The 72,089-nt window shown below is 35.2% G+C and overlaps 5 protein-coding genes across 8 annotated transcripts in view; 3 read left to right on the top strand and 2 right to left on the bottom strand.

Moving 5' to 3' along the window:
- Window positions 1–2,536: 2,536 nt before the first annotated feature.
- Window positions 2,537–5,669, top strand: LOC123676327 (facilitated trehalose transporter Tret1-like). The gene is made up of 3 exons (XM_045612172.1): window positions 2,537–2,727; window positions 2,780–2,915; window positions 4,404–5,669. Exons 1-3 carry the CDS (start codon window positions 2,692–2,694, stop codon window positions 5,639–5,641), a joined length of 1,410 nt encoding a protein of 469 aa, XP_045468128.1. The 5' UTR covers window positions 2,537–2,691; the 3' UTR covers window positions 5,642–5,669.
- Window positions 5,670–9,840: 4,171 nt separating this feature from the next.
- LOC123675841 lies at window positions 9,841–16,523 on the top strand. Its single transcript, XM_045611384.1, has 3 exons — window positions 9,841–10,181; window positions 15,856–16,044; window positions 16,105–16,523. Exons 1-3 carry the CDS (start codon window positions 10,058–10,060, stop codon window positions 16,236–16,238), a joined length of 447 nt encoding a protein of 148 aa, XP_045467340.1. The 5' UTR covers window positions 9,841–10,057; the 3' UTR covers window positions 16,239–16,523.
- A 3,799-nt stretch (window positions 16,524–20,322) lies between these two features.
- Window positions 20,323–23,494, top strand: LOC123675112 (DNA repair and recombination protein RAD54-like). The gene is made up of 10 exons (XM_045610365.1): window positions 20,323–20,475; window positions 20,535–20,732; window positions 20,788–20,981; window positions 21,033–21,099; window positions 21,153–21,371; window positions 21,437–21,821; window positions 21,899–22,424; window positions 22,479–22,740; window positions 22,801–23,082; window positions 23,190–23,494. Exons 1-10 carry the CDS (start codon window positions 20,473–20,475, stop codon window positions 23,391–23,393), a joined length of 2,340 nt encoding a protein of 779 aa, XP_045466321.1. The 5' UTR covers window positions 20,323–20,472; the 3' UTR covers window positions 23,394–23,494.
- Window positions 23,495–23,559: 65 nt separating this feature from the next.
- LOC123675111 (polyamine-transporting ATPase 13A3) lies at window positions 23,560–47,276 on the bottom strand. Of its 4 annotated transcripts, none has more exons than XM_045610361.1 (18): window positions 47,124–47,276; window positions 31,258–31,352; window positions 31,024–31,191; window positions 30,764–30,834; window positions 28,400–28,485; window positions 28,194–28,350; window positions 27,935–28,139; window positions 27,679–27,877; window positions 27,479–27,598; window positions 27,067–27,248; window positions 26,707–26,907; window positions 26,469–26,657; window positions 26,298–26,408; window positions 26,046–26,247; window positions 25,798–25,992; window positions 25,564–25,706; window positions 25,261–25,489; window positions 23,560–24,588 (listed from the first exon to the last, which is right to left on the bottom strand). In XM_045610361.1, exons 1-18 carry the CDS (start codon window positions 47,146–47,148, stop codon window positions 23,594–23,596), a joined length of 3,573 nt encoding a protein of 1,190 aa, XP_045466317.1. In that variant the 5' UTR covers window positions 47,149–47,276; the 3' UTR covers window positions 23,560–23,593. The 4 variants fall into 4 exon arrangements, with proteins under 4 accessions (XP_045466317.1, XP_045466318.1, XP_045466319.1 ...); XM_045610364.1 differs by having other exon boundaries at window positions 24,400–24,588; window positions 25,265–25,489; XM_045610362.1 differs by lacking the exons at window positions 31,258–31,352; window positions 47,124–47,276 and having other exon boundaries at window positions 28,400–28,480; window positions 31,024–31,163.
- Window positions 47,277–65,149: 17,873 nt separating this feature from the next.
- LOC123675114 (neprilysin-11-like) overlaps window positions 65,150–72,089 on the bottom strand; it is a 13,584-nt gene continuing 6,644 nt past the window's right edge. Inside the window, exons 5-13 of the mRNA XM_045610366.1 lie at window positions 70,758–70,856; window positions 70,452–70,702; window positions 70,283–70,400; window positions 69,939–70,219; window positions 66,703–66,761; window positions 66,598–66,646; window positions 65,723–65,921; window positions 65,498–65,647; window positions 65,150–65,375 (exon numbers count right to left, since the gene is read on the bottom strand). Of these exons, the coding sequence (XP_045466322.1) occupies window positions 65,202–65,375; window positions 65,498–65,647; window positions 65,723–65,921; window positions 66,598–66,646; window positions 66,703–66,761; window positions 69,939–70,219; window positions 70,283–70,400; window positions 70,452–70,702; window positions 70,758–70,856 (1,380 nt within the window). The 3' untranslated portion in view covers window positions 65,150–65,201. The remainder of the gene's footprint in view (window positions 65,376–65,497; window positions 65,648–65,722; window positions 65,922–66,597; window positions 66,647–66,702; window positions 66,762–69,938; window positions 70,220–70,282; window positions 70,401–70,451; window positions 70,703–70,757; window positions 70,857–72,089) is intronic.

A 72,089-nucleotide genomic window follows, 5' to 3' on the forward strand; every position in this document is an offset into this window, starting at 1 on the left:
AATGTAAAAGAAAGTTTGTGGTATCTGCTACCGATTTTGAGAGAAAAATTCAAACAGCTCTCTAGAAATCCTCAGGAGAATTTCAAATTATTATAAAGATCCGGTTAGTAAGCTCTCATAAATTATAAGTTTTGGTTCTCATTTACCCAATCTGTAGCGAAAATTTTTAATAGAGATTCGATAAATTAGTATAAGCATCACATAAAAGTAGGGCTACAAGAAACTCCCTGCATCTTGAAAACAAAGCCCATGTTTATAAGACTTTTTATTCTTAATATTATCCAGAAATTTCTCATTTTTCGTCGTACTTGCAAAGTAGGAACACACTATATAAGGTAAGAATAATCGAATCGGCGATCTAAAACATGTTTACATTTCGAGTAATTTGGTTCAACCCTCGTTATCAAACCTTTATTTCTCACATTACAGATATGAGTAAACGTGGTCGTCAAAAATTTTTTTTTCGATTATCCCCTCCCCAAAAGAAAAAAAGATCTACGTACTTTTGTGATGAATAATTCAATTGATTGTTTTGGTTGCCAATCTAAAGCATAATCTCATAAAGATTTGATGAAATCGGATAAAAAGTTGGACTGCAAGGATCTCGAAAACAAAACGTTTGCGGGTCTTTGGTTATAGGACATTTTTTCCTGAAATTATCCAAGGAATTTCCCCCTTTCATTTGTATCTCCAACTATTAACACCTGGTACAGTTCTGTGGTATCCAAGGGCAGGGCCGCCGCCAGATATTTTGGCGCTCCGGCAAAATAAAATTTCGCCTCCCTGTTTTGCCTTATTTGAATGAATTTTCTTTGAAGGAGCCTCTGTTATTTCCCTCAAGCATCTTTTCAATTTCTTATGAAATCGTCTTTTTTAACTTAAAATTACCATATCAAATTTATCAAAGTACGCTTTATCGATTTCATCAAAAAGCTGAATTGATTATTTTGATATCTATTTTAGTCAAAAGGAATGTCTTGTTTTATTAACTGACTTTGCTCCCCTAAAATTTGGCGCCCCGGCAAAATGTCCGGTTTGCTGGTCCTGGCGGCGGCCTTGTCCAAGGGCGCAATGGTGCAAGAATGAACGAGCGTTCAGAAAACCCTTTACTTCTCATCAGTGCTTTCCTCATTTTCAAAATGCGTGTTTAGGAATCGACTACTTCCTCTGCATCTATCTATTTTCTATCGACTCATGAAAACGAAAACGTCTTGAGAGAGAACACCATGTGACATTCTCGTGATCTGTCAATATTTTCTCAGAGGAGGAGGGACAAAAATAATGGCGTCAGAATGATTCGATGATCAGTAGAAGTTAGGAATATTATAATAATTCCAACTTTCGTTGAAAGAAAGACTTTATAAATTTCCAGAAAATTAGTGTTTTGTCTCTTTTGTAATGATTTTTGTAGGATTTTTTACGAATGTTTTTAAAATACTTCACTGCTTTGTATGGATACCAAATCATCAATTCTTTTGCGAAAAACAAAGAGTGACTAACTCTATTGTTTGAAGAAATTATGTGAATACCCTATAAAATCGGTGATTTGTAAAAAAAATTCTCTAATTTCGTTTCGAACTGAGCAGTCACGTGTTGGTATTCCCTCTCAAATTGGTAGTTCGAGTATTGTAATGATAAAAAAAATGTCAGAGACATATTAGGGGAATACGTTGATTATTCGATATGATTACTTGAATTATTATCCAGAAATTCGATATCGTGATACATCTCTATCTACAAATATGATCGAAAATGACCAGATTTTGAGCATTTCTGCATATGAAATTTCCTTTGCAATGCTAAATTTATTATTCATTAGTAGAGATTCTTTGTTCGATAAATTCACTGATTGTGAAAATCACAAAGCACACCTTGATTGAAATAACAAAATTAAGCATTGTAAATGAACTGAATGATATATGACGCTAAAACTCCGCCTGTGTACCTATAGAGGGGCAGTGCTAACTCTGCGACAAAATTTTTTATGTGGGCTTTTCAAATGATCAACTACCGGTACTTTCTTAACTCTATATAAGTCTCCATTTAAACTTGTAGTGTAGTTCTAACTTAGACTCCAATAACTCCATTATATAACGAAAAATCTTTCAATCACAGCGCTGAACTACAATTTGTATAAGTCAATCTATTCCATCTCGACCATCTAACACTACTTTTACTTTTGTCTACTGTTCAGGTTCTTTCAAAGGTCAAACTACTAAAGCCGTTCTCCAACGCGGAACCGAATTAACATGGAAATTCACCCAAACTTAATTTAAAAATCTGAATTCGAGAAAAAACAATAATTATGTCATCTTAGAATACATAAAAAATCAGCTTGCTCCCACGTGGACTGAAGAATAATGAATATTTTCTATTTCTATATGTATTTCTGTAGAGAGGAAGAAATGAACTCTTCCAAATTGTCTACAAAATGTTGAAGCATCCGATTAAATTTGACTGGACAACATCAAGACAAAGATTAAATATTTGACGAAATTATAAGATGCTATTGTTATTCCAAAATCTCCAAATTATCTTATAGTATAATGAGGTTTATGTAGATAAATATTTATATAACACTTCGATTCTAAAAATGGTCTCAAGGAATTTGCAGTTATTCTAAAATTTAAATATATGGAATTATTGCCGTAGTATGCAGGTTCGGAACAGTTGATCAATCTTAAAGGGATCATGTTCAACTTACTAAGTGAACCATGGTTCAAACAGGTAAGCTCAACTTTTCATCTTGAAATTCTCATCTTCCCAGATTACTTTTTAGATTCTTGTGGCTATTGGTCCAATAGCTATAACAGGCGTGTTAGGCATGACAGAAGGTTATTCAGCAATTTTATTACCACAGCTACAAGAGAAAAATAGCACAATAAAGATAAACACTCAACTTTCATCACTGATAGGTAACTAAACGAACAGCAAAAATAAGATATTGTTATTGATTTCTTGTGGGCCTTAAATCTAGAGTGTTTTTCAATACCGTATTTTCAAATTCAAGAGTAGTTGCACCACTACCAACTATACTCATAATAAAAATAATGTAGGTTCTAGATAAAAAAAAGAAATATTACCTCCAGAAAGAATAATTTCTTCAACTTGATATTTGTCACTGCAGTAGAATCATTTAAAGAATGAAATGATAATATTTGGCGAAATATATATCAAATCTCATAAACCTGATTCTTCTTTAGGGCTCGAAAAAAACTATAAGGTGTACAACTTTGCTTCCACCGTTTTGCAATAGATGGTTATAGCGGTAAGTGGTAGTCGAAATAAATAGATCGTAGATTTCTTACAATAAGCTCAGGTATTCGAAAACATAACGCTATCGAAATATTAGTCGATTTGTGTCTGCATCATAAAGTTATTCTCGAATAAACATGTCAGCTTACGAATTAAATTCTAGTCATTTGCGGAAGGTTTCAATTTTCTGCTTTAATATGAAGAAATCTGCGGCTTAGGCTCATCGAAGGCTCTCAAATACCTATGGTGAGGCCGTTATTAGTGAAAGAACGTGCCGAAAGTGGTTTCAATGCTTCAAGAACGGTGATTTTGACGTTGAAGACCAGAATAGTGGGGGAAGAGGGAAGGTTTTCGAAGATGCAGACTTGGAGCCATTACTTGATCAAGACCCGTGTCAAACGCAACAAAAATTGGCAGGATCATTGAAAGTGACGGAACAAGCCATTTCAAAATGCCAGAAACAAGGAAATTGGGTGCCATACGAATTGAAGCCGAGAGATGTTGAACAGCGTTTGTATGCTTGTGAACAGCTGCTTGCAAGGCAAAGACGAAATGGATTTTTGCATCGCATTGTGACAAGAGACGAAAAAAGGGTTCATTACGATAATCTCCCAAGCGCAGAAAATCATGGGGATATCCTGGCCATGATTCCACGTCGACGGCCAAACCGAATATTCCCGGTTCCAAGTTCATACTCAGTATTTCGTGAAACCTGCTCGGCGTAGTGTATTATGAGTTATTAACTTAACACGGACTGAAACAATCACAGGTGGTTTTATGAAGAAGTAAAAAATTTGATCGATTCGTGGATCGCTTTAAAAGATGACCAGTTTTTTCATCGCGGGATTCGTACGCTGCCTGAAAGATGAGTGAAAGTAGTGACCAGCGATGGACAATACTTTGAATCAATAATTTATAACCAGTTTTTTACAATAAAGCCTCGAATTTCTTCTGAAAGAAACGTTGGAAGCGAAGTTGTACGCCTTTGTAATATAAAATGATAACATTGATATCATAGCATGCCTTATGTAGTTATTCTGTTGCCCAAAAATAAAGTCTAATCAAATTATATCTTCGGAGTGTGTTAATGCTAGAGAAAATAAATATTTATTAAGCCTTGGTATGATAGATTTTTGTCTTTATTTTAGCTTCAATGTCAGCACTCCCAATGGCTGGAGGATGCATTTTAGGAGGATATTTCATGGGGATAATAGGGAGAAAAGGAATCCATATCTGGTCTTGTGTACCCCTAGTTCTTGGATGGCTTCTTATTGCTTTTGCTCCAAACGTCGTCTTTATACTGGTCGGTAGATTCCTGACGGGACTCAGCGATGGTCTTCTTGGACCTCCCACTGGAGTCTACATTGCGGAAACGTCCCATCCCAGCAGCAGAGGTGTTCTCATCGTGTTAGCTTGCGTGTCCACCACCTCAGGCCTTTTCGCGGTGCACCTGCTTGGAACTTTTTTCACTTGGAGGGTCACAGCTCTCATAAGTGGTTTAATCCCTGTACCTCTCGTCATATTCATGTTCTTCATGCCGGAATCTCCGACCTACCTGGCTAAGAGAGGCAGACTAGAAGAAGCCACCAAAGCCTTCTATTGGTGCAGGGGAGAATCAACACAGTCCCAGATAGAGTTGAAGGAGTTGATTGAACGCCAGAAAAATATTGATGAAGCACCCAAGTTATCTCTGGTGACACAAATAAGAAACATTCGAGATCCTAAGTTCTGGAAACCAACTATAATGATCTCTATCCTTTTCTTCACGTCTCAAATAACAGGGAATAATGCGATGGCTAGTTATTCCATAAAAATCATTCAAGAATGCGGTTTGAAGGGGGAGGTGTTCGACGAATATCTCGCCATGGTCGTAATGGATTCCTTCAGGACTTTAGCCTCTGTCATATCCTGTGTACTGGTATTCAAGTTGACGAGAAGAAACCTCATGAAATTAGGTGGATTCGGGGTATCGACATCACTTTTTCTACTGATTTCTTATCTGTTCATTCAAGGAACAACACCTGATTCCCCAATGATTGTTCTAGGGTTGTTGATGACCTACGTTTTTTTCATCGCTGTTGGCTTGATGCCCTTATCCTGGACCATGATGGGGGAGATTTTCCCTTTGGCTTATAGAGGATTAGGCACTGCTATCACTTCCTTCGTGTGTTACGCCTCTCTGTACTCTGTAGTACAAACATTTCCATTTTTGTTTGAGTATTTCGGGAATATGAAAGGAGTTTTGGCAGTGTATGGCGTTTGTACATTGTGTGGAACTGTTCTTTTGACTTTATTTCTTCCAGAAACCAAAGATAAACCCTTGCATGAGATCGAAGATAGTTTTGTGTCCAATAAATGTAAAAAAGAGATTCATATTCAGAAATGAAATAAAAAATACCACAAATTTTCCACAATGGTTCATTATTTTCTCCTTCCTCTAGGTAGGTGTTAATTCGTGGTAATTTATTATGAATTCTGAATCAATAAGTTGATATTTCCCAAATATTCCATTATAATGTACTCATTAGGTTTTTGTGTATTGGATACTACTACAGGCTCGTTCGTGTGTATCATTACATGTTCTTGAGCTGTGTGCTAATTATTTCGTCCTTCTTCGGTATTTGCAGAATACTTTTTGATTTCATTTTTGATAGAATATTAATCTATTTATTTTGGAATACTGGTTCTATATACTTAAACCTTTTATTGTTCAGTTACGTTGATCTACGAATATCAATTAGCTAGATCTGCCGATTGAATAATCAGCTGACCTGTTAGTATAATTCTATATGTTTAGAGTTTGATAGTTGGAAGTTTAAAATAACATTAATGTAGGTTCCGTTTTTTGAAGAGTTGTAAAGTTATAGCTCTTAAAACTATTTAGATTTCATATCAAATATGTATTTTTGAGTTTTTCTAATTTTCATCAGTATCTGCAACTCCTTACTTACCTAACTGATTCAGTTGAACTTCTCATAATTCTTGTACTAATTCCAGCAATTTCTTTCCAGTAGTTTCTGAAGAATTTCTCTCTCGTTACATTCACCTAAAAAATTGGGTCATATAGGATTTCAAAATTTATTTTTTGCAGGCTTGAAGGGCGCATGCCGTATATAACTAAAATCTCAGGAGCCATAGGATTATATCTATCGGTATATCAGATATTTGAAGTGGAAAAAAAATTTAATTAATAAATTTCTGAGAAAAAACATTCATTCGAACAGAGATACTGAAATTGCAAATAAAATTTGTATATGCTCCAAGAGTGAAGTCTTGTATGAGAAAAGACAAAATTAGATTTCTTTATAGCGATCAGTAAACCTGTTCGATGCTGTTACACATTACACTAACTACAAGGATCTTCGCTGGTGCAGTGAGTGCACTCTATTTGATTATTGTTATTGGTACTTGCTACTTTTTGTGTAGCACTGGAAAATTGTTTTCTCTAATTCTGTGGTTATTCCGTTCATTCTTCCACATCTTGTAGAACAAAATCGTGCGAGAATATATCAGAAACGCACAGTTTTCATGGTTATATTTTATTATTCTATGTTGGTGCTCCGAACTTTCCGCCACGGCTTTATCTGTCAATTCATCAATTTGCCTTAAAGAAATCAGTTCTGCCAACCAACATTTTTCAATGCAAAAATCACTAAAATATATTTATGGAAATATTTCATTAATTTCAATGAAAATGCAATGAATTAGAGAAAATAATGTATAATACTCGTACAGAAGGCTCATTCTACCACTCGTTCATTCCAAAACTCGCCACTTCGTGGCTCGTTTTTGAATTTTGAACTCGTGGAAGAATATCAATGCCTTCTGCACTTGTATTATAAATAACTATTCCGCCATTCACTGAACCATACTGATTTCAAAGGATGTGTAGCTAGTGTAGTGTACCTAATGATGTGAGGTTATGGCATAGGTTATTATGGGGCAGAGATGGAGAGTTTGAAGCGAACAATTATTTGTTTTGGTATTAGTCTATTTTAGTTCACTGTCTCCAATTATAAGCTTTTATAGCATAAGATTATGTTTCATAGAAATCTTCAATTGTCATGAAGAAATTCGGGGGTAATAGTTTTTTTAATATTAGGCCAGAATTCGGAAGAACACACTTTTGGTGAACTCAACATTGGTCTTGAGCGTTGTTCGTTCCTTGAACAGATTGTTCTACTATCCGTTATGATTCTATCTAAAAACATGACATTTTCAGATCTTGAGTGTTTTTCTATTTATTTCAAAACTGTACATTCATCAAGTTGAATATTAGGCCAATTGAAAAGTTTCCGGTCTGATGCACAGATGGCGGTACTAGTATTAAATCCATATGATTTTCAGTTAGTACTAACCTTCGAAGTATACGTGTCAAAATTTGACAGCAGTCCGACCATTAGTTTGTGAGAGTTCTGAGTATAGCTACTTTTGTTATTTGAAAAAAGATGGCAAAAAATAATTTCGTGGGCTGATGAAATACAGTCGAAGCACAATCTTGGCTTGACTAAGAGTTTCCGGGGTCTGCACCAGGAAAATCAACCATCATTGATTGGTATACTAAGTTCAAACGTGGTGAAATGAGCACCGAAGGCGCCCAAAAGAGGCTGTCACCGACGAAAAAATTAAAAAAATTCACAAAATAATTTTGAATGACCGTAAAGTGAAGTTGATCGAGATAGCAGACATTGTGAAGATATCATCTAAACGTTTATATCTATCATTCACGAATATTTGTACATGAGAAAGCTGTGTGCAAAATGAGTACCACTCGATATCACAATCGATAAAAAGCAACAACCTGTTAATGATTCTGAGCGGTGTTTGAAGCTGTTTAAGTGCAATAAACCTGAATTTTTGCGTCGATATGTGACAATCAATGAAACATGGCTCAATCATTTCACTCCGGAGTCCAATAGACACTCAGCTGAGTAAACTGCACACGATGAACCGAATACAAATCGAGGAAAAACACAATAGTCAGCTGGCAAGGTTATGGCATCAGAATTCTGGGATACGCAAGGTATAATATTCATCGATTACCACCAAAATGGCCAGACCATTAACAGCGTTTATTAAATAGCGTTATTTGATCGTTTGAAAAAACGGCCCCATTTGAAGAAAAAAGAAGTGCTGTGTCACAAATCAATGAAAGCAATGGCAATGGCACCTACCGTATTCACCAGATCTGGGCCCCAGCGGCTTTTTCCTGTTCTCAGACCTCAAAAGAATGGTCGCTGGAAAGAAATTTAGTGCCAATGAAAAAGCAATCGCCGAAACTGAGGCTTATTTTGAAGCGAAAGACTACAAAAATGGTATCGAAAATTTGGAATATCGCTATAATGGCTGTATCGCCCTTAAGGCACCAGTGTTGAATAATAAAATATAATTTTGCCAAAAAATGTGTTTTAGGTACTATGGTTGACGAAGAACTTATCAATTGGCCTGTTATATTCACTTAGATGTAAATTAACAATTTTGAATTTCCTGAAAAATGTCTTGTTTATCGAGTTACCGGAAGGAGGAGATGAAAGTTCGAAAAAATACTCGATTTGAGTGAAAACAGATCCGCCGAGTTAAAATTTTGCGAACAACAACAGTTTCAAGCTTGATGGGAAAATGTTCGATGATCGCACCATCAGAACCATACAAAATTCAAGCAGAATATCTAAAAAAAACTAATATTTTAATGACAACAGATGGAATCAAGTTGGAATTTTGTATGTGGATGCATATGGTGTTTCACTTATTTCGGTAACCCTATTATCCTCGAAAACGGCCGAATATTTTTGTATTCTGTTTTGTACAAGTCAACATTGACTTGAGATACCCCTAAAAAAAAATAAATAAAACGCCAGGTGACTTCCAATCAAATCATATTTATGCCTCCAAATCAAGGTATAGACACTGTCACAATGCAGAAAAATGAAAGAAACATAAACACACTGCAGCGCTAACGGTTTGAAATGGGAAAAAAATCAGATTTGGAAAAAACCGACAACATTGAATTATACAAAACGCTGTTTACAGAATACAAAAATATTAGACTGTTCTCGAAGAAATTGGAGTTAACATGATAAGTGAATCACCCTGTACAATAATGATTTTCAGCTGTGTACAACATTTTATGTTGATCGCGTGCAGCGTAGCACCACTGAACTAACTGACAACAATGACTTCCAGATAAATGTAGGTAGGTACATGTCATTTAGGTACTCCTATATTCTGTTGTATGTTCTTCAACGATGGATAAATGGAGCTCTCAAAACCTCCCAATGCCAAGTGAATTTTTTAGTGGATGAATGTTTTTGCCAGGTTGATTCAAAAAATTCTTTTACCTTCTGGTTTTTAATGAAACACGTATGTTTTAATTATAAATGAGTTTAGTGCTTGTGTTTTTTCGTAATGTATGAACTTGGACATGCTTTAGGCTACATTAAACATTCTCTTGAGACGAGGAAGAATTCAGATTCTGGAATGGAAAGACCGAGGAGAGTAATTCATGTAGACAAAAAAGATGGAGTGAACTAGTATCGAACACTCTGTACCTATATATGTAAGGTTGAACAATGGAACTCTGCATTGCTGTGAAACCAGAACCATAAAATAGGTGTATTCAATATACCTACGCTTGCTGCACGATTTAAAAAGAACCAAACCCCTCTCTTTAGCATTTCACACGCTGTGTCGTTTGTCTGTCTTTCCGCGAAGCTATAAAAGCAACGCCACAAGCAGAAATTATTCAGTTGGATCGGCAGATACATTTTTGTAGTGTGGTGTACACGAAGAATCAACTCAAAAAATGAACAGATATTTGGGAATTTTGGCCGCTTTGGTCCTTGCTGTGGTCGTCTTCGCAGCAGATGAGAAGAAGGAGAGCGATATCAAGACCTACAAGAGATTGATACCAGCTGATGTCCTCAGAGGTGAGCAAAGAAAAAATTGAAATGACAAATTTACAGAACGATGGCAGAAAGATGATTCACCGTCTCCAAAACCGCCCAGTGTAATAGCGGAAGGTTTTTAAAATTTAAATTTGGCGCTGAAACTGCTTCCTCTGCTTGAATCATCAATTGTTTAGACTTACGTAATCTTCTTATTCTTAAATATGTTGGTCTTGATAATTGCCAATTATTTTCATGAGATAATATCATTCTTGCAAAATTTGTGCTGGAAATGAAGATTCGCAGAACTACAGAATAATTGGACCTCAATCATATTACAGATTATTTTGAACTATTGTAATTGGATCTATTATAATATTCCATTAATTGGTATATATATTTTTATAGACATTTGTATTATGTTTTTACGCTCTTTCTTATTTCTAGTTAAAATTCATTTCAGATATCTCTGGTAATGCTGATTTTATATGCCTTTTCTCTAGCATGATTGCTTCAAACGGTTACCAAAAATAATTTTCATTTTGTCCGGAGAATTTATTCGGGTGTCGTTATTCATTCATAATTTGCAATGATGAATCTTTAGAATGAAACAACTCAAATCCTATTTGAATTTTTCAGTTTTTCAAGTTTTCGGGTGTACACTCAATGTTGTAGTAGTGCTAGGTATATGAGATAGCTCTTAATTATAGAGGAGGGTTTTGGATGCTGAAAATTATTTAATGAAGTTATTGGAGATACAAGATCAAATAAAATTTTAAACTATATGTTTAATATTTTCTCTACCCCATATAATAACTATTCAGAAACAGCGAACCGAAGATGCTTTTTTTATTCGATAATTGGATATATTAACTCATTCTGAAAAGAAACTGAAAATTTCAGGAGGCTTTAAGTTTTTTCCTTGAACAATTCACGGTTTATTACTGAAAATATTAAATATTTAAGCGTTGATCCCTTGATTGACGAAAGCTAGAAAGCTAGGTACCTTTAAGAAATTTAATCCAAAAAAATCTTTCAAGAAAAAAAAAGTTAAAGTTTTGAATTTCCAGATAATCTCAAAATGCATATAATTAGACAAATTTTTGCTCTTATTATTGAAAAATTATATCAAACATAACTAAATTACTATTCGTATCGAATATAAAATTATGAAAATGTAGAAATTCCAACTACTTTTCATTCTCCGATAATGCATCAGTAGATTTCATGAACGAAATTATCAGTATTAAATAATTATCAATAATAAAAACAATAATAATCTCTATGAAAAAGTGCTCACCCATATTCCAAAAGTTCTCCGATTCAAATACTGGAAACTCCTTATTTCAGTTAGCTTTAAATTATCCGATTTCTCATGAAAATAGTGGTAGGTTTGATAGGTAAAATTTAAATATTTACAGAAGAAATTTTCCCTACACGCATTATTATTTTTATTGCTTTGAATTTCAATGATATATGTTTTATATTTAATATCTTCATTTTCTTTTTTACAAATAAACTCAAAAAGAATTATTGTCAACATAAAATGTTGTTCGTACTGGGGCCATGACATTATAAGATCAATTTTTAGGCACTTTCTAGAAGACGAAGAACGCATAAATTAAAAAGCGCCAAACCTTCAGGTGTCAGTAATAGTTTTCGCGAATTCTAAATGTTATCAACTTATCAAGACCAGAATCGAACGATTTGGTTTTCAGATTCGAAAACTGGTAAAAAAAGAAATCGTTTTTCACAAGGTCTTGCACTAAATTTGTGACAGGTGCATCTCCAATGCAACACATACAGATTTATGTGCTTAGGTTTCGTTTTCTATATCCGCCGCTCAAGAAACTACTTTCACAACTTTTACTTGTCCCTGTTGTTAAGGTGACATCATAACCTGTTGACTGGCTGGCACACTTTTTTGAAATGCGGAATTATACGTGATCGATTGTTATTATTTCCCGTAGATGAATACTTATCTTTTTTTTGTTTAAATTTTCAGGGACATAATAATTACGCAAATAAAGAATCTGTTTCCAAGTGAAAAAAAGTTGCTTTGTTCTAGATTAATTCCAATTGTTATAGTAATTTTCTTACAAATGTTTTTTTTTCTGGAACATCTGTGGTGGATGAGAACCATAAAATTGAAATTCTTACTAATACTTCTTCTTCTTAAGAACTTTGATTGACCGATCATCTTGTTCTATACACAGAAATGATTTGATCGCGCATATTTTTTTAAAACCCACCATTTGAATTTATCTTCAATATTGTCGAATACGAAAATGAATGATTTAAATGTCATAGTTTTGATGATGTCTAATGCAATCAAAGCAGTGCATCCATCCGTAGATCGCGTCACTAATTAATTTGACTAATTAGAAAATCCTGTTGAAATCCTTTCCATTGAAAAACGATACTTTCATAACTGAACTCACACACCCATGAGTCATGGGTTGGTTTGTACACAATTCCGCATCAACATGGTGTTGACCTTTTCATGGGTCCAACGAGGCGTGTCTCTGGAAAAAAACCGATGGTGTGACCCAAAATCGAGACTAGATGTTGTTGTGACAACATCTCTTGGTCATAAGACGTGTGATTTTTCATTCAATTAATAATTTTTAATCTATCCGTAACTGTGGTACTGTAGGTATATACTAAGATGAGTTTCACCAAATTCGCATTCAACAATTTCATAACTGCAAATAGTGGAAGAGGACGATTTTAGTATCGCTTATTATCAACGAAATTACCGTTGATTCCAATGATATGATGACCCCGTACGCCTCTGTATGAATTAATTCAATGAATTGTTTGGGTTTGTGAATATCCGTTAGAAGGCAATGAATCTTTGCAGCTATTGTCTAACAAACAAAAGTAGTAGAGTCGGTTAAAATTGGTATTTGGACCATAATTTTTATAAATTTTGGCAATTGACCAATAAAATGTATTGCCTTTGCTTAAAAAATACGCTCACCCAAATTTTTAGCCGATCATTTGAACATTTTTTTAAACGTGATTTTCAGGAACTGTCCTAGACTAGAATAGCAAGATGACATTATCATTCATGGTCTGATATATGAAGGGTAGAGAAAAGAAGAATAATCTTCCAGTTTCGAAAGTGTCTGTTGGTAGCGCTACTGTAGATTGAGGGTGAATTTCAAAAAAAACCTCATAAAGAACTGATAGAGATAAAGAAAGAGGAATACTCTATGTTCTGAGAGATGAAGCAAGAAGTAAACAAGGATGAAAGTGTGTTCGCCTATTGCGTTGGTTACCTTGTGGCTATACTAGCGCCGTTGTGGTGAATTTTTGAACCCTTATTTATAGTTTTCCTCTGGACACTTTCTCAACAATTCTACAATAAGAGGTTATTCTCATTATCTCTTCCCTCCAAAGTCTAATATTTTTCGACGGATTAGCTGTTAACGTCAACTTTTACATATGTTTTGATCGACTTCGTCGAGCGCTTTTCGGTTTCGGCTCAGTTGGGAAGAACCATTCCGAAGTTTGTTGTACCCTCTGCATGTTGAAGTAGTTATCATAAAGTTAAAAGGGTTTCATTAAACTATGGTCGAAATTGACCTGTTTTTGAATTTCTTCAGCGATTTTCACATATTCTATTCTATTCTATTCTATTGAACTAGTTTATGGCCGACTACAAGGCAAATTTCCTCAGCTATTTTTTAATGCAAGCCTTCATGTAATTTTTCTGTGCTTTCACACAAGAGAATGAATTTGCGAAGTATCTACACATTCTTCGTTCAATGTTTTAATCTATTGTGAAAATCGCAAAACATACCACAGAAGAAGTAATTTGTTTCAACTCGGTGACAAAGATAATATCGGTAGAATTCGTTTGAGTCTCCAATAAATCTTTTGATTGATATATTCAAGTTAAATTATTCAAAATGAGTAGGTACACATAATCTCAACATGTATAATCAAATGAATGGAAAAGTAAAAGGCCTTGCTGGTCCGCTAGGTTGTTAATAATGGCCAGAACGCAATTTCTCAACATTCGACATTCTATACAACAAAGTGATATAGGATTACTGCATCAGTACAAAGATCTGTTATACATCGTCTATTTTTATGGAATGAAATATTAATTTATACTTATATCTAGATGTTACGTAAGATTGAAATTTTAATTCAAGACAGATGTTTTCCTCAGTGCTTAAAAACAATGAATGCATCTATTTGCATGAGTAAAAGGATAAGTACATAGTGAATACGCAATATGGTTGCAACGAACTGCAATTAATTAATAAATAGGTACGCAATCGTTTCGCTTGTGCCCTGCACAGTTACACCATATTATTTTATCAAAAAAGAAGGAATTGGTCAATGAAACACAAAATATGCATCGGTAGAATTTCCGCCAATATTTGTCGACTTTTTACTTGGAAATCCGTCCACAATAATAGCCGTGTGAGATAATTGAGTTATTATGTTTCAATATGTTCAACTAGGGCATTCTGCGGGATCGAAATTGCGGGAGACATGGTTGAAGCTTTATTTTCTAGGATAAAAGAGCGCCGTTCATTAATGACAAGTATGATACCGTATTTAGAATGCCCAGGCAAATATCTGGAATTCATGGAATAACAGTCAATTTCTACAAATGACGAAGAAGATACATTTGTACTTCATAGCAAATCAACATTACGAAATGAAATTAAGAGTTGGACTGAGAGGCTGCAAATAGAGACGTCTTAAGAAGACAAAACACAATCCCAAACCGAAGACCATTTCACGTATGCTGTTGAGGATAAAGTACCTTTATCTAATCTAGCAACGAGACATGAACCATCGCCTTTGAATTTAAAAGAGGAATTGAATCATAGTATTCGTATTGCGTGGGTACTAGAATCAAAGGCTTCTTTTATGGCTGTACGAGCACGAGTACGAACAACACTTGACCAGTTATTGAAACATGAAATGACCCTTTTTGAATGCAGACGCAATAGGGGTACGGGTACATACTTGAGAGCAGTTTACAACTCTCGACTTAATTTTCACCAATCACAAAAGCTCAATTTCGAATATCAAAAGGTTTCTAGTTGGAAAAACTATGAGACAGCGCTTGTCGGCAGATTTTTCGAGTTTACCCGCGGCGAAACTTGACAGCTGTTGCCATGAATTAATAGTATATTGTGCAACAAGAGGGGAAAGTCCAACTTTTCTCGCGAGTGTGGAAGTTTGTGGCACGAGCCTGAAAGGCGAGTGCCGTAAACACACGAGCGAGAAAAGGACTTTCCCCACGTGTTGCACACTATACTTTTCCTACAACTGCACAAATTTCAATAATTCAAGTATTGGACTTGATTCAAATCAAAATGGCCTTCGTTGACAGTATGTGCTTATTTATTGCGTTTCCATAGAAACGACTCAAAAGCCCAATTTCATTGGTCTACCAAGCGAGGTATGGGCAAAGTGCCGTGGAGAATAATATTTCCCACAGTATGAGCAATACATAGTTTTTAAATTGAGTAAGCTGTGAAGAATACGCTACTTTCCATAGCAGTTGTAGGAAAATACTTTTATACTATAGTATGCTTTTAATAGCATAAGACCTTTTAATTAGCAATATTTAATAGGTTGAGCACGAAATTCTATATACAATTCAACATTTTTTGTTCGATATTTGTTCAAATTCTGGACATAATGTACAATTACATTAGTTAACAAATATATTTCTTTCCAGATTTTCCTGGTATGTGTTTTGCAAGCACAAAATGCGCAACTATTGAGCCTGGCAAGACATGGGAACTACACCCCTTCTGTGGCAGGTCAACTTGCGTAGTTTCTGAAGACAAGCCACCAAGGCTATTAGAACTTGTAGAAGATTGCGGTCCTTTACCTTTGGCCAATCCAAAATGCAAACTTGACGAAGGTAAGTTCATCTGAAAGAATCATCTGGCAAAATCATCATTTGTCAAATTATGTTTTTCAGAAAAGACCAACAAGACTGCTGCCTTCCCCTTCTGCTGTCCAATATTCAAATGCGAAGATGGCGCTAAGCTCGAATACCCAGAAATCCCAACTATTGCACCTGTACCAGAAGAAGCATCTACACCTAAGGCCTAAAAAACTTTTAGCCAATCAAATCTCCAAATAACTGCTTCACCAATTCTTTCACACTCATTTTTCAACTGAGTTCATTCGAAATGTTTCTTCTACTCTTGATCTGTTTTCTATAGAGAACTATTATTTATTGTTTTCTTATCTTCCTTTATTTTATTCAAACTGTGACATTTCGATAAAAAATCACTATTTCACTCCACAAACACTACCAATATATCATTAATTGATGTAAATTTTTCTTTTTTCATGTAGCGGATTATTTCTTAATAAAAATAATTTATTACATAATATGTGCATATTCTTTCCTGGGGTGATTTCTTGAATCAAATCAATGATAATCCTGAAATGAGTCAGTTCATTTTTGGATGAATTAGATCAGAGCATTGGTGTTCCTACACAGGGGCGGATCCAGGCGATATTTGAGATGGGCCAAAAAAAGTCACGACTTATATAAAAAAAATAGCGGAATTTTTTGTTAGTACCTACTGAGACAAGTGGTTTTTTTTTATAGAAACATGGATTTTATTAAATCATATCATATTCAGTTTCCAAAATTTTTGTAGTACAAAAACAAGTTCAAAAAATTTCATATTTCATAAATATAATGTAGATTTATTTCATAAGAAAACTCAGAAGTAAGAGAATATAAGGTGTAGGAAGAGGAAATCTATTATTTTTGCATGAAAAACTAGCCTTCAATTACCATAGCATGATCCACTTCAGGTCAAATATGCTCTGTTTTATTCGATAACTTCTTGCCATTATAAAGGTAATACCATTATGCCTCTCTGATATAAGCCCTCGTCCCTATTGGCAAAAAATTGAGACAGTCATTTTTCACAAGCAAAATTGTTCGCCATGGACAGGAACAGATAGTAATTTCTTGGTGCCAGTTCCGGACTATAAGGTGGATGCATAAGAACATCCCAACCAAGCACATGGAGCTTCTGGCGAGTCACTATAGTTGTGTATGGCCTGGCTTTTTCCTGATGGAACTCAATTCTTCTCCTACAGGCCAAAGCTGGCCGTTTCTGGGCGAATACTTCCTTCAGACGCAAAAGGTGCAATTGTTGACAGTATAGTTCTGAGTTAAAAGTTGAGTCTTAGAGGAACAGCTCTTCGTAGATAATTCCCTGCCAATACCTCCAAACACCCAGCAAAACCTTTCTCGCCGTGTCGACCATGACCGTTTTCGCTTGACGTTGTCGTAAGAGATCCTCTTTTCATCCCTAGTCACCAACCGTTTCAAAAATTGAGCGATTTTGTTGCGTTTCAGCAACGATTCGCAGATGGAAATTCGGTCCATGAGGTTTTTTACGTTAACTCGTGTGGTACCCATAAATCGAGCTTCTTCTTGAGTCCCGCCTTATGCAAATGATTCCAAACGGTTTTATGCAATCTTTAGCTATTGGGAAATCTCCTGCGGCCTCTCGCAGATGATTACGGTGTTTCATCCCGGGAATACTGATGGTTCACTGTTTCCAGCCATATGCTACGTATCAAGAAGAAATTTTGGAAGAATAACGGGATAAAGTACTCAATATCTCATTTTGAGATTTTGCGTGTAGATATAATAATAAAACCCAAATATTCCAGTGACAAGATAAATATAGATAAACATTAACAATTTCAATCCTTATGCAAAATTTTATCTCGATCAGATCTGTGAGATTTCTAGAAATACATAAAAGAGGTTGCAAAACAGATCCCTGTGGGACTACAATTTCAACAGGATATTTCTAAGTTTCTTGCTAGCTTACACGCACATAAATGTATCTATTGTTCAAGAAATCCTTAATCCGATCGAGAAAGACACCTTTATAACAGAGGTTGTATAACTTTGTCAAAATGAAATCAAAACTCAGGCAGCCTAATGCCCTCGATTCATCAAAAATCAGCTCATCTACAAAGATTCCTTATCCAGACAATTATGAAAAAAGTTAATTAGGTTTCCAGCTTCTGTATTAGTGCATCTGTTGAGTCGGAATCCGTGCTGGCCATCCCTTATTTACGACTGCATGAACTTACTCAGCAGCAACTACTGGAAAGAAAAGTAAATTTTAAATAATAATGATTGAGAGGTACAACAGCTTGATAATGATTCTTGAGCTCTTGAAATGATGGATGAATCCAGTTTGGTCTTCGTTTCCTATTTCTTCGCCTATATTGCCACAACATTATTACTTCGTTCTAGTGATATTTTATTGCTTTGGTATGCAAGATAGCTTATAAAATGCATTGCCTGTTGTTCATTACCTATTTCTGTTTTCTTACTGCTTATTGCTCCAGTACCTATGTGAGTTTACCTAGATAATTCGAGTAGTAAGGTCGAAATGACATGGAATCTATTTGGAAGGGAGACTTCTATGAGGAATGGAAAGAATATTTTCGTTGAATATTTTTCTAATGTTTGTTCTTTAAATTTTACTCAATATTTCAGGAATAATATACTAACTGACAAAGAAACTGCAACACCCAGAAGGAGCTGTTTAAATTTAATTCTTTTTTTGTGAAACATAGATCGTGAAGGTTTTTTCATGTAAACAATTTTTGTTGAGTACTTAAATATTGCAGTCATTTTTGGCAAGTTTTTTAAATTTACCACAAACCAGCTGTTTGAGGAGATCCAAAGTCGATGTTTAGTTGTTGTTAAAACGCCAAGATCACTTGTACGCGGAATTTATCGCCAGCTAAGTGAATTTGAAAGAGGTCGAATTATCTGTCTACGGGTGGCAGGGTTGTCCTTTCGAGAAATCGCTAACCGTACGAACAGAAATCCAACTACTGTTATGAGATGTTGTCAAGCGTGGTTTGATAATGCCTAAAATCGAAGAAGATTAGGCAACGGACGTCGAAGGGGCACAAATGAAGTTAAAGACTTATGGCCATTAGAGACCGATTTGCGATAACTCGATCTTTGGCTGATGAGTGGTTAGGAGAACAAGGCAATCATGTAACTGTCCGAACGGTTTACCGCCAGATAAGGTCTTTTGAACTGAAGCATTATCGACCCCATCTTGTGTTACCTCTGACGGTTGAGCATCGCCGGCAACGATTACAGTGGTTCAGAGAACGTCAACATTGGAATGTGGAATGGCATCAGGTCGTCTTTTCTGATGAATCCCGATTCTCTTTGGGCGCACATGATGGACGAAAAAGGGTTAGACGACGTGGGGGAGAAAGACGTGAACCTCAGTTTGATGTTGAGCGTCATGTACATCTGACAGTAGGCGTTATGGTATCGGGTGCTATTGCACATGCAAGTAGGTCACTTTTAGTCTTTATTCGAGGTAACATGGCAGCTTTGCGTAACCTTCAAGAAATAGGGGAGCCATATGTTCTCCCTTACTTCAACCGGCCCAAGAATCCAATATTTCAGCAAGATAATGCCCGACCTCATGTTGTCAGTGTTAGTTCAAACTTTTTCGAAGCGACCCATGTGAATATTTTGCCATGGCCACCCAGATCCCCCGATCTTTCGCCCATAGAGCATGTTTGGGACATTATGGGTAGAAGGTTCGGAAATGTATCCCAGCCTTCACGGACTTTTACTCCTTGCTATACTCTCTATGTTTTACCAAAAAAATGAAAATTTAATCGGCTCCTCCTGGGTGTTGCAGTTTCTTTGTCAGTTAATATATGTTGTAGATGACTCTGCATGCCCAAGAGCGTTGGCGTTACTGGTTTCTCGTCGCACTCTAGTGTGGCACCGGTCGGTGGGTTTATAAGACTCAACACACTACGGCAGAGTCACCTCTCCATAATGAAGAGGGAAGGTGTATCAGGTAGAGATCCCTGGGTTGTCTAATTGAAGATTCCACCAGTGATCTCGGGATGCAATAACACAACCCCCAGAGAGAGGGTGCACCTTCAATTTTGGCTCGAGAACGCCTAGCCAAAATATTATTTTTTGATAACATTTCCTGAGGAATAAAAAAAAAGCTGTATATTTCGGTTTTAGAAAAAAGATTGAAAATGCATCTCTATCCTTTATAACACTTAGATTTCAACCCGGTCAGATCGATTTTACTCTGAGTACACCCACATTTTTTTCTCTGCCATCTGTGATATATAATCACAGACTAATAGTAATCTTGATATAATGCAGCCACAGAGTATATGCTTTTGGCGGAATTATTGAAAATGAAAACAAAACCTTCAAATAGGAGATTTTTGAAATTATAAATTTCAATGATTTCAATAATATTTCAAATATCAATTACAACATTAATTTATAATGGTAAGAACATTGACATTTTCCCAATATATTTCTGGAAGTAACAAACTTTTTTCGTGCAGAGAAGAAGTTTAGCACCCAGTCAAATAGCTAAGTATGGTGTTCCCCAGTCTCCACAATTTTCTAGTCCTTCTAGAGAATATGTACCACCTAAAATACAAGGAAAACGAACAAGAGAAAGGTCGGAAGATCAACAAAACAAGACCAGAAAGCCTCTTTCTCTTATACATATTGGAAGAATAACTCTTGACTCGGACCATGTAAGATGGTTAATATATTTGTTTGAACTTATCAGTGATACTTCAATTCTCACAGGAAGATATTATTAAGAAGCTTTCCAAACCTTTCAAATGTCCATTACCAAATTATCAAGGATGTAATTCAAGAAAAAATCTAGGTATCAGGAGGTTAAGAGTGAAAAGAGCCTTATATGATCCCAATGCTCCTAATGCCTTAGTAGTATATGCTCCTCCTGAACTAACTGAACATGAAAAGCTTAAAAGTGATGCGTAAGTATCTCAATATCAAGTAGGCAATGAAAATATTTCAAAATGTTCTAGGATTGTCTTAGTGCATGTAGTGGTGGATCCTTTGTTAGGAAATATTCTCAGACCGCATCAAAGAGAGGTAAAAATGAACTGATCTTGAATTGATTAGAAACTTTCATATTTGGATTTAAGGGAGTCAAGTTTATGTATGACTGTGTGACTGGTGTTCAAATACCTGGTTCATATGGATGTATAATGGCGGACGAAATGGGCCTGGGTAAAACATTACAGTGTATTACATTATTATGGACTTTACTTCGACAAGGACCAGAATGCAAACCAACCATAGAGAAAGCAATAATTGTATGTCCAAGTTCGCTAGTCAAAAATTGGAGTAATGAAATTGATAAGGTAATAATCATAATGTAGAGTTAGATCCTCAAAAAAAACTGCTAAAACTCTATAATCCCATTTAGTGGCTAGGTGGCCGTCTCTTGTCTGTTATCATGGATGGAGGCTCTGATGCAAAGTCTAAACTTGCACAGTTCATGCATGCCACTGGACGAACAGCCATACCAGTACTTATAATAAGTTACGAATCATTCAGGATTCATGCTGAAGTTTTACACAGTCGTGAAATAGGACTGGTGCTCTGTGATGAGGGCCATCGATTGAAGAATTGTGAGAACCAGACTTATAAGGCTCTTATGGGCTTGAATGCCAAGAGAAGAGTACTCTTGAGTGGTACTCCTATACAAAACGATCTGACAGAATACTTTAGTTTAATACACTTTGTGAATGAAGGATTATTAGGAAGTGCTGTAGAATTTAGGAAGAAGTTTGAAAATCATATCTTGAAAGGTAAGTAGAATCAGTTTTGAGAATTTTCTTAATTTTGTTTATGCATATTTAAATTTTGAAATCTTTTTATTTACCAGGGCAAGACAGGATGGCCACAGAGACAGAACGCAAGAAAGCCATTGAATGTTTAGATGAATTATCAGCTTTGGTGAACAAATGTCTAATTAGGAGAACCTCTGCCTTACTCACCAAATATCTGCCAGTGAAGTTTGAAATGATAATAATATGTCAATTAACAGAACTTCAAAAACAAATCTACCTGAACTATATTAATTCAGAGGCTATAAGAAGGACCTTGAAAGAAGGTGAGACCTCTAAGCAGACCATAAGTAGTCTGGCGGCTATAACTACCTTGAAAAAGCTGTGCAACCATCCTGATCTGATACTGGACAAGATAGAGGAGGGAGCAGATGGGTTGGAAGAAGCCTCCAGTTTGATGCCTTATGGTAAAGGTAATCATGAAGTTCGTCCAGAGTTATCAGGCAAGATGATGTTGCTAGATTGCTTCTTGGCCAACCTCAAGGCCAATTATAATGATAAAATAGTATTGGTGTCAAATTATACTCAGACATTGGATTTGTTTGAGAGACTTTGTAAAAAAAGGTTTGTAATAATTCATTTCCATTATCACATTTTTTCAATTTAATTATTTTACAGATGTTACAAATATGTTAGGTTGGACGGTTCAATGACTATAAAAAAACGAGCAAAAGTGGTTGAAAGCTTCAACAGACCTGATTCTGAAGAGTTCATCTTTATGTTGAGCTCCAAAGCTGGAGGTTGCGGTTTAAATTTAATAGGAGCCAATAGATTGATTATGTTTGATCCCGATTGGAACCCAGCTAATGATGATCAGGCCATGGCGAGAGTTTGGAGGGATGGACAACAAAAGCCCTGTTTTGTTTACAGATTTTTAGCAGTAAGTTTTTTGAAGATTTGTTGAAAAGTTTCTGCTAATTAAATATCTTCTTTTTTGCAGGCTGGAACTATTGAAGAGAAAATATTCCAGAGGCAAGCTCACAAGAAGGCCCTGAGTTCAACAGTTGTAGATAATAATGAAGAAACAGCTAGGCATTTCAGCGCAGCAGAATTGAGGGATCTGTTTAAGCTAGAGGATACAGAATCTGATACTCATAGGAGACTCAATTGTAAGAGATGTTTGAATCGAATAGAAATCAAGCCACCTCCTGAGGAGGCAGATTGTACATCTGATTTATCAGTATGGTATCATTCATGGGAAAAAAGAGGGTTGGCAGATTTGGTAAGTGAGATTTCTAGAGAGCTATCAATTTTATTGAAAACCCATCAAATGTTGACATTTCAAAATTTCAAAATTACTGTTTTTACATATTACATATTTGATTTCAGGTATTGAAACAAATATGGGACATGTCCAAATATATTTCTTTTGTTTTTCATCAAAAATCTGCTACTGTGGCTGTCAAAGCTATTAAAAGTGAGGAAGATGTGGAAGAAGCGGAAAAAGAAAACAAGAAGAAGTATGTCAGTGATGATGAAGATTACTGTGATGATCCAGAGGATGACAACTGTTCAAACTACTCCGATGAGTAGGTATGTTATATTAAGAATTTTGTACATTAGGAAGTTTACACAGAAATGAATTTTTATTTTTGTTGATTTTTGTTTCTATAATAAATATGATTTTTTGTAAATTAGTTTTTATCATTTATTATAAAGGCTATGAATTAGATTGATAATTTCTCAAATAAATGCAATAAGAATTTAACAAAGTCTGTATTTGCTAGTAATTATCAACATCTGGTAACAATATATTTATCTTCTTTGCTGAGCTTATCATTTAACTTTACATCATTCTTACATTCATTAACATTTTTTATCACAGTTTTTTTATTTGGGCAATCCACTACATCAACATTTTTTTCATATTTTATTGATTTGTGGTAGTGTTTAAACCTAGGATAAATCATCTTGCCTATAATTAAATCCACAATTACTTCTTCGAGCAATAATGCAAGAATTAAATTGACACTAGCCATTATCAAGAGTTGGATTCTGATGTCAAGGTCTGTAGGGAGATTAATTTCTAGTGCTTGTACCACCCAGGAAGGTGGAATCAATGTAATATAAATACAAATCAAGGTAGTAATGATTAAAACGCTGGTGAATTTCTTATTTGTGTATAAAGGTTGACGGTAAGGTTTGCCTTTTGAGAATACTATAGCCATAGTTATGTACTGAAACATAGATATCACGAAAGTGGAGAAATTCTCCTGGCACATACTGATATCTGTAACATGCGAAACATAAGAAAATGGTTTATACCAACTGAATGTTCTAATGAAATAAAAAGCAAAAATTTGAAAACCTACTGACAACAACATAAACAGAGTCATAGACATTAGGGGAACAAAAGATAAAATAGAGTTAAGTGGGGCTTTGTGGTGAAGTTTCTCACAAGCTTCCGTATTTCCAAAGAAGGTGGCAAGATTGAGCTGTAAGAAAATATCCATGAATAGGAATTGCATAGATGACAAGTTGCAATCTATCCCATAGAGAATAACAGTGCAGAAGAACTCGGCAAGGCTTCCACATACTATGAACTTGAACACCCCAAAAGAGGTAAGGAGTGCTGCTCTGCCCTCTCTTATTACCATAGAAACACAAGATATGTTATGTTGTTTAGATGTGAAGGGTGCTGCTATACTTGCTTCTGCTTCAGATAGGGATATTCCAAGATGAGCTGCTTTCAGCGCTGCACAGTCGTTAGCTCCATCACCACACATTGCTGAAAAAATATGTTTGATCAATTCCATTTGTATAATCCTTCGAGTTGGATATTATTTTTATCATACAAGAATAATTCAATAAGAAATGCAGTGGAGATGAAAGGGTGAACTTTTATGTGAAGAGAATAGTTATTTATAATACAAGTGCAGAAGGCATTGATATTCTTCCACGAGTTCAAAATTCAAAAACGAGCCACGAAGTGGCGAGTTTTGGAATGAACGAGTGGTAGAATGAGCCTTCTGTACGAGTATTATACATTATTTTCTCTAATTCATTGCATTTTCATTGAAATTAATGAAATATTTCCATAAATTTCATTTAGTGATTTTTGCATTGAAAAATGTTGGTTGGCAGAACTGATTTCTTTAAGGCAATTTGATTAATTGACAGATAAAGCCGTGGCGGAAAGTTCAGAGTACCAACATAGAATAATAAAATATAACCATGAAAACTGTGCGTTTCTGATATATTCTCGCACGATTTTGTTCTACAAGATGTGGAAGAATGAACGGAATAACCACAGAATTAGAGAAACATAATTCTATTCTAAATTTTGAAGAACACATTATTAATTACATAATAATAGTAAGAACAAATTAATGATCATTATATCTGTAAAATAATTTTGCAATCATCAAGTTTACCCACTCAAGTAGTAAGATCTGCTAACCTACGTAATATCCAATATTCTTGAGCTCCTCTATAAGTTGTTGCTTTTGGTGTGAGGACATTCTTGCAAAAACAATTCCTTTCTTTATGATGTGTGGAATACTTCTGGGAAAGTGCTCTATAATATTAGCCCAAGAATTTCCTGTTACAACAAACTGGTATTTTTTACAGATAATTTCAACGTCTCTCATTTCATGAAAATAACCCTCACTGATGCTTTTACTGACTTTCTGAAATGATACTCCAGATAAGATAAATGTAAACTGAAAAAAGGAGGTTTTTCTAAAGATCTGAAAGAACTCACATAGCTGTCTCTATCAAAAGAATTGTATCTAATTTTTGGTCCTTCTTTCAAAGAATTGGTGACTAAAACTTCTACTATTGAGGAATTTTTATCAACTATTCCACATTCTTTACCTACACTAACTGCCGTTTGTATGTTGTCTCCTGAAAATTTGATCAAGAGTTTTTATTCTGGTATTCTTTAATTTTGAAATGATAAAAATTTTACTGTTGCTATGAAATTATTATCAACCACCTGTGATCATTTTAATCTTCAGTCCTGCATTTTTGAGCGTTTTTATAGTTCCTGCAGTTTGAACTTTCAACCTGTTCTCCAGAATTATCAAACCGCTGAAGATTAAATCCTTCTCGATATCCTCTCTAGAAAATTTGGAAACTTCACTTTCTTCGACATTTAATGTTCTAGTGCCCATTGCTATGACTCTATAACCTGAAATTATAAAAGTGAATTTATTTTTTTATTGGCCTGAAAAATTTCTTTACCTTTTGTAGTGAACATTTTCAACTTGAGAAAAATATCATCTGGTACTGTTTTAGGATTTGAGAGCATTACAATCGCTTCTGGTGATCCTTTACAAAAGATTTCAAAACATGAACCTTCTGAACTGTCTTTGCAAATAACACTAGTTCTTTGAAGAGAAGATATGAAAGGAAACTGGGCATATATCTGGATGTCATAAGTACTCTAGAAGGTTTTATGATTAGAGAAGTTGACTATGTGGACTTATAACTTACATTATCAGTGATAGGATGATTAGGATAGACTATTGCTTCTGGTATCAATAATTTTCCTTTTGAATCATCATTACAATATTTTTTGTAAATCCAATTGGTAGAATTGAACATCTTGAAAGGTCATAAAAATAAGTGAGAATTATTGATTTAGGAAGTGAAATATTACATTACCTTTAAATCTAATGGATATCCACACAACTTCCCATCAATAATGCTCAAAGAATGGCAAGTGAGCATTCCTTTGTACAATGGGATTTCTACTCTCATTGAAGCTATGTCTTTTATAGGAAGATCGAATTTATTATTATTGACAGGTAAAACTCCCCACATATCGAGCTCGTCTTCTGTTAATGTTCCTGTCTACAAACATTAATATTTAGTGCTAGTTTAACTTTGAATAAATAATCACCTTATCGAAGCATACACAATCAACAGATCCAGAAACGTTGATAACTTTAGAGTTTATGCAGTAAATGTTGTTCTTTTTTAGCCTGTCTATTGCATAGAGTTTTCCTACTGTCATGGCTATAGGAAGTGCTGGTGGTATTGCTATGGTAACTAAATCTAGTGCCTTAATGGCGATATCAATGAAAGGTAATTTTCTGGATAACTGAAAAATAAGTTTTTGAAGGTTTAGATAATAACGGAAAGCTTTGCATGAGGAGAGGTTAATAAAAAATTATTAACATCACACATACTTCAAGCAGTATATGTTAAATACTGGATCGTGAGAAGAGAATCATAATTAGAGTAACATTCTTATTTTTACCTTTGTCACCACTGTATAAAAAAAACCTAACATAGCGATGACAACAAGTATTCCTATGAATTTATAACTGTCTTGGTCGAATTTGAAATCAGCTGGTGGTGGATATAACATACTTCTAACAAGTTCTCCTTTTGTTGTTAAGTAACCTGTTCGAAGCACAAGAGCTAAGGTTTCTCTATTGCCTGAAAAAGCATTTCATACAAATAGTGCAAGACATATTAATTATTCAATTTGAGAGTGAATGGAATATTTCAGTTAGCTTCAAATTTATTTAACTCTTCTGGTTTTTATTACTTTCTTGGGGAAACTTTATATTAAGAAATTTATGTCTTCAAAATCTGATAACCCCAATTTTTTTCACAGACTCATTGATGATAGTATAGTGTATTCTGAAACATTCTTTTTTACTTACCACAAAATTTGGTTTGTAAGACCGTGGTGCCAGAAAATAATGTATTATTTGAATCTTCTGTTACCCTGTAATAGTTATTGTCATTCGCTAATGATGTTTTATGAACAGGAACTGATTCTCCTGAAAAAAGAATGAAGCCTTAGTCTTGATAAGGACAAAAGACAGTTTTATGCCTATTTTTAATAACTTTTTTTACGTACCTGTAAGCAAACTTTCATTAACTATACAATTTCCTTTTAGCAAAACAGCATCACACTGCATCTTACATCCTTCTGATGGTATGGCAATCAGATCCCCAGGTACAAGTTCAGAGGTTTTTATGTCTTCAAAAAAATTGCTACCCCTACATACGGTAACTGTGTCTTCTGTAAAAACTGTCCCTTTCAAATTTCTTTGATTCTGGAAAATACATTTATCTCATTATTACGAAATTGTTTTGAAAGATCCTGTACTTACAGTCCTTGTTTGTATGATGGAAGATGAGATACCATATATTGACATGATAACAATGGCTATTCCATAGTATAAATAATTTTCTGCAACCCATAGCAAAACGCTGAAAACTTGAAATATATAGAATGGGGTTAATGCTTCTAGCACAAATAGTGTAAGGATGCCTTGGACTGGTATATTGATTTCATTGGAACCATAAATTGTCCTTCTGAAATTTAAAAGAGGTTGTTAGTATATCGACGTTGGTATTTCGCATTTTTACTTTGAGTTTTGTTCTTCTTTTGTCATTCCATTTTGTTGATGCAAGTCGGAATTTAGCATGCCTTGGTCTAAGCCTACCATTCTATAGAATAACTTATCCTTTGGATCCCATATGTACACCATTTTCTTGCATTTTATTGTACGGATTTCTTTCAGTTCTAAACGAACATTTTTAGAATGTATTTGCAAAAAGTTTATTTTTCTTACCTAAAGTTTTCCCATTTTCTAAGTGTACCGTTACCAAACGCTTGCTAGTTACGAAACCACTATTGGTGTTCTGACTCTCTTCTTTACTAAAACATAGGATTATGTCACAATTTCAATGGCACTTAATGTATTAATGATTGTTAGAATATCAAAAGAAATTTATTTGAAAAATTTGTTACTAAATGAAATCGAATTTTTTCTAATGAATGTTAAAAAATCTTCAGGAAAGGATGTTTATCTTCAAATGAAATTTGATAGAATAAGAGGCTTGGTGCTGTTGCAGTTTCAAATATGGATGTCAGATTTATACTGGTTATCAAAATGTGGGTATATGTGGTGATTCAAGGAGATCCAGAAATTTAACGGTTTCACATGCTTAACATGTACCCTAGATACACAGACTTATAATGTTCTGAAAAGCATTTTGGGTGTGAAAATTTTCAAATTGGATATAAAACTTTTTTTTTTTAGAAGAAATTAATGCAAATCTTCCTCTACCTTCTGTAAACTGGAACCAATAATGTCTTTTAGGCAACGATTTTTAATAAAGTATACTATTGGATCCTGATTTGTACAGAAAAAAAGATGAACAGCCTTGGGTTTTTTATTTATATTTTTGCACAACATTTAGATTGTCCACTAACCAGGTAATGTATGTATACATAAAGCGCCAGATGAAATAGGATCTCCTCTCGAAACGGAAATGTGGATAATTTCTAACTAAATCTGGTGAAAATATCACAAAAACCTTCTAACCCAGCATGTTACAAGTTTCCAAATTATGAAGACTACGTGGATAATTTTCATACATATCAAAGGATAATTTGAGCACCTAATATGACACCTATATTGAATTCAGCAGGTACTTCCATTTTTAGCAAAAGGGGAGACAAAGCTCAACATGTGAAGTGGACTGAAGTCAAAACAATTTTTTTTTGAATATCAAAAAAAAAATTTTAAATTCGAATCACATACAAAAAAAATTCCGTGCATTGATGATTGGCATTGTGCCCTTTATAATAGGCAAATGAGTTATAAATAATTTATTCAAAACACTGCTCAACTCTATTTGAAATGTTAGTTTCAGAGTATTTTCAATTAGGTACCCTAAATTTTTGCATGTATGAAACAAGTGGACAGATATCAAAGGTGTAATATGAGTGGTTGGCCATTAGATTAAATTAGATTTAATTGAGGAGGTTTCGTTTCATTGATGCGACCCAATGGTCTATTGTGCCCCCCATCAAAGCTATTCTCTCCATAATGTGATTTATAGCTCGCCTTCCAGTTCCAGAGTTCTAATGAACTCCAATATCTGGGATGGCTTCAACGAGGCCAATTCCTCACTTCTACAAGTTTCGTGTCCAAAGCAGGTTTTGCGTTGGCTAGCGATGGCGAGGCATTCCGTCACCAGGTGATCCGGAGTTTCTTCATCATCCCCACAGAATCTGCACTCGTCATTTTCTGTTAAACCCATAAAATGAGGTGTTTCCTAAGGCGACAATGCACTGTGTGGAATCCAGTGTAGCATGTTCAAAGTAGATATTGAATTCATTACACTGAATTATGTTTTTTTTTTCATGGCAATAACGACATTCCTCTAATAAGTGTAAAAATATGGATTTCGAAGTTTTGAGGAAAAAACTCAAAAATATAAGTAGTACTGCCTTGTAAATATTGAAATTACATGAAGCGTTCTGAAGAGTTGTATGAAATGAACAAAATCAGACTGCTGATTTCCAAGTTATGAGTAGGTATCAGATGTTCAGACCAATTTTCATGAATCGCTCTGTACCTCTGAAACTAACAGTCCCAATGTAAACAAACACAAGTTTGGTTTTAGAAGAGTAAAGTGTGTCTTTCTAGCTGCTTGTGTACTTCAGCCTTCGAACTATCTTTTTAAATTATGTACCTACTATAGCAAACTCTACCTACTACTTCTGGAAGACTTACAGAGCTTTAACGACTCCGATTCAGTGAAATAATAATAAAATACTCTACCAAAATGAGCATGGTGTAGAGTACCTATTTCAGAGAAAGTGTGCTAAAGCACTCTACTACTAATTATACTTATGTAAACCATGCTTTAGCCAGACAATTCCTTTCATCACCTAAGATTTTTGATCCTTGCAGTCGTTAGATCTATAGATGCGCCACTTACGATGAGCCTAATTTTATTCTTGACATGAATTTTTATTATATTAATTCATACCATAATTAAAATAGTATTTTATTTTTAACTTTGTTATGATAAATATTTCTCCGTACTGATAAATTGAATTTATATAAAAAGAAAATAATTGTACATATAAATTTTTCCATACTTCAGCATACCTGCTTATTTCAACTAATGGCATACATTACCTTTGTACTTCCACATGAATCGTTCTGATGTCCTTCACATAATATGTTTTAAATTTAGATTTATATGTATCCTAGAAGAAATTCATCATATAAATACGGGTGATTCAAAATTTATTTTTCTTATCATTAAGTACGAGATATTAGTCACAAGTCGTTCTGAGTAAACCTAGAGGAAATCATCACAATTGTAACTGAATTACTGACCGATAATTGATCAATTTTTTATAGCACATTACTGCGATGAGGAAATGTATACCTACAACTATCAGCACTTTTTCTGCAACAGCCAAGTCACTTTTAGAATGCGTTGAAGAAAGTTTGATATGAGGATACCAATGGAAGTATAAACGTAAAAGACCTATGCTCAAGAAGTAGAGGCAATGCGTCAGGTAATTCTTGTATTTACTAAGTCTAAAACCAATAATCTCCTGAAAAAAAAAAACGAATCAAATGTAAGTCAAAATTATTCGGTTGCTTTTCCCCTTCGAAATTACCAACTGTTCATCTTCTGCACAAGATATTTTTTGGGTAGACGGAGGTTGACAAAAATATCCTTCTTGTTTGGACGTTTGGTTGATAGCATTGACATCTGAAAGAAAAACTTGCGTTAAGACTGTAGGAAAAAATTACCTATGTAGTGCCATAGTATAAGGAAAGGATAGTAAGCCAACCGCCGTTTGACGGCAAGGAAATAGTCACCAGGGGTCGCTACTGTAGTTGGATTTGGAGAAGTAACTCGATAATAGATGGCACTGAATCATGAGCTATAGATGGCGCAGAAATAATACGATAATTCATTCAGTGGCGTGGTTGAAAAGGGATCGCATGACATTGCCAACAATTTTTATGTTATTATTAAGTTATCACAAATACACGCCACTGGCGTAAATTCTTATTACAGAGCAGAAAAAATATTGAAATATAGAAATCTTCTGACCACTCTATTTCAAATATTTTAGTTCTTCAAAATAACACCGATTTTTTCAGAGGGCTCCACTTTACGGAACAATTTTTGACAGTAAAATTCGAGTAAAACGTGAGTACAACTAGATGGCCCTCAACATCAACAAAATCGAAAAAAGCACTACACTGGCTTACTATCCTTTCCTTATACTCTGGTAGTGCCTATGTAGGTATAATAATCAGTGAACTTCAGAGAGTTAAAATATTCGATGGCCACCAAGGCCTCCGGATTTAACATCGTTAGGTTTTTCCGTTGGTAACATTGAAAGAACAACATTTATCAATTTGAAAAAAATCTAACGGTGCTATCTGAAGTTCACAAGTTATTAAAGATAGGCACTTGGTTGATTTGTCGTGTGACACTGAAATTTTTCATGATTTTTATGGTTTGATGAGGAATTTAAATATTATGTCATATATTTTTGGAAAGGGAAAAATTAGCCATTTTATTCATTATAGAAACTGTTATTGATTACATTTCAAAAAACACAAGTTTGTATTATGATTTCAAAACTGATGGCAATAAAAAATAAATCATTCCAAAAATGAATTCTACTAAAAAAGTGCCTGTAAAACATTTTTGTTTCATGTTTATAGCACCAATAGTGAAGAAGTTATGAGAAATTTTCATTTCACGTCGTTTTCCAATTTTCTCTTATAGCTTGAAAATAGTTGATAAAATAAATTTATGAGGTTGCGGTTTTCAAAAAAGGAGCCAGAAAATGTGGGGTTCATTTCTTCTATGATAGCTCAGAGGGATTCTGAGTTACCCTCGCTACACAACGAATTTGGGACACCCTATACATGGTATTTTATTAATTTATTCGATGTAACATCAATAATAATAGAGTTTTTTGAGACCGGCTTATTCCTTGAAATTTTTATGAAAATCTATTGAAGCTTTCAACAATGATATCGGTTGGAAGTTTTTGACAAAATGCATAAAACATTATTTTTGAGCGTTTGTTGCCCGAGCAGAATTGCTATATTATTCCATCAAAAAACATCCTCATTTATATCCACTAATCCCTCTCTTTTAATCATCACATGTTTAACAAAGCACGTTTCTAATTTTGTGTAAACTTAGATGATAACGTAACTCAAATTGATCATTAGGTACAGAACCTCAAGGGATTTCTTATCGTCCATAACATTTCGATAATTTTAAGAAAAAAAAGTCCTTTTAAATTTGAGCCCGCAAACGTTTTGTTTTCAATATACAGGGTGTTTCTTGCAGTCCTACTTTTTTGTGATGATTATACCAGTTTATCGAATATTTATCAATCCGAGCTACAGATTGGGTAAATAAGTACCAAAATTTATAATCAATTTATAGTTTACTTTAGACTTAAGTAAAGAGACAACGTATTTCTTAAGGGTGCAAAAAGTCTTGTTTTATTAACTGACTTTGCGCCCCTACAATTTGACGCCCCGGCAAAATGTCCGGTATGCCGCTCCTGGCGGCGGCCCTGAAGCGGGACTATTCCAGAAAAAATATCTTCCTGTAGATAAGCATTCAAAATTAGCATATCACATAATGAAAACTTCAAAATGCAATATCTGCGTCAAATTTAAGTCGAATATTTTGTGAAGAGAAGGTGCTATGAAAAAAAATTGAAAAAACTCCAACACCCAGTATCTCGAAAACTAAGCGTTTGCTGGTCATTGTTTATAGGAATTTTTTTCTCAAAATGATCGGAGGAATTTGTTATTTTCGTTTGTATCTCCAATTCAGAAACACCCAGTAAAGATCTTTTGGAAATGCCTATAATAGTGTCATTTAGTTTGTTGTTCCATTTTTTTATTCATTTGAAGTGTATTTTGAATTGCAGGTAAAGGGTGTTTTTTTTTTGAGGTATATAACTTCAAGTTGGCATTACTGTTCATGATGGCGACCGATTTAATAGCTGTCAAATGATTTATTCTCAGTTTGGTTTGGCAATTCATCATGAATAGACTCACGCCTGAACAACGCTTGCAAATAGTGCAATTTTATTTCGAAAATAATAGTTCTGTGCGGAATACGTATCGCGCACTACGTCCATTTTATGTTCGACAAAATCGTCCATCAGAGCAGTTAATTCGATTAACCATGGAACGTTTTCGCACCACGTTTACTCTTATTGATAACTCGCATCCCCAGAGACGCCGTACGGTGCGTACAGAAGAAGCTATTACTGCTGTAGAGCCATAGTATAAGGAATGAATCCTTATACTATGGTAGAGCGTAGCATTGAGGAATACCCGAATGAGTCTATCTGCCATCGAGCACAGGAATTGGATCTGTGTCCATCCACTTTACGGAAGGTTTTTTGCGGAAGGATCTTGGTTTGCGTGCTTACAAAATCCAACTCGTGCAAAAATTGAAGCCAAACGATCATCAAGTAAGGAGTAGATTCGTCGAATGGGCCCAAAATGAGATTGCCGTTGTGTTCCCGATTTTCATAAGCGAATTTTGTTTAGCGATGAAGCGCACTTCTGGTTGAATGGCTACGTCAACAAACAAAATTGCCGCATTTGGAGTGAAGCTAATCCTCAAGTGTATGTCGAAACACCGTTACATCCAGAAAAACTGACTGTTTGGTGCGCTTTATGGGCTGGTGGAATCATTGGTCCGTACTTCTTCAGAAACGATGATGGCCAGAACGTTACAGTCAATGGTGATCGGTATAGAGCCATGATTACTAACTTTTTCATTCCTGAATTGAACAACTATGATGTCTAGGAGCTGTGGTTCCAACAAGACGGCGCAGCATGTTACACAGCTCATGCCACAATCGATTTATTGAAAGACACGTTTGGTGACCGCCTAATTTCACGTTTTGGACCTGTAAATTGGCCTCCAAGATCTTGTGATTTAACACCGGTAGAATACTTTCTGTGGGGCTATGTAAAGTCATTGGTCTATGCGGATAAGCCACAAACCCTTGACCATTTGGAAGACAACATTCGCCTTGTTATTGCAGATATACGGCCACAAATGTTGGAAAAAGTCATCGAATATTGGACGTCCAGATTGGACTACATCCGAGGCAGTCGTGGCGATCATATGCCAGAAATCATATTAAAAATGTAATTCCACAATATTATCTTGCGGACAAATAAAATTCATGTCAATCGAATAATCCATCGTTGTTTTATTGCATTTTAAAGTTCTATAGCTCTAAAAAAACACCCTTTAGAATTGCTTGTGTGTATTATTTCGGTACGGGCCTACTTTCATTGATCAATTAGCATTTCTTTTTTGACATAAAATATACCGCATATTAAGATGCATCTTACTGCATATCCTTGATACTTGCAAGGTAATCTAGCTTGCATTGCATCACAGCTTTTTTGCTCCATCTTGCTAATTTCCATATTGATGCAGGCCAAACCTGTAGGTAGGTATGTCATAATATTTACTTTTTGAATAGGTAGATACTGCTTATCAATTCTGAAATTCCTCAGTGAGTTTTTCTGTTGTGAAATTTAAATTTAACAACGTTATTATTCAATGAGTGTCGACTCTTCAAAATTCATTGTGGAACTCGAAGCAGATTTTACACAACGATTTATATTTATGTATCTAGGTAAAAAGAAATAACCAAGAGTTCATTAATTCAACGGTTTGGTATTCTGTCTTTAAAATCACTGTATTCTCAAGCTAGGATACATGAACAGAATACCAGAGAAAGTGTTAGATGAATCGATGTGAAATTTCCACAGAGCCAAAAAAACAAAAATTTATTTCTATTGATGAATAAATTATTGTAGTCCCTCCCCTCAAAATTTTCATAATATACGTTTTGGCATGAGTAGAAAAGATTGAAAGGAAAGCACGGATGAGAAGTCGGGATCTCGTCATTTATAAGCCAATCGCGCCCTTGGAGACAGAACTGTGTGTTGTTTTACAGGGTGATTCACGAAGACCGATGGTTACAATATTCCAATCCAACAAAAAACAGCAAAAGCTCCCTTGCCGTTCATTTGGCCACCGGTTTGATCGTGACCGTTTCCACTTGACGTTGTCGTAAGTGATCTACTTTTCATCATGCGTCATTCTGTTACGATTTAAAATTCGTTTTAATTTTTTCAATTGTTTTGGTTTGGAAACTCGAATAATATAAACAATACCTAAGCAAAATCCACAACACAAAATTCAAAGCTTGTGATTCGTGAGAATATTTTGACAACAATTTTTGATTCTATGATGAAAAAAAATCCAATCTGACGAACATTTTATGAGGTAATTTCACTGCTATGATGAATATACCATAGTATTATTATTTTTTGATCAAAAGGGCTTTAAACTTCTCAGCGATATTATTATTTAGTTTTGTTTCATACCTTCCCATTCGTAGTAAACCATGCATTTTTTTTCCTTACAATTCTTGAAATTTTCTGAGTTTGAAGGAAATAATGAATAATGGTCTAAACTGTAGTGTTTTTACTTTGAACTATGAATCATTTGAAATAATGAGCCTAGAAACTTCTATCTATAAAGATTGTACTTCAATTTTCAAAGATTTCTTTTTGGTCAACAATTTTTCAGGTATATCATTCTCAATTATGGTTTTATTTTTCAAAATTTCAGATAGAATTAGACCAAATTTTTGTCATCGGAAACTACCCAGTTCAAAGTCACGCAGTTAAGTTTTTTTCCAGCTGCGATAATAACGAATGAAGTATATTTTATTGCCACTTCTTATCTAACTTTACCGAAGATAAAGGTTATGAATATTTAATTTGAAACGAAATATCTAGTCGTTAAACCTCGTGCCTTAATATTTGTCATACTTTCTTTCAGGAAATGGTATATTTCGTGAAATAGATGTAAAGTAAACAATTATGCTTCTAAATAAAAACATGACTTAAACCAATCATCAATAATTAATGAATCCTATCATTTACAACGATTGAAAAAATAACGTTATTATTAGGTACTGTAGGTAATTTACTAAATCCATCAAATACAACAATAATTGTAGCTTGATAATCGGAGATTGATATTAATTCAATCAACTAATAAGAAACGATCAGATATCTCATTACCGATGATCAAACATAAAACTGTATGTATTCTCAGTAATCCATCAAGTATTTACAGAGAAAACTTATTCCCCCCACCTTCAAACTATAAGTTTCCAAATGATACAAATGAAAAATTGTACAATACACGATACTTTACCTACATCAGGCATGAATTCGTTACTTTATCTCCCACCCAAAAAAAAATTATATATTTGGATATTAAGACGATGAAGAGCCATCTCGAAATTCACAAAGAATATTAAATCACCATAAGAAATATACATTATAGGCGAAAGTTCTTTCGACCACGTCGACAGGGTGGAAAAATTCCCTCAAAACATAAATTATACCTTAATTCATTTTCATTGATTTGATGATGACGAAAATCCAACTTGAAATTCATGCTGAATAGGCGACTATGCTTTCGAATTTTGAGGTGGTCTCAAACGATTCGATTCACTGATGAAAAATTCTAGGTCAAAATTGGTTGTGTCCTTCCGACAAAATCCGTGCGATGGTTGTATAAAATTATGTTTTTTAAAAATTAAAAAATGCTTATCCGCTCGAACTGAAATTTGAAAATCAATAGCAAAATAATGAAACGAACGTTCATGCGAATTTTTTTGAGGATCATATTCTTGACATAAATCTCAAGTTAAAATTTTCTGAACTGACATGCTATGAAAATATAAAATGACTCAACTTTTCAATATGTCACTTCACTTTTTGATACACTTTTCTGGAGGAAATGAATAAATATAAAAATAATAAATCGGTGCAGCATCAAAGATTCGATTTTTGCTTTTTCTATATATATGCCATTATATGCCGGCAACCAGAGCCATCGCTAGCCAAACTACCACCCTAGGCACCAGTGGCGTACCCAGACATAAGCTTTGGGGGGGGTGGGGGATAAAGAAAAAAAATGGTTTTTCGTTTCCGAAGTCCTTTGAATTCACAGATACTTCTTGAGATTGATTTTTACCTGTCGAAGTGTAAGCTGTTATATTCAAACGTAAAAGACTTGAAGATTCGCCTGCATAAATTTTCATTCTTTTGAAGAAGTTTTCTAAAAAAGTTTGCATACTCATAATAAGATTTTCTAAAAAAGTTTGCTTACACATAATAAGATTGTGATATATAAGGTTGTGACTTATAATGGATGTTCCTCCTGGGAGGGATATATCCCCTTATCCCCCCTTGTGTACGCCACTGCTAGGCACATACCCTATTTGCACCCTAACAGAAGGAAACTCTGCAGAATGAAAAACTTGACGGCATCTCTTTGAAAAATGTTGATAATAAGACAAAAAACAATACCTAATTTCCAACCTCTACAAAAAATTTAATTCATTTTAGGATTGCTAAGCAAATAACCTTCGTCATTTCTCTTCACAGGAATTACTTGCATTATACTCTGATATGTTTGAGTAGATACAGTTTTTCTATTTCGCTGACTATAACATCTTCAAAATCCCTATTAAGGTATTTCCTAAAGGAACAAATCCTACTGAAATCATAATTCCTTTTTCGTCATTATTCGCAATACAAATAACTAAATTCAAAACTATTTGGTATACAGGGCCGGCGCGAGTGATTTTTCGGAGTCCCTACTCATAACCAGGATAACACCAACATTGGCTTCCAAATAATTCGAAAACAAAGAAATAAATAATGATTTTATTCCTCTTTCAATGAAGGTAATAGGGAATTCTGTTTATATTGGTTGGGCTGCCATGTGTTATACGTGTATTATACAGGCGGCTTGGAGATTTTCATTGTAGAAAATGTTGACAAACGCAGCGGAGCGGAACAACATTACGTTGTTCTTAAGAATCAAGAATGCAATATGAAAAGGCGGCCAGCGAACTGAGACGAATTACCCAATTGCAGTTCTTGTGATGAGTTGATTGAGCAGCAGTCTCTATGTCACTACAATGTCCCCACAGAAAATATTCGGTACACGAAACCTTTCGGAATATGGAGGAATGTGATGAATTCCATACTCTTGTGGACCGATCTGGATCCTCCAGAACGATGATTGTCGTCAAGTTGTGCTAGTATGTTCACATAAAGGGAAACCAGTGCTCCAGATGTATATTTCTGTCTTTTAGATAGATGAAAGTTGAAGCGGCAGTAAAAGTACGAGTATCGCCAAAAGTAATTTAGCTGCTGATGCATCTATCTCTGTAAGAATTAATGTTATAAAATCTCGACATGTGTCACAAAGTAATCTTTCAAGAAAAATATCTATGTTTCCAACGATTTCTTAATCAAATCGCAGAAACGTCAACAACTTTGACAACGAAGAGAGGTATCGACCAACTTCGAGCTTAACCTCGAGACCGAAAGTCCAAAAATGGACACTACGAAGCCTCCTCTCCCTACAGCTGTCGCTCCCAAACCGAAGGCTGCGAAAAAACCGAAGAAAACGACCAACCAGAAAAAACCAAAGATCCAGCCTTCTGAACCAAAACAATTATCCCCCATATCAAAGAAAGATAAGCCTGCGAACCCCAAACAGAAGCTCTACGAATTGTACGAAAATTTCCAAAGCTACAACCACAAGCGCGCTGACGCAGAAATAAAGATGGCAGAACAGAAGCAGCTGGAAGTGCTGAGGGACATGCTGGTCAAGGGTTTTGCCGTTAAAAATTTAGAGTCCTTACACAGAGCGCTTCTGCTATCACCTGACAAAAAAAAAGTTTCCGGTAAAATCAACGATAGAGGTGACGGCTTAAAGTTTGGCCTATCTGAAAAGACTGTAGTACCAGGTAAAAACAAAACGGCTATCAAACCAGGAAGTTCTCTACTGAAAAAGACAAAGCCGCTGAAGAAGGCCTCTGTGAGGAAAAATTGAAATTCATCATTGAATCATTGCTTTTCATTATCGTTCGATTAAAACTTCATTTCGTGATTTGTAGACTTTCATATCATTTTGTGTTGATTAGAGGTAATGCTGAATATCGTTTAAGGTTAAAACCAAGTTTGTCTTCAAGTGCGTATAGATTCTTTGTTCTTTCGATTTATTTAAAAATCGTACTCAATGGAGTGGCCATAAAAAAATATAATCAAGCTTATCGACCTAAATCTTAATTGGGGATCCATGACAAAATGACCATTTTAAAAAACTCTGAAACTAGATGCCTTTTGGAGGAAATAAAGCGGGATATCCGCTGTTATGTGCAAAAAAAAAGGTCGGCAAGCACAGATTTGGTTTTTCTCTTTTCTTCCTTCATCACTAAGAGCAGGTTCACATTACAATCGCTCAACGCGCGTTTACAAGTACATGCATTTTATTCAAAGCGAACACATTAAAAGCGCGTTTTTATGAATCGCGCTCTGGATGCTGGGAATAAATAAAGGGTTTTTTTTTTAAAGCTATAGAACTTTGAATTGCAATAAAACAACGACGGATTATACGATTGACATGAGTTTTATTTATCCGCAAGATAATTTTGTGGCATTACATTTTAAATATGATTTCCAACATTTGTGGCAGTATACCGGCAATAACACGGCGAATGTTGTCTTCCAAATGGTCAAGGGTTTGTGGTTTATCCGCATAGACCAATGACTTTACATTGCCCCACAGAAAGTAGTCTAGTGGTGTTAAATCACAAGATTTCGGAGGCCAATTCACAGGTCCAAAACGTGAAATTAGGCGGTCACCAAACGTGTCTTTCAATAAATCGATTGTGGCACGAGCTGTGTGACATGTTGCGCCGTCGTTTTGGAACCACAGCTCCTGGACATCATGGTTGTTCAATTCAGGAATGAAAAAGTTAGTAATCATGGCTCTATACTGATCACCATTGACTGTAACGTTATGGCCATCATCGTTTTGAAGAAGTACGGACCAAACAGTCAGTTTTTCTGGATGTAACGGTGTTTCGACATACACTTGAGGATTAGCTTCAATCCAAATGCGGCAGTTTTGTTTGTTGACGTAGCCATTCAACCAGAAGTGCGCTTCATCGCTAAACAAAATAAAATAGACGTAGTGCGCGATACGTATTCCGCACAGAATCATTATTTTCGAAATAAAATTGCACTATTTGCAAGCTTTGTTCAGGCGTGAGTCTATTCATGATGAATTACCAAATCAAACTGAGAAATAATCACTTGACAGCTGTTAAATCGGTCGCCAACAGTAATACCAACTTAAAGTTATATACCTCGAAAAAAAACACTCGTTACATATACTTGTAAACATCATGCGTTGTCAAAACGCGCGTTGAGCGCTTGTCATCTGAACCTACTCTGACGAGAGACATGAATGAACTGAAAGTTCAGTGGTTGTTCACGGGTTTCTTATTGAGTGTTTGTTAATGTATACGCACTCTTCAATATTTCTTATGTTAAATAATCTAGTTTCAAACACCTCATGGCCAGACCGGCATGGGAGAGTAGAATTTTATTCATCCTTTTAACATCCTTCAATTCTGATTACTTTCTTATGCATATTTTCTACACTCTGTATCTATAACAAAGTAGAATTTCAATGTGTTAAGAGGTATTACCACCACGTGGCTTATCGCGTATCAGTCAAACTTTGGTACCCATTCATTTCCCCAGTAGTCATTAGTGCTCCTGCGATAACCAAACTTAGTTGAGTGTACGAAGTTGTACATTCACTTTATCTTCTTTCTCTTTTCGAAGCAAATAAAAAGAGTGCACTGTACGATGGTCGATAATTTTTTTCGCAAAATCATAATTTTACCTCTTTTGTAATGATTTTAGTAGGTTTTTTTTCACGAATATTTTAAAAATATATCAGTGCTTTGTACATCGGGTGTCCCAAATTTGTTGTCTAGTGAGGGGATCTCAGAATCCCTTTGAACTTTTAAAGAAATGAATGGCACATTTTCGGGCTCGATTTTTGAGAGAATTAATTTGGTGGAAACCGCAACCTCATAAATTCAATTGTTTCCAAGTTATGAGAGAAAATCTGAAAATTGCATGAAATGAAAAGTTCTCATAACTTCTTTATTATTGGTGGCATTGGTACTACCAACATGAAACAAACTCATCCTACAGGCACTTCTTTTAGAAGGATCTACTGGAAATTTTAATCAAGCTTGAAATAGTTATACAGAGTGAAACACCTCGATGGCCTATTAGACGTTGATGGAAAATTAATAATAATTTTGTGCTGAAAAATTGCGTACCTACTGGAGTTTCAGAGAATGATCTTTCTTCCTGAAATATTTTCAGATATTCACAACTTCATATTTTATACCGGAAGCAGACTATACTACTTTCTTATTTCAAATGACAACCAGTATATTATTGCATGATTTTTTTTAACACTCGCTCATTCATGAGCCATTTGCACCCATGGAAATCACATATACCGGGTGGTTCAAAAGTTTGGAAACAGTGAATTTAGTTCGCGCACAGGCTGAAAATCGGAATTCTGATACTGGAACTCTTTGGTAATTTCGCCCGAGGTATTTCGATACCTCGGGCCAATCAGATTTCAGACTCAAAAGGGCCTTATACAAGATATGAGGCCCAACTTTGAAATTTCAAATTGAAACACATATTTTTATTGCAGATTCGTATTCAGCGGGAAATTTCACATCCGAATTCGTTGAAACCAAAATTTTTTTGTAGTTTTTTGGGCCCTATGCAGCGTTTTTTGTTCAAAAATCATTCAGATCAAGATGCAAAAATTCATATTCTGATACTGAGGTGCTTAGCAATTTTTCTCGTTGAATCGATTGAACCCATCAGATTTTGGCTGCAAAAGGGCCTTATACGAGATAAAAGATGTGTTTGCATTTGAAATTTCAAAGTTGGGGCTGAAGTTGATCTGAATGAACGCCCCGGATTTTTTAACAAAAAACGCTGCTCAGGACCCAAAAAACAACGAAAAATTTTGGTTTCAACGAATTCGGATGTGAAATTTCTCGCTGAATACGAATCTGCAATAAAAAGATTGGTTTGCATTCGAAATTTCGAAGTTGGGCATCATATCTCGTATAATGCCCTTTTTGGTCCAAAATCTGATGGGCCCATTCGATTCCTCGGGCGAATAGACTAAAGACCCCAGTATCAGAATCACGATTTTCCACCTGTGCGCGAAATGAACTCACCGTTTCCTGACTTTTGAACCATACGGTATAATATATACATACGAGTAAATTATACAGATATGTGGTCTCTAAAGATTCAATTGACGTATGAATGAGCGAGTTGACAAAACCTAAGATGCATAGAATACCTGGTGTGTCTACTTATACCTGTAAAACTTTCAGACAAAACGGGAGATTTTTCGGATTTATACTTACTTGATTTCGAGGGATCGCGGGCTTTTCAGATGGCGCATACATCATTTACATTTGACATTTCTCTCAATTCTCGACTCTTGTGAACCAAGGGCGTAGATCTTTTTTTTCTTGGGGAGGGATAATCGAAAAAAAATTTTTGATGACAACTTTTATTCATATCTGTAATGTTAGAAAAAGAAGTTTGATAACGAAGTTTGAACCAAATTACTCGAAATAATTTTTGTTGTTACTAATTCGGTTGTTCTTACCTTGTTCTCAAATAAGAGTTACGAAGGAAAATGAGAAATTACTTGGATAATTTTGAGAAAAAAAAGTTTCATGAATATGAGCCCACAAAGGCTTTGCTTTCAATATACAGGTTGTTTCTAGTGTGTCGTACAGTTTATCAGATATTCATTAATCTTCGCTACAGATTAGGTAAATAAATACCAAAACTTATAATTAATGCATTCATTAGAGCTTACTAGCTGAATCTTTATAATAATTTGGATTTTCCTGAGGATTACTAGAGATTTTTCTCGAAATAGATAGCAGATACGACAAAACTATAACAAACCAAAAAGTGCAGTACTGGACCAGATTGGCCAATTCATATTAAATATCTTGTGAAGGGAAGGTTATACGAGAAAATAACTTGACTTCAACACATGTATCTCAAAATAAAATGTTTGGGGACTCATGTTATAGGACTTTTTTTCTTAAAATGATCCTAAAATCTGTCATTTTCATTTGTATCTCCAATTTAGGAGCACCGTGTAATTACCCCCAGTATCCCCCTATTTCTACGCTCTTGTCGTGAACTTTGAGTATAGAACAATAATATTTTATATTCTATGGTCTGTCATTATATTCCATTCATTTGAGTGAAAATTCGATATGAACTGAATTGTAATTTATTGTGAATGTTTGCAGTGTCTAAAATCAGTATTTCCTTTATAAACGGCACCAGGCAGATGCGGGAATTCGAAAAATTTTAAAGAGCGCCACCTTACAGCACTCTGGTGAAGCAGACCACCAAAGCAACAGGTGGGTCTCTCAAAAAGTCTGAAACAAAATCGAATCAGTAAACACACCAGGTATTCTATGCATCTTAACAAAACCCCTGACTTCATGTCATTGCTTTCTTAATTTTTTGAAATTTAAATAAAGTCGTGTAAATAATACTTATTGTTTAGGTCATGTCAGATTCATTAACCCAGAAGTTTTAATATCAACTTCAACTATTGGAGCAAAATACTATGTAGGTATTTCTTTCGAGAATTATGTGTACTGGTTGTACCTAAACAAATAAACTTGTGCATGTGCGGTATGTGAAGTGCAATAATAGAACTGCAGCAAACATATTTTTTTGTTGTTTTTCTGCTTTAAATAACAAGGTCATTAGCCGAAAGTGAGTCGAACTCAAACCAATAATAAAAACATACATATTAGCATAAATAAACAGGTTAGCCGGAGAAGCATCCCGTTACTGGTTTTCAAAAATGTCATTCGTTTCCAAGATATTGAGTTCTTCGACTCAATTCTTGAAATGGGACATCTTATATAATTTATTTTCATTAATTTGGAGATCTGATTCATTTGGTGACTATTGTTAAATTGTAATCAAGTAATATACAATAGGATATCCGATTTTAGAAACACCAACACTCCTCCATATCTCTAAAACGTTTTTTAAATTGGACACCCTATATATTACTTGATTACAATTATACAATAGACACAAAATGAACCAAATCTCCAAATAAATGAAAAATAATTATACTTTTTCACCAAAATGGCCTATTAGACGTTTATGTGAAACTAATCATAATTTTGTGCTGAGAATTTGAATACTGGAGTTTGAGACAACGATATTTCTCCCTATAATATTTTCAGATTTCTACAACTTCCGGTTATACCGGTAACAGACTACTACTTCCTTATTTCAAATGGCATATCCAGCATATTATTGCATCATTAGATAGATCTTCTAATGACAATTTTAGCAATATTCCATACCTTGAGAAAAAACTCAACTGTTAATGAGTTAATGAGATTATTATGAAAGAAATGGCGACGGTTAGAATATAATTTTATTTCGATATCGCCATTTTTCCAATTTTCGCTTATAAGTCGATAAGGTCGCCAAAACTAAATACCACTTTTGTTAGTTTCTCAGAAAAAGAGAGCGAGCCCTGAAGAGGTGACTTCAAATATCATTATCCAACTCACACAGATGTCCTTTTTTGTTAGCTAAGCGTTGATACCAAATACCCTGAATGAATACTAATATTATCTAATTTCTCCTTTAATTTCCGGTAATTTACCTATTATTTCAGTTTATTCTGGGTTTTCGCAATTGAATAACGATAATTATACCTATGAATCCTATCATTTAAATGAAGTTTACTACCGAATGGTATTCAACAATTGAGAAGAATCTAAATACCATAATACACTAGGGGAATAAATCAAAGGATCAAAATAAAATTCGAAATTTTAAGCGGTTTTTCAAATGGATGTATTTTCGATAACAATGGTCGTATCTCAATTTGAAAAGAAGCTTTTTGAAGCTTGAATTTTATAGTTTAGAGATCTCATGATGAAAAATTTTTTCAGAAACGTGTACCGCTCAATCCTAATGAATACAGTATCTGAAATTCGATCGAATTTTCAAAAAATTAAAGGACCACGCATTCTAACCATGTTAGGAAATCAAAAAAAAAATTCAAATTTTGCAAATTCGTTTTGAGAATAAACTGCCTTTTTTAAGCGTTGTAAAAGTTTTATAGATGAGAAGTTGAGATATGCAATTTCTGAAAAGCGAGTAGATCGATTTCGAAATTCCCTTGGGTATATCAACTTTATTTCGAATTTTATTTGGTTTCTATCATCAAGATCTTGGAATGAAATTACGGAATCTCATTAGAAATGATAATGACATGTTGAATTGATTTATTTGGAGTCAATAAAAAAAAATTGAAAAAGAAAAAAAATTTTTTCAATTTTCAAAAAATTTATTTCATGAATTCTGTTATTTTTCAGTTATGTTATTGATTCAAATGCAGAAAAAAAACTTAACAATTTAATTTCTTCATTTTGTTGGAGATTATGAACATTTGAATCGAAAATCGTGATCCTTTAATTTTTTGAAAATTCGATCGAATGAAACAAAAAAACCGCTCCATGGATTGAATTGAAATTCTCTGAGATTTCTGTGGTGATATTGAACTGTAAAACGCACACTCAACATTGATAATTTTTTTGATATTTTCAATTCAGCGCTTGATTATCCAAAAAGCCTCCAAAAGCCCTTTTTTATCAACTTTTCAAATTAATATAGAGAACGAAGAAAATTTTTTTCCGAAAATACCATAGCTACTTCTTGTAGAGAATTCATTCAAGATTTCGAAACATCCCCTAAATTTTCTGTGCAAACATTGATTGGTGAGATATTGATGGTTAAAGACAAAAAGGTCCTTTTCAATTTCAAAATTCGATATTTCAGAGAGAAATGCTATTTTCGAAATTTTGAAGAAAGGATATTGAAGCTGAATGAACAAGTTATCTCATCCATACAGTGGTTAAGTTGGAAAAAAAATTTCCAAGTCTGTGGGCCAAAAATAAAAACTGAAAAAATTTCGCAGAAATTTTAGATACTGTATTCATTAGGAATGAGCGGTACACGTTGCTTGAAAAATTTTTCCATCATGAGATCTCTAAACTATAAAATTCAAGCTTCAAAAAGCTTTTTTTTCAAATTGAGATACGACCATTGTTATCGAAAATACAGCCATTTGAAAAACCGCTTAAAATTTCGAATTTTGTATTTATTTTGATCCTTTAATTTATTCCACTAGTATATGATATACATATTTTGATAAGCATATACGTTCAACCGAAAAAAAATTCAAACTCTGGTAGTTCAATGGATTTGGTCCTCACTTGATGAAATTCATTATAAATGAAATAAAACAATGTACCTAATTTCTACGACTATTGTTTGTTACAATTGCCTTTTCGACATTAGTAGGTACAAATACTAGACAAGGGAAACCCGTTGAAAAATTGAGCGCTCCGTGCAGCAAACGAAATAAACAAAATTTCACCTTCAATATGCTGGACTTTCACCATAACTCAGCCGACAACAAATCATCGGTATACTGCCCGCACACCATGGAAAGCACCAACTGCGACACTAAACCATTTGCAGAGCGACGGACGTGATGATGGTTGGATTGGAGCACCTTGAAACGCTGGAGCAGATATTAATTGTCCCATTTTCCAATCTACGATAATGGTCCCCCACATTGGTACCTCAATTCAAATTGTTTTTAATGAAGAATTGGGGGACACAGAGGATATGTGAGTTTGGGGCTTTTTTGGCGGCGCTGCAAATTCCTCTACGCAATGTTGGAATAGGTACATGGGACGAAAATACAGGGTGACCACGAGAAACATTTACATTTAAGGAATAATAAAACAACATTAATTATTCAAGCTAATAAAGGGTGTTTTTTTAGAGCTATAGAACTTTAAATTGCAATAAAACAACGATGGATTATTCGATTAACATGAATTTTATTTATCCGCAAGAGAATCTTGTGACATTACATTTTTAATATGATTTTTGGCATATGACCGCCACGGCTGGCTCGGATGTAGTCCAATCTGGACGTCCAATTTTCGATGACTTTTTTCAACATTTGTGGCCGTATATCGGTAATAACACGGCGAATGTTGTCTTCCAAATGGTCAAGGGTTTGTGGCTTATCCGCATAGACCAATGACTTTACATAGTCACACAGAAAGTAGTCTAGCGGTGTTAAATCACAAGATCTTGGAGGCCAATTCACAGGTCCAAAACTTGAAATTAGGCGGTCACCAAACGTTTCTTTCAATAAATCGATTGTGGCACGAGCTGTGTGACATGTTGCGCCGTCTTGTTGGAACCACAGCTCCTGGACATCGTGGTTGTTCAATTAGGAAATGAAGAAGTTAGTAATCATGGCTCTATACCGATCACCATTGACTGTAACGTTCTGGCCATCATCGTTTTTGAAGAAGTACGGACCAATGATTCCACCAGCCCATAAAGCGCACCAAACAGTCAGTTTTTCTGGATGTAACGGTGTTTCGACATACACTTGAAGATTAGCTTTACTCCAAATGTGGCAGTTTTGTTTGTTTGTTCGTAGATATTCAACCAGAAGTGCGCTTCATCGCTAAACAAAATAAAATGGACGTAGTGCGCGATACGTATTCCGCACAGAACCATTATTTTCGAAATAAAATTGCACTATTTGCAAGCGTTGTTCAGGCGTGAGTCTATTCATGATGAATTACCAAACCAAGCTGAGAATAAATCACTTGACAGCTGTTGAATCGGTCGCCATCTTGAACAGTAATGTCAACTTAAAGTTATATACCTCGAAAAAAAACACCCGTTATTTATTTAACAACATTACATAGTTGTGGGTATACGTCATTTCATTTCCGTCCAAACGTGATCATTTTGTTAGTTATAATGGATACAGTTCTGTCAGTTACTTTCCATCTTCCGGTATACCACAGGGATCAAATCTTGGACGACTTTTATTAATTTTGTTCATTAATGATCTACAAGAGTTGATTCATTGAGGAAGGCTCTGTTTTGCCGATGACTTGAAACTGCTTTCTATCATAAGGAACTTTCACATCGTTCTTCTGAGTGATCAACACAAATCTGTACATTCAAGTTTTTTTTTCATTATATTACCCATAATTTTTAACCAAATTCATTATGATAGATCGACTAGGGGCTGCTCCATGCCGGCCGATGTTAAAGAACGCAAAATGTTCGTTGAGCTTCTGAAGGAAAAAGAAAAAAGTACGGTTTCCAAGTGTATATAAATATCAAAAGATATTACTTATCTGGTTAATGTTTCGGCAAAAATACCATCCACATAACCATTGTCGAACAGAAGATTTCCACTTTATTACGTAGGAATCAAAATCGAAAGTAACACAAGGAGAATGCACGTCATCGAGAGAGAGTAGCGATATGCCGGTTTCACCCTTATTAGGGATCATCAGTACCGCATAACTCTACCCAAGATGACGAACAAATGAAATAGCAGGTACCTTATTGAACCTTGTTGAGCTACTACCTCTGAGTCACCGATTCTAATAAACATCTCATATGTAAACACTCGTTGCTCTATCGACCACTGCTCCATTGTGACTGAAAACTAAAATGACCATTGTTTGAAAGGCGAATGAAAGAAATTAGACATAATGTCTGTGTCTAGCCGAAATTGTCGTCACAATACTTAATATAAATGTAACTGCATTAGTGTAACAATGGTCTTTTGTGGTACTTGTGCATACAACTTTCTCATTCATAGAGAATTCATTAGAGAATAAGAAAAGGAAGAAGAAATTAACGGTGTACAATATGATTTTATGTTTGTAACCCAGGTATAAAACTGGAAAAAAGGAAGTTGAGTGGAGTGAGTTACGATTCTACTCTGTTATCTGTGGTTACGAGGTAATGACCAGTTGAGTTAGTAGAGTGTTCAAGGATGTTTCCAAGTACTGTACCACTACCACAATAAAATTTTCGTCTGTCATCCATCAGTCTTTTAATAATCCCCACAAAAATGCGATACCCCAAACTTGTATGTATATGGCATATGTATATGATTAGCAATCCTATGTCCTTGAATATATCTCTGCATGACTGGTCATATATCATGTTCGTAAGAATTCTTATTGGCCTTTTCTATAACACGAATAGAGATTTTATATTTCCGGATCCATCGAAGATGATGCAAAATCTCAGTTTGGCTTTTATCTTTGCAGTTTTCAAGTTACCTTGACTTATTTGGTTTTTTTCATGTAATTTTGAAACCGTAAATTGCAGTTTAAATTTTTTCAAACAAATTTGATATTTTCCATTCGTGAAGCTTATCTATGTGTACTCTCAAAAATTGTGTATGCTCTGATAATTTATATTCTTCGTGATTAAGAGCTTTGGTATCGTTTTCTTCAATACCAGTTCTACTTGAAGTGAAAATCAACATCTTAGTTACTTCTCTATTCAAAAGAAGATTGTAACCTTAGGAACATTCGTTAGTTCTTCCATCTTACTTTCGCATAATTAGTTCAAATCGGGATAAAAATCTTCTATAACAAATTGATTGGTGATTGCGTCTGTGTACTTAACTGTTGCCACCTTGTTATTTTCCGAATCATTACCCAGAGTATAGCCATTTAAGTATATTATGAAAATACATACAGGATATACCGATTCAAAATCGGTGATTTCGATGTTGACGACATCCGCGTACGGGAAGGCCAAAAACCTCAATTTGAGGTTTTGCCCGATGAATATCCGTGCCAAAGGCAAGAAGAGCATCATAAGGAGTTATCTGCCAAACTGCGTTGGTAATGATTCAAAAACAGAAATCTAACTAACATAAGCCTGATCTAAAGAAAAAAATTTAAGTTATCATTTTAAGCATAAATATAACAATATAGGTGTATATGCAAAAAAATTTTAGCATTTACGCAGAAAGCATGGTTAATAAATGAGCGAGTTGCGCTAGCCACATAGGAAAGGGAGTTGTCTCGCGCGTCTCTGTTCCCTAGTGTATTAGAGCAACTGGTTGCGCTAGCCACATAGGAAACGGAAAAATGCTGCCTGGTCATGCATCTACGTCGTCGCCTCGACCGAATATTCACGCTGCGATGGATATCCTGTGTTTTTGGAGGGACCCGGTATTATGAGATGTTGAAACAGAGTAAAGCTATGACGTGCTTGAAACTGTCCTTCAAGCTTATAATAACGGCGAGGAAGCTGAGATGATCTGCATGGATCTTAGTGTGGCCTTTGACAGCGTCTGCAGTTAACTCCTGCTGGTAAAGCTCAATTCCTACGGCATAAAAGTAAAATCGAACGAACTTATCTCAACGTATCTGAAAAATAGGATGGAAGCGGTGAACTGGAATGGCACACTATCTAAACTAAGAAAGGTGGAGGTCGGGATACCACAGGGTTCCATACTTGGGCCTCTAATGTTTATCGTTTTCGCCAACGACATATACCAGAATATCCCAGCAGATTAGGCGTGTGACTATGCCGATGATGTTGCATCTCTGAATCTCTCAGACTGTAGAGGTGATATTCGGGTGGTATCTGCTTAGCAGACGCTCTGGACTGGTTTTCTGCAAACGGCCTCATAATGAACAGAGCTAAGACATAAAGACTTTTGTTCAGCAATAGAGAGAATGATGAATCATCTCTGACGTACCTGGGTTGGAGTATCAGACTTCTTCAAGCTTTAAACTCGACATTTCACAGCCTGGCAACATACGGTATCATCTTATGGGGCCGAAGCAGTCACGCCTAAAAAGTTCTCCTACATCAGAAAAAGCAATAACGGCCTTATACAGCATGAGGAGCACTGATAGTTGTAGAGATATCTTCAAGAATGAGAAAATTCTAACTCTAGTAGCAGTGTTCAAACTTGTCTCCGTGAATTATGTACATGGTCGCCAGGAGAACTTCTCAAGAAACTTTCTCAAGAAAAATTTCATGAGTACAACACGCGACAGAAGAACAAGTTCTCCATTCCACGGCTGAGAATCAGAAGGGAACAGCAGGGTTCAAACTATACCGGGTGTCCCAAATTATCGTATACAGGCAATATCTAGCTTATTTGACAAGATAATAAAGAAATTGTTTTGTATAACATCAAAGTACCTTCCCAATGATGTATAAAAAAGGTTCGTATATTTGACAACCCTGTGGTAGCTACCCCTCACTATTCATTTTGAAATGATGTTTTTGTTGTCATTAATAAAAAAATACTAAGTATGTGCTATTGTTGTATTCCAAATAGAATGACACGCAATTTTCACTGACAATATACAGGGGGCGCCATTTGAAAATAAAAAGTGAGGGGAAGCTACCACAGGGCTATCAAATTTAAGAACCTTTTTTATACCATTGGAAGGGTACTTTGATGTTATTCAAAGCATTTTCTTATTTTTTTATTATCTCGTCAAATAAGCTAGATATATTGCCTGTATACAATAACTTGGGACACCCGGTATGTATATGCCTGAAGCTCTACAAAGGTTTCCCAGAGGATGTCAAGTCAAGCGCTTATCACCGAGCGCATTTAATTGGGCCGTCAAGAAGATACTACTGAAGACCATAATGTATATTCTCAGTGAATTTCTTGGTTAATATTTTGTATGTTTTTTTTAATTGTCAATGTTTCTTTTTTTGCATTCATATACACCTCTTGATTGTATTGACGGCCAATGTAACTTTTTGGTGGTGATCATATATGTTTTTACATCAACTTGTGTATGTTTTCATTTATGACTATATAATATAGTATAGTATAACCATTACTGGGGAACAGTATCGACCTCAATTGATGCAATTGAGCACTGCGCGAAAAACTTCTACAATACAGAGACAGAGGCACGAAAAGTGATTCTTTATAATGACAACTCTCGACTTCACTTTGCTAAACCCGTTAAAATCTATCTGGGACGTCCTACCCCACCCCGTGAATTTCCCATATATTACGCAGTCAGATCATTTTTTGTTCCAGTCGATGGCACATGGTCTGGCTCATCAGCAGTTCCACTCTTAAAAAGACAAAAAAAATGACTTGATTCGTGGATATTTTCAAAAAATGGACCCTTTTTTAGTAACGGTATTCGAACTCTACCAAAAATATGGGAAAAGTTGTAGCTAACCATGGACAATACATTTGAAACCATTTTTTATCAACAAAGCTGCATTTTAATGAAAAAAACACAGAAACTTATTTGTGCACCTTATACAATAATACTCCTTTCTATCAATGGCGTCTATTTAATTCTTTGAGATAAAAGGTTCTGACAGTTAGAACACACCATATCAAAAAATATTCCCGATGGAGCTTCGTAACGCTGTGACCCCCCTTCTTCAAAAACGTACTGAGAATCTTATTTTCCTATTAAACATTAATTGAAATCGCCAACTCAGCAATTAAGAGTCATTTTATGCCATTGGTAGGAATTAGGAATTTGGATCCCAGTCTGCCGAAAATTGAGGAAGCTTTATTATCACTTTCTGATTTCAACATTTCCACTCGCAAATTTGAATTCGGACTATCCTCAACAACTTTGAATAAACTAAAGTTAGTACAAGTTGAGCGAATTTTTAAGTTAACTGTGACATCGTACCCAATTTTTAATATAATAATAATAATAATAATAATAAAAGGGTAGCGGTAGGTGAATCTCTAGCGGGTAGCGGTAGGTGAATCTCTAGCGATTCACCTATCAGGAGAGTTGAATCGACTCCTGCCCACCGCAGATTCCAGGAGCTCTTTGACCCGGGAAGCTGAAACCTGTCGAAGGGTCCCTGTCCAGGGTAACGGACGAAGCCGTGTGGAAAGCAGCTCAAGAATTCTCCCACCGTAGCTCTGCGGATCGTAAAAAGCGATCAAAGGCCGTCTCCCCCACGACACGGAGGAACCCATGAATGATGGTGAATTTAAGGAATAGGAATATAGAGCCGCTGCCTGAGGTTCGTCAGGGCGTGTCTGGAGCCGGCGCTGGACATGACAGTATGCGGGACGTCGGTGACAGAGTGCTAAGGAGACGGGCGTCTGTCGAACAAAATGCTACGCCTCCACAATCTCAACATTCTAGGAGAAGAATAACACGAGTTTCTCCGACCGCTGAAGGTGCTGCGCAGGATCCCCAACCAGCACTCACCCAAGCAGGTCTACCAAGAAGACGCATGAAATGGACAAGTTCGATAAATGAAACGATCATGCGCATATATTATGAAGTGACTAATATGGAAGAGGATAAAATAGGCTACCGTCAAAAATTATTTGCAGAATTCCACAGAAACTATCCCGAACTTCAAGTTTCTGAGCAAAGAGTAGCCGACCAATACCGGGTCATATTGAGAAATAAACTTGTACCCGATGAGAGACTTAACACCATAAAAAATGAAGTCCAACTGAGGCTACAGAATAGGAACCTCACTAACAACGAAACGACAATTGAAGAAAACTACGATTGTGCTGAAAACCAACACAACATCAATGCACAAATGAACTCTGAGGAACAAAACAACGCAGATGTGTTAGCAATAAGTGATGCTCAACGACGGAATATATATGCTGCACCCGTCGTAAATCCAGAAGAAGACCAAAGAGAACTACTGGAGCGATTATTTGCCACAATGAATAGATGCGTTATAGATTTTGAGGGCACAGATCCATTGAGACGACCGATTCTGCCAAGATTGAGGACATCTAAGAAACTATCTCATCTTCTGGTCATGACCAACAAGGAGATTATACCCAAGTATCTTTCTGACTACCATGATCTCGAATCATTACACCTCATCATATACTGTGCAGCATTTTCAATAGCAACAGTGCTAGGTGTGAAGCCAAAACCTAAAAGTCAGCAACCAGCCAGAGAAAAACAACAAAATAAACCACATTGGCAAAAAAGGCTAGAAGACAAAGTTCATAGCATCCGCCAAGAAATTGGGAGGCTCACCCAATTTGCAAAAGGTTCGCCGTCTAGTAGATTACAAAAAATGGTGAATATAATAATGGATCGTCACCGGCAACATACAACGTATGATCCAAACAATGAAAATGCTCAACAAATTTTAGACACACTGAAACAAAAACTTAGTGTGTACTCCGAAAGACTCAGAAGATACAATGAGAGCTATAGAAGAAAACAGGATAATATGATTTTTGAAAATTCCGAAAGAAAATTCTATAGAATGTTAAACAATAATATGTCAGCAACACCAGGAAGTTATCCAACTGTCGAGGATATTGAGAATTTTTGGACAGATCAACTAGCTACACCAACCCCCTACAACTCCCAGGCTGATTGGATAAGAAATGAAGAGAAATCCTGTGAGACAATGGAACAAATGCCGCATAACGCAGTTTCTATAGAAGAATTCCATGAAATATTGAAAAACACACACAATTGGAAATCACCCGGCCCAGATGGAATCCACAACTTTTGGTTGAAAAAATTTTGGTGTATACACGGCAGGCTAGTTGAAACCATAAATGATGTTATAAGTAATCCAACGGAAATGCCCAAATTTTTAACAACAGGGACCACTTACCTCTTACCGAAGGATATGCAACACACAGCGGATCCATCAAAATACAGACCAATTACATGTCTACCAACAATATATAAAATCGTCACATCATGTATAGCATCTCGTATCTACAAACATTGCGAGACAAATAATATAATGACAGCACAGCAGAAAGGATGTTCTAAGAATGCACTAGGATCGAAGGAACTGCTGATAATAGATTCCATCATATGCAACCAAGCCTTCAAAAAACACAGAAATCTTTTTATGACATATTTTGACTATAAGAAGGCCTTCGACTCTATTCCACATGGGTGGCTGACAAAAATTTTGGAAATATACAAGATCGATCCAATTACAATAAACTTTCTGAAGTATGCAATGTGCAACTGGAGAACGAATATCGAACTCTCTACAGCAAACATAACTACTAAAGATATTCCAATAAAAAGGGGAATTTTCCAAGGAGATTCGTTGAGTCCCTTATGGTTCTGCTTGGCGCTGAACCCCCTTTCTAAACAACTGAATGCTACTGAAAAAGGTTTCAATGTGAAAGGAAACAGAAATAATATTGCACTCAATCATTTGCTATACATGGATGACCTCAAACTTATAACAGGCAACAAAAACCACTTGCAAATTATGGTCAAACTGGTGGAAAATTTTTCGGAAGACGTGGGGATGAAATTCGGATTGGACAAGTGTCGTACTATTGATTCGATTTCTGATGTGAATCAATATAAAGTACTTAACTAAAACAATGGATGCTTACATAAGGGATTTTGATCCAGAGGAATATCATACCAAAAGATTACCAAGTTTCGAATTGATCAATAAAGCTTTACATTCAGATCAAATCAAGATTTTTCATTTAAATATACGAAGCATTTCAAAAAACTTAGACCAGCTCATTCTTTTTTTGGAGCAGATTGTACATGATTTTGAGGTGATCATACTAACAGAAACATTTGTTCTGGAAGATCCCCAGATCTACCAGATAACAGGCTATAAAAGCGCCTATAACAACGGAAATTTGAATACCCATGATGGAGTACTTGTTTTTGTGAAGGAGTCAATAGAATCATTATTTGAAGTAGTAACTCTCGGTGAAATAAACGTTTTAGAAGTTGAGTTCTTATATGCTAGTACGAAAGTAAAACTGACTTGTATCTATAGATCACCAAGTACATCGGCCGCAGTCTTTAATGGAAATTTGAACGCATACCTGTCGAGTAAAAAAGGGTGCGACTGTGACTATCATATTCTTGGGGGTGATATAAATATTGATTTGCTGTCACAAAACAATGATACAAATGAATACAAAAATACTATGAGCACTTACGGTTATGATTCATACATAAATATATACACAAGGCCTCAAAGCAAAACTTGTCTTGACCACTTTTTTCTCACATCTGAGCATGCCTCAAAAACGATCTTCGAGTCTAACATAAACGGTTATGTAATAGACTACGATATAACTGACCATCAGCCTACCATTCTAACCATCGAAGTAAAACAGGCTCCAAAAGTATCCAAACAACATGCTAGAAATTATTTGAACTTAGGAAAACTCAAATCAGATCTAATGCTGGAGGAATGGGGGGATATTTGCACGGAAAATAATTCAAACACATTGGTTGAGAGGTTCATTTCCAAATTTTCATATTACATCCGCAAAAATACAAACGTAGTCATCAAAAATAACAAAAGCATTCCCAAACATCCATGGATTACAAAAGCACTGCTAAAATCAATAAACGAAAAAAATTGCCGCTATAAGCTAACTAAAAAAAATCCTGAAAATTCAATTCTAAAACAACAATATACATCCTATAAAAATAAATTACTGAAGCTCATTGAACATTCCAAGAGAATATACATACAGAAAACCATTGACGAGAGTACAAATGAACCAAAAATCATTTGGCAACATGTTAATAAGATATTCAATAAAACTAGACCTAAGCCAAACATAACAAAGATAGAGGACGAACATAACGAAATGCTTGATGATCAAAAAGAAATAGCAGAAGCTTTTGATAAATTTTTCACCAACTTGGGTTCTGTTTACGCTAGTAAAATAAAAAAACCCAAAGATTTCATCGAAGATAAGTTCTCTGTTAGAGAAAGCTTTTTCCTTGTGCCTACAAATGCTCAAGAGATAAAGGATGTAATAATAGAACTGAAAGACAAAAGATCCCCTGGGATCGATAATATAAAAGCGGAGACAATTAAATATGTAAAAGATGAAATAGCTGATATTGTAGCATATATGTTCAATAGATGTTTTGCAGATGGAGTCTTTCCTGAATGTTTTAAGAGTGGTGTGATAAAACCTGTTTATAAGAGTGGAAAAAGAACTGAAATCACAAATTATAGACCTATAACTTTGTTAACAGCCTTTTCAAAGATTTTAGAGAAACTATTGAAAAAGCGCATGGATAGTTTCATCGAGAAACACAACATAATCTCAAAAAAACAGTACGGGTTTGTGCAGAATAGTTCTACAGAAGATGCAATAAGAGATTTAACGCAGCATATTTATGAAAGATTAGATAAGGGACTGCCACTGATAGGTTTGTTCCTTGATTTAAGTAAAGCATTCGATACTGTCTCACATGAGAAACTGCAGGAAAAATTATATTCGTATGGCTTCAGAGGTACAATGCACAAATTACTGACAAGTTACTTGACAAGAAGGAAACAGATGGTACAAATAGGAAGCGAAATCAGCAGTGAAAGAGAAACAACTTACGGAGTACCTCAGGGAACAGTCTTGGGACCTCTATTGTTCATTATATATATAAACGACCTCCTGAAGATGAAGAATTGTGGAAACATTATAAGTTACGCTGACGACACAGTCATCCTTTATGAAGCAGATACATGGGCAGAATTGAAGCTAAAGATCGAAAGAGAATTTCTGAACATCAAGCATTGGCTAGAGGCAAATACGTTAACTTTGAATATGCAGAAATCATTCTACCTACCCTTTTCAAGCTACGAGTCAGGACTTCCCAATTTGGGACCTATAAATATCCATCAAACAAATCTTAGGATCTTTGAAGCGAAGGATGGTTGTATGAGATATCTTGGCATAATAATAGATAGGCATATGAGATGGGACTGCCAATGCCAATACGTTGCGAAAAAGCTACGAGGGCTTATGTACAAGTTCAAGTATTTGCAGAGACTAATAGACGTACGTCACTTAAAAATGGTATACTTTGCTCTAGCACAGTCTCAGATAACGTATGGTAACGTAGGATGGGGTGCGAGCTTTGACTCCCATATTGAGCAAGTAAACATTGCCCAAAAAAGACTTATAAAAATAATACACAATAAGAGAATTACTTACCCGACACATGAATTGTTTGAAATGTCAGGTATCATGGACGTTAAACAGCTGTATTGCTTGAAGATCAGTGAGCAAGTACAACAAGGAAAGATACAGCTATCAACTCTGGAACACGAATATGGGACAAGACAAAAATTAGGCGGATATAAATTACCTCGAGCGGAAAGAAGAATTGGGCAACGATCAAGTCGATATCTAGCTCCTAGAATATACCAGCATATTCCTAAGACGATCACAAAGATGAGAAATCCGAAAAGATTTCGGACACACTTGAGGAGATGGATATGCGAGGAAGGGCGAGATAGATTTCATGACCTAATTAATAATAGATTATAAACATGAAAAACTATTGCCACCGACACAAGACGCATTTCACCGGAATAGGACAGGCATACACCGATATAAGACAGGCATACACCGATTTGGACACAAAAATTGTCAATTATCTCCCGACATGGATACTTTTTAATTTTTATAAGGGCATACAAAAATTAAATTTAATTTCGAATAGAACACACAGGCAATATTCTGTTTTGGATGAGCCTCTGTTCTTGATTGTTTATTTGAATTGGACATTCCTTTCTATAATGTAATTAAATGTATTAATATTATGTTCAAATAAATATTATTATTATTATTATTATTATTATTAGCGTAGTGCGTGGAAAAATCCAAGATGAACCGATAGCTCTCTCCAATGGACAGGAGATAGAAGCAATGAAATCGGACGATCTTTAGAAATACCTAGGAATGAAACAAAACCGACGAATAAACCATCAAAGAATGAAGGAAGACTTAACAACTGAGTTCATTAGGAGAATCAACAAAATTTTGAAAACAAACCTCAACAGCAAGAACATGACGAGAGCTATCAATACATATGCATGTTCAATTCTTACATACTCTTTCGGTATCATTCCATGGACCAAAACAGATATGGAAAACCTGCAACGCAAAATGAGAACCTTGATGACGAAAGCACACAAGCACCATCCGAAAAGTAGCATTGAGAGGACGACACTGCCGAGGAATAAAGGAGGCAGAGGTCTGCTAGACATCATGGAACTTGCCCATGGTCAAATTGAATGCCTACGAACATACTTCAAAGACAAATCAGGCACGTCAGAGATCTACAAAGTACTGTGTGAAGCAGACGAATCAACACCTTTGCAACTGCACAAGGAGCAATTGTCATACAACCACCAGACAATCCAAGAAAAACTGCAAAGATGGAGAGAAAAGCCCCTACATGGACGACATTTCAACGAGGTGAACCAGGATCATGTCGACATTGAAGCGTCGAACTATTGGCTCACATCAGGTGCGATGTATCCAGAAACGGAAGGATTTCTTTTAGCCATCCAAGATCAAGTGATCTCAACAAAAAATTACTGCAAACATATCATAAAGGATCGAACTATTACTGACGATCGATGCCGTTATGGTTGTCCAACGAACGAGACAATCCAACATATCACGGGAGGATGTCAAATGTTTGCAGGAAATGAATATAAAGAGAGACACGATGCAGTAGGAAAGATACTACACCAAGAAATGGCAACTAAATTAACACTTATTAATTCTGAAAAAGTGCCATACTACAAGTACCGACCGGAAACCATCCTGGAAAACGAACGCTATAAACTGTACTGGGATCGTACAGTTTTGACTGATAAAACAGTCCCTCACAACAGGCCAGATATATTGCTAGTTGATAAACAACAAAAGGCAGCAAAACTCATCGACGTAGCAATACCTAATAACAACAACATGCGTCAAAAAGAGGTCGAAAAAATTTCAAAATATAGGGACCTCGAATTTCAGATAAAGCGCCAGTGGGGAATGATATCAACGAGAACTATTCCAATTATCATCTCAACAACAGGAATAGTACCCAAAAATCTCAAGAGAAATATCAAGCAACTAGGTCTTAGTGAGTATGTATGTAATATAATGCAAAAAGCTGTTCTTTTAGGTACTGCAAGGACGGTGAGAAAATTCCTAGGAAGCGAAGGACAGGTCCAAGGATCACGTGTGAGAGGACCAGAAGTTCGACGAGAACCAGGGGGACCACAACGACCGGACACGACCGAGCTCTGCCCTTCTGATATTTTAAATATCTGGGATTGAGTGAATGTTCCTCTTAGCGAGGAGTGAGAAGCCGACGGCGAGGAGAAATTCTACGCGTATAGGCAAAAGTCGGATAATAATAATAATAAAAATGAACTTTATTTAGCACTCGGCTATTGAAAACAATACAAATATAATCCACTAACTTAATTAAATTCTTCATAAATATAACTCATTAAACATTTTTTGAATTCTCTATAATTATTACAATATTTGATATTTTCAGGTAGATTATTGAAGATAGCTAATCCCCTGCTAAAGGTGGATTTATTCATTAATGTAGTATTACCTTTTTCTATGTAAAAATCATCTCGACGTCGTGTATTATAATTATGTATCTCATTAGCAAATTTTAGGTTTTCACTCAAATATTCAGGTAACATTTTATTCCTTGCTTTGAATATTAAATCTAATGTTCTATAAATAATCCTTTGATTGTGTTATTTACTTTTGAATATGTGTATGACTATTTATTATTATATTTTATGATGTTTTCACATTCAATTTGACAAGCCATGTATTTTTTTATGGTAATAATTTGTTCATGAATTTTTATATTTACTGTATCATGTACAAATAAAATGCTAAACTAATCAAGTGTGTTGGCAAAATTTGATTGTGATGAGAAATATTGAAAAATTCTATCCGGAACTAATTAAGCTAAAGTCTTGCTCTAAAAGTGAAAAATATTTAATTCAGTAGATACAACTATACATAGGGTGAAACAGGGAGACATGACGCGGCGGGAGAGAAGACGCAATTCGATAATTCGCGTTTTTGGTACACGCAGCGCCGGTTGCCCAAGACAGGTGCATACAGACGGTTTACTCTTGCCGTTCGAAAAAAATCATGTCGAAAGTGAGATATACTTACAAGATATTTGGTGATATATAGTTGGAAGTACCTAAAAAAATTGCAAGGTGTTTAGTTTGATCCACTATTAATAAGAAATCCGCTAAAAGTCGACGTTCTGACGAATTTAGTTTGAAGTTGGGTTATTATAAAAGCTATATGCGCTAAGCTAATTCTATCTTTCGAAATTTTTTGTAACCTAAACAGGTGCTAATGATATTTCGGGGCAGATGATGCATAATAGTTTTTTATTTTCAAATCCAAAATACCAACTTTTTACACTATTTTCAAAAAGAAATCCCACTTCGAGCATTCAAAAGGCCAAAGATGTATCCATGTCCTGAACTGAAGGTATGAACAGAGAAGGACGCATAAATATTTGGAGCTTTTGTCTGCACAAAACTTGACTGATTGCAGATAAAAAAAAAATTTGAGGGGTAAAAAGTAGGAAACCGTAAGAAGAAAAAAATGTCAGAAAAAATAATTAGAAAAACATCACAAGACACATCAGAAAAAACATACCCAAGAAGTTGATGACAAACAACCTTGCTAGAATAAAATGTGTAAAACATTGGTAATTTTTTTCCTCTGAAGAAAATGGTGCGTTTTCTACAAACAATTCCATAGACGACGAAAATTTTGACGAAAATGAATGCTTAGGTTGCTTGGAGCATTACGTAAATACTAAATCTACAGTGGAATGGATTCAGTACATGGAGTGACGCAGGTGGCTTTATGACAAGTGCACATCCTTTAAAAACTACTGTATGCCCTGTGGGAATAAAACAATTGCCGAAAACTAAGCGTGTTATGTTGAGTCCCTCGAGCAATCTCTCCCAAACCCAATGCGTCGTCTCACCCATGGGATGCGGAAGAGATTGCCAAAATCAGAATTTTGTATTTTACTTTATTTTTGAAAAATATATGATTTTTTTTTTCATGTTGATGTTATTATATAAAATATTAATAACCACAGAAATATTTATTATTTTAGGACCACGATCAGTTCAAAACAGTAGATTTCCGGCGCATTTTCCAAAATGTGCTTCATCTCTCCCTTTTTTCCTATATATAGAATTATAGGTTTGGAGTTTCATCAGTCTGCGTAGACAATTTCTGTAAATAGGGAATTTTTCAAAAGTTAAAAGATCAACTGATTTTTGTACCAAATATCATAGTTTCCGGGAAATGCTCTGGATTCTATACACTCCAAAACTTAAACTGTAAAAATTTCAGTGGGAGGTTATTTTTTTCTAAATTCAAAAAGTTTATTGTTGAAAATGATGAATCAAAAGGAAACAAGTATCTTTCAATTTAAATAATTTTACATTGTCCGAGACAAACCTTATGGAAATAATTGATAGGTAGGTTCAGGCTCTTGAAGTCAACAAAAAAAAATTATATGTTTGTCTCTTGCATTAAATTACTTCTGAAAATATTTACCTTGAATAATCACTCGGATACTAAGTTCCGTTGAAGTATATCTAATTCTTCTACTCGGATAATTAAGCAGTTTAATGAGAGTAAGAGCGGTATTTTATCTATTAAAGTTGACAAGTTAAATTGAAAATACATGGAAAATAAAATTGAATATTTATCGCTAATATTCCAATAGAACTAATCAATTTGTGTATTCAGTTAACGTTAATATTTTCAAAGGTAATTCCATTCACCGGTTGAATTTTTTGAGTTGAATCAGTCAAAAAGTTCGAAAAGAAAGCATCGGAAAATGTTTCGAATTGAAAATCGATGATTTTGAGAAGGAAGTCCATTTATGCTAAAACCTATTCTATTTACAACACCCTTGTGGGGGGAACATGCAATTTCAAATGAGAAATCTAATTTTTTATTGCAGATTCTTATTTCACGATAAAAAATGCAAACATTTTGTGCAAACAATTTTCACAATTGTCACAGATGGCTCTGTACTTGAATTTAAATTTTCCATCGGAATGATCTTAACGTATCCGTTCCATCATCATTCTGACCTTTCTTGCTGAACTGTTTATTTTCAGTACATATTTTGCTATTGATCATTTGGAAATGGCCATATTTTTTATATTTTTGGTTCAAAATACCTATTAATTTCAATTGAAAGAAAAAATAAATAAAATGGAACTTTTATTTGGAATTTAGTAGAAATCTCCGTCAAGCCTTCTATTTCTATGCGCATAACTTTTTCCATCGTTCCAACGAATAGATCGACAATTTAAGGCTAAAATTTCAATACTAAATGCAGCGGTCGTTCAGAAATTCAAATTCGATTACAGAGACATCTGTGACGAATCGTGAAAAATTGTTCCTACGAAATTTTTGTATTTTTTGTCGCAGAATAAGGATCTGCTATAAAAAACAGGAGGTCTCATTTAAAATTCCAAAGTTGATCCCAATTCCCCTCAAGGATGAAGGAAATGGAAGAGATTATAGCATAAGTAGACTTTCACCTCAAAACCATCAACTTTTTATTGAAAACATTTTTCCATTAGATGATTCATTTTCGGAATTTTCCACTAATTCAACTTGAAAAATTCACTTCATATAATTATGTATATAGACATCTATACATTTTTTGCTGTTTTCCAAATATTTATACATGAACTCTTATATCTCTCATTGCAATTTTCTTTTTTTTTGTAGAATTCCTCCATAATTTTGATTGGTCAGTCAGGAAGTCCCAAATAAGCCCATATTAAAGTAGCTTTTTCTTGCAAAATATTTTTTCGATATTTCTCTATCTCTCTATGTGAAACAAAACATATATTGTAAGTATGAAACACGACAAATGAGTGAACAAAAATATTCAACGCCATTTTCAATATTTTAGAGGAATCTCAGGTGGATATCTCATTAAGAATATTTATGTGTCAAAGTAATTAATCAATTTTTCATCTTTATACAAACATCAATAATACAAGCTCTTAGCTGTTCTCCCTCCTTCCTTTAGTCAAAATGTTTATGATAAATTATGTATTTCTAGAAGGTATGGAGTACAACTTTCATTGGAATGAAAACTTGCTTTTAAAAGCATTTTTACAATTCACGTATAAGGACATGTTATATCGTTTGAAAGGAAATTTCATCTTCCTTCAATATATCTTATGATATACATATGAAAACACGCACTTTTCATCATTTTAATATGTCTCATTGAAGCCTGTGATTTCGAACAACCCTGTATGATTAGGGACGTATTTTATTACACGTAAATAATACATATGGTAATCCATACCCGAAATTTCAGTTTTCTAGGATTGCAAGTACCCAAGTGATGAATGTTTAATTGAAGCTATTTTTTGCATAAAAAAAAGAACTTAAGAAGCAAATCAATGAATTACTCGAAAACCGCTAGAGATAGGGACAAGGAACTTTTAATACATCAAGAGGCTACGGCAAACCGAAAAAAGTAATAATATACAGGGTGTTCTATTTGAAATATTGAAGTTGTTAGTCCTTTTTCACATGAGCGGCAGCACTGCAGCGCTGAAAATGTTTCAGATTGATAGAGCAGTGGTTTTTACCCAAGAAACCAATTTTTCATTGAAATCGTACCGTGGCCCATCCTGTAGTTTTCGTATACTTATTTCACATTGAAATCTATTCAATTGACCATGGATTCAAGAAAGAATTGAGATAATTAAAACAACCAATATAGATAATTTTTCTTAAAAAAATATTCACAATATATTTGAGAGGCACTTTCTACCATAATGAGCACTTCTCTTCGCGGTTCATTGTGCTGCTTTTAGGACAGTTGAAAGCTTTCGAGAACTCCTCCATGTTAGACAAAGCTCCTATAATTCTGAATTTTGGTGGTGAGTAGCCTTTGTTTAAGCTATACTCAAGATGCTCCACTGTTTCCGTAGAACAGAAAGTCTGGAAAAAAATCGAAAAAAGGTTATGTTAGTTGACTTAGTTAGCAGTTATTCACAGGATAATTTTATTCAGGAAGACTTAACTACTCAAAGGTGATCATGATCTACTTTATTTAAACTTACGGTTCCAAAACCAATAAAAAATAGTTGTTCAGCTGTGAATTTCTTGGATGCCATTTCTATAGAGTCGAATAACTTCTTCGATGCTGAATAAGATATTCTGACACCTCCATTGTCAGCTAGGTTTTCGTTCAAACTTGCTGATCCATCCACCTATGATTTTACTACTTAGCTATAGTTTTGTTGTTATTGCTTAAATTCCGATCGCAGTACAAATTTTTTACTCACAGTTCTGTTCAATTCTTCCACGTAGTATCTGTTGTATTGCTCTTTAAAACATTTAATTTTTTCTTGATATGCAATCAACGTTTCATTTGTCCACATATCGGCCATTGTACCGTTTCCATCGTATTTTCTACCAGAATTATCGAATCCATGAGTTATTTCATGACCTACCAAAGCTCCTAGATGAGAGTAGTCCCTGAGCCTGAAAATATATCGATTTATGCGTTAACCACAAGATATAATTTCGAAGTTTTAGTGTTTAGTTGATAAACCTAATTAGAATATTTTCCTAGAGACCACGTCACTCAATAATTCAATAATAATCGATTTTTTTCTCATTAGAACAAAGCTTGAAAAAATGCGTATTAAAATTTCGGAACATAGAATTAAGTCTGGATCGAGACATATACATATAGTTTCTGATTTTCACGAAGAAGAACAAATATTTTTTGTAAATATATGCAAACTGTTGACCTATTCAAGTATTTTACGAGATACAACATGGTTGAAACAAATAAAATTGGACCAAGCACGTATCCCTGAGGAACTCCACTCATCACTGGTCTGAGTTACAGAACTTAATAGCTCTAGATTGATGTGAAAATTCAAACTGTGTACAGTACACATATATCCTCAGAGGACTTACTTCAAGAATTGAATCATCAAGAAATGAGGAAATCCACGTCAGTAACGTACCTCTACCCCTGATTTGCATTCTAAAAATTGCAAAAGGTAACATTACTCAGACTAAAATGAAATTTCGATATGATCAACCCTTTTAATAAATCAATCGAATAGTCGGTAGTTAAAATAAAACTTGTTACTATTTCCCATAAGAAGCTACTTCAGGATAAAAAGTTTCATTTTTATATACTCACCCCAATTTTCCATCGAAAAATACTGGGTTCATCATGGCAAATGGTATTGCTAGAAAAAATTAGGTGAATATCTTCTATATTTTCTCGGATAAAAGTTCCACTCACTTATTTTGTTATTTATTCTGTTGTAGTAGGCATTGGTTTCAAAAGGAGATATATCCCAGCTAAAATCAAAAAAGACATAATCATGAATCTCACTAATGGCAAAATTTATTCATTTACTTTTAATTTTTGATGCAGAAATGCAATTATTTTATTTATTTATCCATATAATTTAATAAATTAACAAATTAGTTAAGTATAATCATCGGTTACCTCATTGGGCTTTAAAATGATATTCGAAGAGAAGGCGCACAATATACAGATCAAACTATCGTATGGATTATATTTATATTTGGCAGGCATATGTTAAAAAAGTTTGGAAGGAAACGTAAGGGCCTACGAACTTAATACATAATATTGGTACGTTATTGGTTTGTTTTCAGATAATTCTCCAGTTGAGTCGATCTAGACAACAACTAATTTTGTTATCGACAGCTTTTTCTTTGAATCAAACAAAGCTTTTCACAATAATTTAAACCTTGGTTTTCATTTGAAATCTTCGTCATCATATATTTGATGGTCAGCTAACTTCAAGTTTTCTCCGACTGTCGATTGTTGTTGAACTAGTTCGTGAATAATATCGAATTCTTTCTGTAGACACGACTATTTCTCTAGCTAGATATTACAGATCTTCTAAAACACAGTGAGCTATGGAATACTCTTCCAGTGCAAATAAGAGATATCTATCTTAGCTCTTCATTAGTAACTCGAAATATCGCCATGCGTCTTCATATTTCTCATATGAACTTCATATTGAAGTTCATACATTCCTGGAAAGCCTACTCGCGAGTATTTCTTCCTATTTCTCTTTCATCTTTATTATAATCTTATCTGAGAGATCGGACCTTCAGCACTAAACTCAAAGGTGAATATTCCAACCATGAAGCATTTGGAGCAGGTGTGTCCCATAGGATAGAACTAGGTCTTTACTAAACTTCTTAAACACTTCAGAGAGCAGACTTGCCAACAACTAAACGGCCAATAATAAATACTATCATTTTACTGATGGCACTGTCATACAAGCTAGTGGTGAAGATCCGACACAAATCAACCTAAACAACCTAAGAAATGCCATAACCGATGTATGCAACGCTACACGATGATCTGAATTCATCTTACGTAAAAGATGTTTTAAAAAACCGATGTGGTAATAATTAAGATTTAATTAGGGAGGTTTCGCTTCACTGCGACCTAATGGCCATTGTGTTCCCCATCAGAGCTATTTTTTCCATAACGTGATTAAAGCTCGCCTTCCAGTTCAAGAGTTCTAATGAACTCTAATATCTGGGATGGCTTCAGTGAAGCCAATTCTTCACTCCTACAAGTTTCATGTCCAAAGCAGGTTTTGTGTTGGCTAGCGATGGCGAGGCATTCCGTCACCAAGTGATCCGGAGTTTCTTCATCCTCCTATTTTTACTAACATCCAGATACTTCTTGGATCTCGTAGAGTCAAAGTTTCGAAGACACTTTTTGGATTGATCCAAACCAGGAAGATTCCGCCAGAGTATTTCTCTTTCGGTTTCCTCCTTTTCTGAATCTCTTTCTTGCAGGTAGGTACATTTTTCTACGCCACAGAAAAGTTCAAACCGATGTGGTATATACTTGACAGGCTAGAATCATACACATCTAACCACTCCTGGAACAAACTAATAGAAGACTTGAGAAAACATGCTCAATCGACCTTAGATGAGGATAAAGAGGTCTATTCATTTTAAGCCTTTTGCTAACTTATTAGCTTAAGGAATGCAATGTACGAGAATTGCAAATGAACTTAACAAAAAGCAATACATTTTGATAATCACAATATCCATACGATGCCATCAACCTATTCATATGGACGACTCTCTTCATGATGCTAGGCAATTTATTTACGAGGAAACCAAATCATCTCAAGAAGAAGCTCGATGTATGGGTACTACTACTACGGTCATGAAGGTTTTGCTGTGTGTTTGGTGGGATTGGCAGGGAATTAACTACTATGATCTGATCCCCTACGGTACAAGTGTTAACTCGGAACTGTACTGTCAACAATTGGACTGTCTGAAGAAATCAATCTCCTAGAAGCGGCCAGCTTTGGGCAATAGGAGAGGAATTGTGTTCCATCAGGAAAACTCCAGGCCACACACATCGATAGTGACTCGCCATCAGAAGCTCCGGGAGGTTGGTTGGGAGGTTCTTATCCATCGACTTTATAGTCCGGACCTGGCACCAAGTGATTATCATATGTTCTTGTCAATGGCGAACAATTTTGCTGGTGAAAAATTTGCTTCAACAGAGGCTTTTGAGAATCGACTGTCTCAATTTTTTGCCAATAGGGACGAGGGCTTCTATGAGAAAGGCATAATGATATTACCTTCAAAATTGCAACAATTTATATAGCAAAACAGCGCATATTTTACCTAAATCGGATCATTCTAACTATGGTTATGAACGCCTTGTTTTTCATGCAAAAATAATAAATTTCTTTTTACAACATCTTATGCTTTCTTGTGCCAGAGTTTTCTCATGAAATTAATCTCCACATATTTATGAAATATGTCAAATTGTTTGAGCTTGTTTTTGTACTACAGACATTCGGAAAACTGAATGTGTATGATTTACTAAAACTCATATTTCTATAAAAAACACCTGACTCAGTAGGTACCAACAACAAAAATTCAGATTTTTTGCTAAGCTATATGAGCCGTGACTTTCTCCCTCCCCTCAAACATCGCCTGAATCCTTCCCTGTCTGTAATATCGTAGTGACCTTCAAAATGTTCTTTATCACTTTTCTCTGATACTGATAAACTGTCACCAATAGGCTCATTGGTACCAGCGTTCTGGTCTCGGGATCGGCGGATCCAACCAGAATTTCAGGTTATAACTTCGATCGTTAAAATTCTTTAGAAAGATAGTATAGATATTGAAAAAACCTTTCGAAGAATACCACAGGTTCCAATGCGGTGTGAAGAACACCACGATCATTATGTTATAGCAACACGTTTTTTTGCTTTCAATTTCATGCAAATAACCCTCAAATTTTCTGAGAAAAAGTGTGGACGGCTAACGAACGGATTTTTAATTCGATTTTTAGATTCTACATTTTTCAGAACTGTGAAAATTTCAGTGAAGCTTGAATTTTTTTTCCTTGAACTATTTCAATGATCAAAATGTAGTTGAATAAATGGCAATAACTCCAATGACATTGAGCATACCTGTGTTCTTTCAGACATGAAGTTTGGTAAAAAAAAAACTTACTGGGCCCGGTTTCTTGGTCCACCCATCTGAGAGAACATATAAGCTTGCTTGAAAGCCCTCAGTCTTTGACCATTACCATAGCCGTCCCATCTCTCTATATTGAGTCCCTCATACACGTCATCTAAAGCAGTATTATTACCAAAGAATTTAGGCAAGCCTGCTAGAGTTATAATATTTCTCGCTTTTTCTAAGGCAGCTGATTTCGAAGATGTATCCATCCAATCTAATCTGAGCAAGGTCTTGGTGAAAGTTTCTAATAAATCTTCAATCATCATTTTGGCCTAAACTCGAGAAGATAAGGCACTCAATACATGTGAAACATTCAGAACAAACATAAGGGATACCTTGAACAATATATCCTTTCCATTATAATTTTCAGCAAAAAACACTCCCGAAGCCAAACTCAAACCAACCATATCAGAAGGTGCAATGTCCATCAACTGACGTGCACAATATTTCTCCCTGAAACAAAATCAATATGAAATTGTCTCAGATAATCGCCTCTATTTTTACCTTGGATATAGCGTCAGATTTTTGGCAGTATAATAATCTTCCATTGCTTTCCTGATTGACCAAGTACTATCCATAGCAGAAAACAATAGGATTCGCATTAAAATAAAATTCTTAACGATCTCGGGTCTGGTATTTCTAACTACATTCAAAACGTTGTAAACATAAGTGCTGTTCACGTAAATGTTTGTGTTGTTCGTTATTTTTACTCCAGCGGCACTGAATACAGCATCCAGATACTCCACCCAATCTATCTAAAATGGAAGTATTGGTGATTATTTTAATATGAACCACAATGTTTAAGCTTACTGGTGGCTTATGGTCGAACTCTTGGTCTGTCCACTTTTGCAAATCTCCTACTAATGTTGTTGTAGTTAAAGGAGTAACATTTGTGTCTTCTGGGATGCCCTTTAGATGAAAAATACATTTTTTTAATGTTCCACAACAAAACACGTGATTATTGAATTGAGCAAAAAAGTTGAGGTAAAAGTTAATAATACATATTTGGAAGGTTCTATTTTACTCTTTTCAATTTATACCATTATAGTCAGCACCAAATCATGGAAGAATACATCTTTTTCGGATAAATCTATAGGTGTACAACTTTGCTTACGCCGTTTTGCAATTGATGACTGTAGAGGTAAGTGGTAGTCGAAATGAATAGATCGTATATGTCATACACTATTACACTAAGCTTAAGCATTTGTAAACATAACGCCATCGAAATATTAGTCGATTTGTATCTGCATCATTCAGTTATTCCAGATTAAACATGCCAGCTTTCGAGCCAATTTCTCGTCATTTGCGGGAGGTTTTAATTTTCTGCTTTAATATGAAGAAATCTGCGGCTAAGGTTCATCGAATGCTCTCGATTACCTATGGTAAGGCCAGTATTAGTGAAGGAACATGCAGAGAGTGATTTCAACGCTTCAAGAATTGTGATTTTGCATGGCGGTGGAAGAGGGAAGGTCATTACTTGATCAAGACTCGTGTCAAACGCAACAATGATTGGCAGGATCATTGGGAGGGACGCAACAAGCCATTTCGAAACGCCTAAAAGTCGTGGGAATGATTCAGAAATAAGGAAATAGGGTTCCGTACCAGCTGAAGCCGAGAGATCTTGAACGACTTTTGTTTGCTTCTTGCAAGGCAAATACGGAAGAGATTTCTGCATCGCATTGTGACTGGAGACGAAAATTGGGTTCATTACGATAATCCCGAGCGCAGAGCATCATGGGGATATCCCGGCCATGCTTCTACTTAAACGGCCAACGAGAGACATGATGAAGTGATTTTACAGCATGACAATGCTCGACCTCATGTTGCGAAAGTGGTCAAGACATACTTGGAAACGTTGAAATGGGAAGTCCTTCCCCATCCGCCGTATTCACCAGACGTTGCTCCCTCGGACTATCACTTGTTTCGATCAATGGCACAAGGCCTGGCTGACTAGCACTAGATTGGAGGAAGTAGTGGTGAGCGATGGATATTACTTAAACTCATAAACGTGAAACCGGTTTTTCACAATGAAGACTCGAATTTCGGAATAAATGGCGGAATCAAAGTTGTACACCTATGTATCTCATTGCAATTTTCCAATTTAAAAAAAATGCTGAGTCTTCATATTATGGAATCGAATTC

The sequence above is a fragment of the Harmonia axyridis genome, chromosome 3 (genome assembly GCF_914767665.1).
Source record: "Harmonia axyridis chromosome 3, icHarAxyr1.1, whole genome shotgun sequence".
Taxonomy (NCBI): domain Eukaryota; kingdom Metazoa; phylum Arthropoda; class Insecta; order Coleoptera; family Coccinellidae; genus Harmonia; species Harmonia axyridis.

What these genes read in the sequence shown, in the direction of transcription:
- LOC123676327 (XM_045612172.1), top strand. Translation starts at nt 2,692, where the DNA reads ATGTTCAACTTACTAAGTGAACCATGGTTCAAACAG. An exon ending in GTGAACCATGGTTCAAACAG is followed by an intron (nt 2,728 to 2,779) that starts GTAAGCTCAACT and finishes ATTACTTTTTAG; the next exon opens with ATTCTTGTGGCTATTGGTCC. An exon ending in TCAACTTTCATCACTGATAG is followed by an intron (nt 2,916 to 4,403) that starts GTAACTAAACGA and finishes TCTTTATTTTAG; the next exon opens with CTTCAATGTCAGCACTCCCA.
- LOC123675841 (XM_045611384.1), top strand. Translation starts at nt 10,058, where the DNA reads ATGAACAGATATTTGGGAATTTTGGCCGCTTTGGTCCTTGCTGTGGTC. An exon ending in ACCAGCTGATGTCCTCAGAG is followed by an intron (nt 10,182 to 15,855) that starts GTGAGCAAAGAA and finishes ATTTCTTTCCAG; the next exon opens with ATTTTCCTGGTATGTGTTTT. An exon ending in AAAATGCAAACTTGACGAAG is followed by an intron (nt 16,045 to 16,104) that starts GTAAGTTCATCT and finishes TATGTTTTTCAG; the next exon opens with AAAAGACCAACAAGACTGCT.
- LOC123675112 (XM_045610365.1), top strand. An exon ending in TAACTCTTGACTCGGACCAT is followed by an intron (nt 20,733 to 20,787) that starts GTAAGATGGTTA and finishes CAATTCTCACAG; the next exon opens with GAAGATATTATTAAGAAGCT. An exon ending in GGAGTAATGAAATTGATAAG is followed by an intron (nt 21,372 to 21,436) that starts GTAATAATCATA and finishes AATCCCATTTAG; the next exon opens with TGGCTAGGTGGCCGTCTCTT.
- LOC123675111 (XM_045610361.1), bottom strand. Translation starts at nt 47,148, where the DNA reads ATGGTGAAAGTCCAGCATATTGAAG. An exon ending in GATATCCATTAGATTTAAAG is followed by an intron (nt 26,409 to 26,468) that starts GTAATGTAATAT and finishes TGACCTTTCAAG; the next exon opens with ATGTTCAATTCTACCAATTG. An exon ending in GAAAATGTTCACTACAAAAG is followed by an intron (nt 25,993 to 26,045) that starts GTAAAGAAATTT and finishes TTATAATTTCAG; the next exon opens with GTTATAGAGTCATAGCAATG.